The sequence below is a fragment of the Podarcis gaigeae genome (genome assembly GCF_964106915.1).
Source record: "Podarcis gaigeae genome assembly, chromosome: 7".
Taxonomy (NCBI): Eukaryota; Metazoa; Chordata; class Lepidosauria; order Squamata; family Lacertidae; genus Podarcis; species Podarcis gaigeae.
Window position 1 is genome coordinate 35,266,268 of NC_139683.1, and position 72,089 is coordinate 35,338,356.

The window sequence follows — 72,089 nt, forward strand, 5'->3', positions numbered from 1 at the left end:
CATTTTTAATGTATGCAACAACAGCAGCAAGGATACTTATTGCCAAGAACTGGAAGACTCAAGATCTACCCACACTGGAAGAATGGCAGATGCAGCTGATAGACTATATGCAACTGGCAGAGATGACCGGCAGAATCCGAGACCTGGGAGAAGAAAGGATGGAAGAAGATTGGAAGAAATTTAAAATTTATTTACAAAAATTTTGTAATTTGATTGAATGTTAAGAAGGATGCTTGATCATAAATAATTGGCCACCACTAAACTAGATTGAAATTAGATGATAAGTGAGATTAAGGAAAAGACAAATCCTTTGGGAGAACTATTTGATCATATTTAAATGAGTGGATATAAGATTGAAAACAAGATGATAATTTGCTTGGAAAAACTTTTTAACAATGTAAGTGGGAGCGGGAGACGTGAGGAAGTCCAAATGAGTTATGGAATTTTGTGTATGACATAAGCATGTTGTTTGTTATTTATGCTTTTTTCTTATAAAAATCTTTAATAAATATTTATATATAAAAAAAAGAGCTTATGTATTCAAAGGCAGACAGAGGTCACAACCCAAGTTGGCAATCAGAAAGAGGGAAGCAGGAAGTAGGCAGACTCTTTCACACTAAAGACAAGTTGAAGAGCAAAGCGACCCTTTCACCCTTTGTGTTAGTTGTCTGAAGGCTTATGTAAGCTGGTACTACAACCTAGAGTTTGGGTTCCCAACACAACACTCATGGGTACCATGGAGTCCCCCTGATCTTCCCCATTTCTTTATTAATGAGTACAAATTACTCACTTTTGGCTTTTATGTCTTGATGGAGGTGTTGCCCTCTTTTTCTCAGCGTCTTGTTTGCTTTGGGGTATGAGTATGTATTTTCCTAGATGGTAGTGGTGGTTGCTTTATGAGCACTGCGAGTTTCTCTTTTGTGAGATGGGTATTTTGAGGCGCTGACAGCAACTTCTTAGGTTTCCAAATGTGTCCTCAATGCCTCAAAAGGTTGGATGCCCCTGACCTACATGGTGCCATGGAATCCAAGAGGTCATTCTACTAGAGAAAAAAACACAGAGCAATGATGGTGCAGGAGATACAGTAACTGATGCTAACTGCTGGGAGCCTCAGTTTGAGGTGTCTTTGCTGCGGCTTTACAGTGGCCCACCAATGCCTTTGATGTGGAAGTTCCTGGCACTCTTCCAATCAAATACAGCGAGTTAGAAACACATTGCCAAGAAAGAGGAAATGCCAAAGATCAAAAGGGGACACAGATTTGCCTAAAATTTGCATCTGCTCATATATATGTATAGATACATATTTAGACATAATTACTCCTATTCATATAGAAATAAAATACAGGATGGTTACTGCTCTGCAATGGGGATAAGACCAAATCCCATGGTAAAGAGAGGAACAGCCAAGTCCTATGGCCTGTACCTAGAGCAAACAATTGGGCTAAATTTTGATAAACAGATGCCTTTTGTTTAAATGGCCTTTTGCTTGCTATATCTAAGCTACCTACCCCAGCCCAGGACTGGTGTAGAGAATGTAAGCATTTCTAAGTAAAACAAATATCTCAGCCTGTCTCTACATTCCCTCAAAAAACAGCTATTCTGCACATGTCCTTGTATTCCAACAGCAGATTGTGTTGTGTATGCGGTCGAAGGGCTGACAGCAGAGCCAAGAGAACAAGCTTGGGTGCACATGCTTTCTGCTGTGGCTAACAGATAACCTGAGCCACAACAAAAGTGTCTTTCTTTGAACTGTTCTGCGAGGTATGTTGGAGCAAATTGCTTTCTGTTGTTATGCCAAAAAGTTCGCTCTCCCCTCCTCCTCGCTCCAACGACATCTTTCCCCCCTCCCCTTTCTTCATGACAGACTAAAGAACTCATTGGGGCTATAATGAAAGGCAGACCGCGCTCCCTGTCATGTCAAGAACGGTGCAGTCGGCAAAGTCGACATGATTTCATGGCTAATGATTCACTCGCTAATATCAATGTGGGCTGCAGTGAGGATAACCAAGTTGAGCTGTCTTAGATCAAATGATTCAATTAGGCCAGCTGTCCCTATTTGTCATGGCTCAACTCGCTTTCAAATTACCTTTCCAAAGTGCATACGTGCCTTAGCATAGAACTTAACAGCTCAACTGTTTTTAAAAAGTGGCTATTTAGGCATGGGTAGAAGAAAGTTGCCCTTTGTATTACGCAGAGTTCCCCCCACCTGCTAATAAACACCAGCCACTAAACTAACCTTGCTTTATACTGAGGTAGGAGTAACCCCAAACAATGCATCCTGCCAGTTTGGGAAATCCAAATGGTGTCGTGAGGTGGCACCCTCAGCAATCTTCAGGGAGGACAACTGCCAGCCTGGCTTTCTCAGCCTCCTGCTTGAAAGAAGCAAGCAGCAGAGTTTTGTGGGCACCAGCAAGAGTTTGGCTGGTGCAAGTGACAAGCTGGTGAGATCACTCACTGGCAGGAGATGGGTTTTCCTTTGCTGGAGGTAAATGGAAGGCAGCTTTGGAGAGTCCCTATCTGAGGGAGGACCCTTAAGTTAAGCCCTCTCCCTAGCTAAGCCTGCTGAGAGTGGGGGGGGGGGGACAGGACTATTGCTCTACCAGACTCTGAGCCAGCAGGGGTTCCACAGTTTAACCTTTACTTTTTTAAAAAGTAACCTTTGTAGAACAAAAGTTATTGAACAAAATGTGCAGGCATCATTCAAACAACTGCTTTTAGCCAATAGCCAATAAGCAAAGTCAAAGCTGTGATTGACAAGTGTTACATAGAAAAATTGAGTAATATAAGTCCAAGGAAAGGTCCCTAAAACTGCTTTAGAATGACTCAGGAATTCCCTTCTCTATTTTTAGAAGAAATTTCCTGTGTCAGCCTGAAGCAGTTTCATGCCTTATTCCATGGAACTCTCAGAAGATCTCACTGGAAAAAGGCTACCTCTGCTTCATGGCCTCCTCCATGAATTTCTCTAATCCCATTTTAAAACTGTCTAAGCTGGGGCTTTCCTTCACCTAGCGATGAGAGACAGATGCTCCCAAAATTGGCTTCATTGACTGATTAACCATACCCCTACCTTTGTGTTCCTAGAGGCACATAAACTGGGCAACCATAGATAAACCATGATATCTTGAAACCATATTCACCTATAAGGCAGAGACAATAATGCTGGCCTAGCTAGCATTACTGAACTTGTATATGTGAAATGCACTTAGAAATTACAGCAAATGCTAAATAACTGTTAAGTATTATCCTAGGGACGCGGGTGGCGCTGTGGGTAAAACCTAGAGCGCCTAGGACTTGCCGACTGCATGGTCGGCGGTTCGAATCCCCGCGGCGGGGTGAGCCCCCGTTGTTCGGTCCCAGCTCCTGCCCACCTAGCAGTTCAAAAGCACCCTTAAGTGCAAGTAGATAAATAGGTACTGCTTTCTAGCGGGAAGGTAAACAGCGTTTCCGTGTGCTGTGCTGGTGCTGGCTCGCCAGAGCAGCTTCGTCACGCTGGCCATGTGACCCGGAAGTGTCTCTGGACAGCGCTGGCTCCCGGCCTCTTAAGTGAGACGGGCGCACAACCCTAGAGTCGGACACGACTGGCCCGTATGGGCAGGGGTACCTTTACCTTTATTATCCTGCCATATTTCACAATATGTGAGCATAGCTTGCTAGTAAAGATGCAGTGGTCTGGGGAATAGATGGCTGGCCTTGGAAGTTGGTGCTTGTTCCTTATAAAGGTGCTATGCAGGTTATGAATAATATAATACATATAGTTTCTGTTTGGCACAGGAATTCTGTGACTGCAATGCCAAGCAAAGCTTAACCATTGTTCTTTGACAGGGTGGCAGGTAGAGGAATTATTTTCTCATTCCACTACAGAACAGTCAGGATTGGTTAACGTTATTTTCAATTAATAAATGTTGATCTGCAGAATGTTTAGAATTGGTTGGTGGTAGACTAACAGAAAATGCTAGCATAGGGTGAGTGGGGGGTAGAAGGTACATCAGGATCTACTAGAAAATCACTGGGTGATCTGCAGTAGATCAGAAAGGCTTTTTGACTCCCAGTTGTTTGAACAACAGTAACAATTAAAGTGATTTATCCCTCATTTTATTATTCTGTTAGAATCCCTGATCTGTAATTCAGATATCAATTTGTACATGCTTATACAAGTGTATAGCTCCGAGGGTGTAGCTCATTGTACCTGGACTACAGCTGGTATATGGGACAAGTATTAATCCGGGACCTGTGTGTTCTAGTACATTTGACTACTACTAGATTCTTCTTCGGCTGAGACTAGAATCCCCCAGTGACTGTATTTTTCAAGAATTGTAGCTCTGCTAAAAGGCAGAGAGCTAGCTTCAAATGACTATTGCTGTCCAGACCAACAATAAGACTAAACTATAGGTTACTCTAGCATATGGTGCCATAGAAAAAGGCAACTTTGAAGCTAGTTTAAAAAAGAAAAAAGGAAGCAAAATGCAATGCATTAGGGGATGAGAAATATCTGCTGTGTGCCCTGATGCTATTATGTCCCACATTTCTTTACTCACTACCAGTGATAGCCAGTGATATGGAGAGAATCTTAAGAAACACAGAATTTCATGAAATATGGACCCAGGTAAGTTATACTAAACATTACAGTAGAGGAAGAGAAAGCTAGACAGGCAAGTCCTGTTTTCTGTGACAGTTTCATGTTTAGGGAAAACAAAAAAAAATCCTTCCAGTAGCACCTTAAAGACCAACTAAGTTAGTTCTTGGTATGAGCTTTCGTGTGCATGCACACTTCTTCATGTTTAGGGGTAACATCTAGTTTGCTCCTTGGTTCTATCAAAACCCAAGTGTTAGGCACAGTATCAATAGTGGAACAGAGCTGTTGTCCCTTCCAAGCAGAGGACGGCTAATCAAATCATCAAGACTGAGCAGAAACTTATAAACAGACAAAAGAAGATGCAGAATTATCTTTTGCATATAAAATGAATTCCATTTGTGCAATGTAAGAATACATACACAATGACATTAGACCAGAAAGGAACCTTTTTTGTAATATCAGATGCTCATTTGTTGATTTGAAGAAAAATAAAATAAAACAAGCATTAGGTCTGCCAGACATATATTGACTTACAATGCTAATGCATTTTGGATTTTTTCCTTGATCCAGTTTCATATGAAGAAGCAACTGAAACTGAATCTCTATGAGATGGAGGCTCTGTGGGTGATTGGTACAGTAACCTGCTGTTGATGAGGTTGCATTCCCCTTGTAGGAGCAGGTAGGTGGTTTGGGAAAACTCTTAAAGTACTCAAATAGCTGCAGTACTTTTGACCAGCTAAGTGCTATGACCAGGGGTTGGCAACCTAAGGCCATGGGCCACAAGCGCCCCACGGGGATTGTTTAACCGGCCCCCAAGCTGCCCCCGAACCGAGCCGCCCACTCGCTTTTTTGTGCTCGCTTTTGCGGCCCTGGAAATTGCATGTGCGCATGTGCAGACGCCAGACATTGCGTCTGTGCAGACGCAGATGCTGGAAATCACAGGTGCGCGCGATCACACACATGCACAGCCCAGCCCACGGAGGGATCTCTGCTGGGGTGAACCGGCCCAGGCAAGGTAAACCTTGCCGACCGCTGGCTATGACCATTCCACAGCAGGGATATCCTTGCTTCAATAATACATGCCCTGGGAACTTTCTTGATTTGAATACTGCAATGTTCTCTGCAGGAGGCTGCCCTTGAGGACAACATGAAGCTGTAGCCAGTGCAGACTGAGGCACATTGACTCGTAAAATTATTTGTTGTTTGCTTTTATCTCACTTTCTAAATTTTGCTTCATCTTCTCATGGTTGGTATTTAAGGGGCAGATACATAAAGCTGATTTAGTTTGGTCCAAAAATCTGCATTGCTCAGTGACACAACTTTCCCCTCTTTGGACCACAGACCTCTATGCTGCCTTAGAAACTCCCTTCAGTTTCAAAGAAGTTTGCCATTTGGTATGAGGAGCTGTGGTTTAAGAAGAGACCCCTTTGAACACATGGATCAAGTTACACTGTTCTTTGGGTCCAGGACAAAGTCTGGATTCTGATGCTTTTTTACTCTAGTGCTATAATGTTGTTCTTGCTGTCTTAACCAAATGTAGCCCTCTGCAAACATTTCCTTTCCTTCGTCCCCTAGGAAGCATCAACTCCCTCCCTGCATATTGAAACTTGAAAGCCTTGTGGATAGCTTAGCATCTGTACAACAAAGGCTTGCAAAGTGCTAATGGTGTGTGTTATGCTGTATAAATCTTTGCCTGCAAATGCTGTACAAAGCAGAAGTGAAAAGTGTAAAAACAGCAAAAATATGAAAACTGTAAAGATATTTAATGTGCAAAAAGAACCAACGAATGTGTGCCAGCTCAGCCAGTTGCCTGAGGGAAAATCTCTTGATGGGGTGGCGATTCAGCTGTCAAGGTGCCTGAGTGGACTTGTGGTCATCATAATGATTGGCTATGGACTGAATTCTTTCCCCACTACAAGAAGGCAATAAACAGAAAAGGTCAAATTTATTCAAATGAATCGACACACATTTTGGTAGAAATGCAGGCAGGCTCGTTAACCCAATTCACATCTTTTGTGTCAGGTTTCTAACATACCATACATCTGGAAAAATGCAATGATTTGTAAAAGACATAATGTGCTGTTTCTCCAAAGAGTTTGTTTGCAGTCTGTGATAAAAATGATGCACTTTTTAACAGAGATGGACTCGTAGAATTTGAAAGAGTCCTGGTCTATGGAGAAAAACAATAACAGGATAAGCTGAGTTAACAGGATAAGCACAATGCATTTTCAAACTGGAAATTGATCATCTCTTGCTTCTCTGCCCTAGATTATTGGTGAGATCATAAAGGATGCTCTACAAATGATCTATTCCATTTAAAAAGGAATTGTGTTGAAGGTGCTGTCTGCCTGCAGCATCAATTCTTTTCTTTTAGCAAGTGCAGGTGGTGTTCTCTTTTTGAAACCAACTGTGTTGCCATCCCCTTTTATAAACTGTCAGCAGGCAAATGAAATGAATTAAAAAGCATCTCTCTCTCTCTCTCTCTCTCTCTCTCTCTCTCTCTCCATTTGTGCTCATAAGGTGGGGACAAATGTGTTTGGTGGGTGGTCATCAGCAAGTTTCAAATAACATTGTTTAGGAACTGAACAACACTTGCAAACAGAATCCTGGGCTGGTACATTTGTGTCTCAATATGCTTGGCTTTTTTTTAAAAAAAGAAGACAGCTTTGTCTTTTAAAGAGGGGTGGGTGGGTAAGCAACCACTCCACATCAAAATCTGAGGATTTTGGAGGCCCCTGCTGTTGGGGGGCCTTAGACCATTCATTTAATCACTAAATTAACTCTTGAGATATCAGAATTCAGGATTAAGATAATGCTGTAGTTTCACAGCAATGAATGTTGTAGCACTAAGGAGTTACAGGCAAATTATATAAATTCTTGTGTAGGACATCACCAAACGCAATGAACATGTGAAACAGAAAAAACAGAGTAAAGATTATATCTGTCAGCTGTGCTACCATATGTTGATCTGGCGGAAGTGCAATGCAATGGCGACAATTTCTGCTTTATTGAATTAAGATCTGCTTTGATTCCCACTATCTCAGAACAGCCACCCTTTTGGCTATCCCCATCAATGTTCACCTTTAAGCAAGTGCCCACATGGCCAAATATTAGTTTACCCTGGACAGTAATGCAAGATCTCATCTCATTAGTGATAGGCAGCATTTTTAAACTTCCTTTCCATTAGAATCAATGGGATTTACTTCTGGGAAAACCTGTTTAGGATTGTGACATTTTGTTTTGATAAAGTAACACTAGCCATGATCTGAATAAGGTAAAGGTACCCCTGCCCGTACGGGCCAGTCGTGTCCAACTCTAGGGTTGTGCGCCCATCTCACTTAAGAGGCCGGGGGCCAGCGCTGTCCGGAGACACTTCCGGGTCACATGGCCAGTGTGATGAAGCTGCTCTGGCGAGCCAGCACCAGCGCAGCACACGGAAACGCCGTTTACCTTCCCGCTATAAAGCGGTACCTATTTATCTACTTGCACTTAGGGGTGCTTTCGAACTGCTAGGTGGGCAGGAGCTGGGACTGAAAGACGGGAGCTCACCCCGCTGCAGGGATTCGAACCGCTGACCATGCGATCGGCAAGTCCTAGGCACTGAGGTTTTACCCACAGCGCCACCCATGTCCCTTCATGATCTGAATAGCTACTGTTTATTTCAGGAGGCTAGTTCAAAGGAAAAGGTTATAGCAGAGAGAGAATTGGCTTAATTATTCCTACATAATAAGTAGAGAGAAAGGGTATTATTTCTGTGTTTGAAGAACATGTAGATAAGGTTAAGTATTAACAAGCCTTCTTGTTCTTCTTTCCTGTGCTATTACCCTTTCTGTGGAATTTGCCTCCTCAGTAAACATGGCTAGCAGTAATCCCAAAAATAATTTCACAAAAAACTCCACTTCCTCTATAGCTGGTATTTAATTTGCACATAAGCCAATTTAACAGGGTATACTAAGGGAGAATACTTTTGAGAGGTCATGGTGGTGGCTACTACCATTTGCTAATATTGAAGCAGGACGGAAGGAATGCAGATAGAACTTTTTTGCTAATATTGAAGCAGGACGGAAGGAATGCAGATAGAACTTTGAAGAGACCTGTTTTGGAGACTGTGGATGTGTATGGAGGCTTGATTTTGCTGTGCAGATATTTGGAGTAGTTTATTGATTTTATTTATTTCATAAAATTTTTATTCTGCATGATTGCAAGCACCAAAAAACCCCCTCAAAGTTAATAATAATAATAATAATAATAATAATAATAATAATAATAATAATAATAATTTATTTATACCCCGCCCTCCCCAGCCAAGGCCGGGCTCAGAGCGGCTATAATAATGCCTCTTACTTCCTGGCATTTTTACTCTTCATTTGGTCGAATTCTGCAGTTGTTCCAGGCAATTGTTGCTGTCTTGTTTGGTATTTATGTTTGGTTGTTTCTGTGTTATTCCCCAAAAAGTAAAATGAAGAAATAATTTTTAAAAATCCACAATGTGTTTGCTAAGCATGCCATCAACATCTCATGTACTTACGCGCTGAGAGTATGCAAAGGCAGTGTGAGCCTTCCTCAGCACTGCTCATTTTACTTGCTGCTTTTGCTATGTATCTGTGGATCAATTAAAACAGATCATCTCATTGTGGCAGAGGGCATAATACTAATAGAACTGTATAATCCCAGGATTTTCTGTCACATTCATTTTCTGTTCTAAAATTTACTTATTTTACTGCCACAGCACACTGAAAAGAGGCTTTAATTGGAATCTCCATAATGAGCTTAGATCTTTGACTAATTACTTTTTCCTGAATCTGAGCCATCTAATTTGGGATAAAATTCCTGCTAAATAGTTGGGGACATTATTAATAGCTATTTCTCAGGTAGCTTCATTGGTGCCTTACTGAGCTAATTAAATTCATTACCAAACTGAAATCATCTTTCAAAATTAAGTGTGGGGGGGGCACAATCCAGTAAAAGTTAGTCACAACTTAGTCCCATTGACATTAATGAAGCTAAAGGACACAGTTAAAGCCCATGAGTTTCAATGGGATTCAAATTGTGATCCTGTCTCTCTTTACTTGAAAGTAAGTCTCACTGAACTTAGGCTGTTACCCAGTTTGAGCACTCACAGGCCAGTGTTTTCCAATTGGCAGTGTTTATACTACATTTTATAAGGTTTGCTTTAAGAGAGTCTTTAAACCTCTTTTGTTGAGCACCAGCATTACGCTTTCCATTTTTAAGTTCGGAATAGAGTAGTTGCTTTGGAAGATGGTCATCAGGCATCTGTGGAACATTACCAGTCCAATGAAGCTGATGTTGAAGAATCAGTGCTTTAACACTTTGCTTCTTCCAGGAAACTGGCATTAATTCACCTGTCTTCCCAAATGATATGTAAATTTTTTCAGAGACACCAATACAGTAAGGTTGGTAGTACAATAGCTTTGTAAACAAACATTTTGGTTTCCCTGCAAATATCCCGGTACTCAAACATGCTGCACTTAAATCGAAAAAGCTGCACTCGCAGAGCTCAGGCAATGCTGGATTTTACTATCAATGTCCTTATGGAAAGTAACTAACTGCCCAGGTAGGAGAAGTGATCAACACTTTCCAATGTTACATCATTGAGTTGGATTTGTGGTGCTGCAGAGGGGTTGTTTTGTGCTTGTTGGTGCAGCACTTTGGTTTTTGGGATGTTGAATGATAGACCAAGCTTTTCATAAATTTCTGTGAATATATTTAGGATGGTTTGGAGGTCATCCTCTGAGTGTTCACACAGTACGTTGTCATCAACATACTGAAGCTCTATGATGGAAGTTATGGTAACCTTACTCTTTGCTTGGAAAGCTAAAGAGCTTTCCATCTGTTCGATCTGTTCGATACCACCTCAAGTTCCTCATAGGAAAAGATGGTATATAAATGTGATAAATAAACCAAATGAATGTAATGTGATGACTAGCAGGTGTAAAACAGCTATCACAGATCGCATGAACTTCACATCACCTAAGACAACGAGATTTCTTCATGATACATTTTTAATTGAAGTTTTTTGAGTGAAGTCAGTTGGATTCATACCTGCATGCACATCTCTCAATCTAGTGTGATATCTCCTCCTACTGACACCACTTAGAGTGGCACTGATAGCTTCCCTTATGCATGCCAGTGTTAATTATTCCTCTATTGAGCTACCTGGCAGATTTTTATTTTTAAAAATATTGGATATGTTTTATATGCCTTTCAGTTGCCAGAATTCAAACTGATATTTGAGTTGACAGGTATTAAATTTCATGGGCAGGTAGCATTTGACTAATATGAACAAGAATAAATTGTCTGCCATCGTGGTATAATCAAATATTTTTACTCATGGCTGGTATAGGATGAGCCTCTCATGATAGGGCTAATGTGGGAACTTTCAGAATCAAAATTATTGCATTCTGATGCATTCAATATTAAAACATCCCGTATGATTAACAATCTTCATATTATTCTGGAAAAGCAGTGTGGTGTTATTTCACATTTTATTCCACAATCAGGTTTTTTATCTCTTCCTATTTTTTGCTGTTTCAGATTTCCACCTGCTTCCTATTTTTTATTGTTGATTATATCAATTATCCTTTATTGTCTATTACTGTATGCTGAAGTCTAGTCTTCTTCTTTTTGGTGCTCACTCATAGCTGAGTAAGATTGTCTTCCATGAACACGACCTTACAATGAGCCCATAAGTGACTGTGGAGGCCAGTTCTGGATCCACACGTCCTTCCCCAGTGGGGGCATAGGTTTCCGGGCAGGAGTTGATCATGGTGAGGGTTGCCAAACATGCCTTCCTCTTAGCTCGTTTCTCCCTTTTGTCCTGAGTTCAAGCATCTTCAAAGTCCGTGGCACCTTTGGTAAAGCCTGTTCTCCAGTGTCTAGTGCCTCAATCCAACCGATGTGTGTGCAAAAATGAAATGAAAAAGGACAAAATTGCAGGGCTTTGCAATGGATGCAGCCAAAGCCTAAAGCCAAATTGATTTGGATTGATTCTGGGGGATCCAGGCTTCTCCTGAGTTGCTGCAGATCAGGTTGGGCTGCCCTGAGTAACCTGGAGCTGTCAGAGAAAAGGGGGTTGGGCAGGAAGGAGAGGCAGGCAGAAGGAAAAGCAGCAAAGAGACCTAGGAAAGCAGGAGGGACCTATCAGACCAGCTGCATCTTCCTGGGAGAAGGTAGGGATGAGACACTGCATGCCTTTGGATGTGGGGTATAGGGTTGGGGAGAGCCGTGCAACACCCTACTAAGTTGGGTATCTGGAACCTCAGGTCTGGGGGCCAAATGGAGACCTCCAAGCATCTCTCTCTGGCCCTTGAAACTCTCCCCAGGCCACTTCCCCTCCCAAGCCACACCCTCCTTGAGTGCTTTCCCCTGCCTGGAATGTGTCTGGAACTCTTATGCAGCTTCTTGCTTGCCAAGCTGGAGGACAGAGAGGAGTGTATGAGTATGTGTAGCCAACCACACGAAGGTAAAATTCACAGTTGGTTTGCCCAGTTTTGCCCCTGGCCCTGCCCACCACTTTCATGTGGCCCCTGAAAGGTTGCACAGATGGCAATGTGGCAGTTTCCCGCCCCTGAAGCCAGATCCTTTTCTCTCTGAGATGGCACATCCATTCAGAAACAGTCCAAAAAGAGCTTTTGCAATTAGAAATTAAGGGAAGGGAAGGACAAAAGCACTGGTCTGAACCCAGCTTCTTGATAGCTAATGCTGTATATTAGACAATACAAACTATTGTTTCTCATTTGCATCAGCAAACAAAGCCCCTGCTGCTAAGTATCATTAAGAGGAAAGCTCCCACTGTGTGAAACAATAATCGTATTCATATTGATGGGCAAGATACACTGAAACAAACAAAAAAAAGCTTTGTGAAATCTTAATTGAATTGTTCCTGTAACTGACAGTGTTCTTTCATATTTTGTTCACTTGAAATGGGCCTGAATCATTTGAGGATAACAGTAAAAGGGTACCTGCGAACATGTGCAGAAAACCCAACTTTCATCAGATGTGCTGCTATGATTGACACACGTAAGAGAATGTTATGTGCCACATGGCAGGTCTAAAACTGAAGGTTTGATTTACAAGTTTTATGCATTCTAATCTTATGCTATTGTAACCGAGAGTATGAATATGTGTATCTTCTACTTCTGCAGTTGCCATATTGGCTATCTAGCATGTTTTATTAATGCACGGAGGTATTTTTATCATGCTGGCCTATGACTGGAATAAAGATTTGAATTGGAGGTCAGATGTGATGTTAGGTTTGATATGAACTACAAGCAGAAATAGCACAAGGAAACTGGGCTTCGTGGAGCTTTGGCTGTGTGAAAACCTCTCTAACCAATGATCAGTTGATAGAGGGAGCCACTTTGAAGTCTTTGCACAGAGGGGAATGCTAATAAAGATGGAGCAATTCCCCATCTGCAGAGAAAGCACTTTGTATTCAAAGTGCTTCTCCAAGTGCTTTGCATGCCAACTGCTTCCTTTGGAAAGGAAAAAAATTGCTCCTTTCCCCTAAGCTTTCCAAGTCCCTAGTGCAATAATTTCCAAGGGCTTGCAAAGCCCCTTTGTTTCTGAAGCCCTGACAATCAGCTGATTTGGGTATAACTGGGAAACTGGGGGTGGGGCTGGTCTTTGGCGGCATTGGTGATTGGTGGGGCTTTCAAATCCCTTTCTCCCAAGCCTTGCTTTTACCTGCCTCTCATGTGATGTCATATATAACAGCAGGTACAGGACGGTTGGGTGTGGTATAGCTAAAATGGCCTCCTGGGCCAAATGAGGATGCCTGGCATGCAATATTAGGCTCACAGACCAGAGATTCCATGAGGTGTAAAATTTGGAAGACATCATGGTATTTAAGTTAATTGAAGCTAACCTATTCCTTTGTCCTCACTGGGATTTAAGCATCATCCCCTTCTTTAGATGGTGATTTCTGCTGGGTTTTGAGATTTCTGATGCCTGTTTCAGATATACAATATTTATTATTTATGTATTTATTAGATTTATATATGTAATAGAATAAAAGATAGTAGCATTCCTTGATATTGCAGTCATTGGCTGATGAACATGCAGAGGCCAACTCACCATTTGTTCTTCGTCCTTTGATGAGCATGATAATGAATATTTGTTTTTCAATGTCTGTGTCCAAAACACTTCTCTTTGCCAGTCTTCCTCGGAATGGCAACATTTCATAGACCAATCCTGCATATCCAACACACAACAAATTCCAACCAAATGAACAAATGTGGTGAGTGACTCACTGACCAATTACATTGGTGTAGTCTCAAGGGATATAATGAGTCTACACTAGTAAATGACCAGTGAATCACCTGAATAATGTTCCTTTTGTTGGCATGATTAAAAATCTATTACCTACTACGGTATTAATCACTGTCATTTCAGAACTGCACATCATTAACTTCAACTTTGGGTTATCACCCACTTTATAATGAAGGCAACATTTTTGTTATATATTTGTGTAATGCTTAGCACAACTGAGGAATTTATCCTTCTATTGAAGTCTGAGAGCATTAGCAGAATAAATACAGATTAACATCTATCTTTTCACTGAGATACTCCAATGCAACAAAATAATGTTTACATTTATATACACAATAAGTAATCTTGTGACTTTCTTAGACTCTCAAGCTTCAGTTTTTTTAAAAACAGAAAAAGAAATTGTTTATGCTAACCCATTTTCCTATGAACATATCCATATGAACATACTGTGGAAGATGGGATCACATCCATTGGCTTCATCCCCCATTGTGATCCTTGGTTTGGGACCAAGTAACTAACACCTACCTATTCCATCCTTTTCCAAAATGCTATCCTTCAGATGTCTTTGACTACAATTTCCATCAGTCACAGCCAGCATTGTCAATGGTCAGGGATGATGGGGATTCAAAACACCTGAAAGACACTGAGACAAGGAAAATGGGTCTCTGCGCAGTTCCCACCCATATGTGCTTTTAGTTAATGTTTTAAATAAATGTATATAAATGTAATTTTGCTTACACCACATAATGAAGGAGAAATATGATTTAATTAATTGATTTAATTAATTATTTCCCACCACCTTCACATATTGCACAGATCAGAGATTCCCATGAAGTGTTTTCTGACTCCTGCAGACCACACACATAGGATAATAGAATCATAGAATTGTAGAGTTGGAAGGGACCCCACAGGTATAGCTAAGTTGGTTAGAGCATGGTGCTGATTATGCCAAGGTTGCAGGTTTGATGCCAGTATTGGGCAGCTGCATATATAGGTTGGACCAGATGATTCTTAGGCTCCCTTTCAGCTCTATGGTTCTATGAATTTTATGAACCCCATGCAATTCAGGAATCTCAACAAAGAATCATAGAATTGTATTATTATTATTATTAATAATAATAATAATAATGTTACGGGTATATAATATTCACATAGTTTAAGCTTTACTTCATGTGTATTTATTTTTACTCCACTGACATTCTTACAGGTCCTGATTTTAATTGCAAGTGGATTTATTCCCAATGCAAACGATAGTGGAGATGAAGAACAACCTTGACTTGTACCTTTATATGAATTAAGGAGATTTCAAGTTATCCCATTGATACATATATTTGCTTTTGTGCTAAACACATTACCTGCACCTGTGTTTTAAATCTTTTCCCCAAAATAGTAAGCTTTAACATCTCAACCAAAAATGGCCATTCAATATTGTCAAAAGCTTTTGCTGTGTCCATAACACCACCACCACAGGGTATTGCTTGCTTATAGAAATGTGATCTACAATATGTACAATCTTCTGTAAAGGTAAAGGGACCCCTGACCATTAGGTCAAGTCGTGGACGACTCTGGGGTTGCAGTGCTCATCTTGCTTTACTGGCCGAGGGAGCCGGTGTACAGCCTCTGGGTCATGTGGCCAGCATGACTAAGCCACTTCTGGCGAACCAGAGCAGTGCATGGAAACGCCGTTTACCTTCCCGCCAGAGTGATACCTATTTATCTATTTGCATTTTGATGTGCTATCGAACTGCTAGGTTGGCAGGAGCAGGGACCGAGCAACGGGAGCTCACCCTGTCACGGGGATGCGAACCGCCAGCCTTCTGATTGGCAAGCCCTAGGCTCTGTGGTTTAACCCACAGTGCTACCCGCATCCCTACAATCTTCTGTATGCTGTCTTTTATTTTCCTCTGCCTAATAAACACTGACCAGTCTGAATTTATATCTTTGCTAATAAAATAATAATAATAATAATTCTAGATTAGTAGGTATTAAAATACTAATCAAGAGAACAAAATACATTAAAGTACTCTAAAAATGTGAATATACAGTTGTACCTTGGTTTTCGAACAGCCTTGTTCTCGAATGTTTTGTCTCCCGAACAACTGAAACCTGGAAGTGAGTGTTCCGGTTTTTCAACATTCTCTTGGAAGCTGAATGTCTGATGGGGCTTCCGCAGTTCTTCCTTTTTCCAATCTTAAATTTTATACTTAGTAAATTAATTAATGTGGAGGTATGATATGCCTCTATGACTGCTCACATGTTATTTTAACTGTGCCCTGATCACTTTGGCCCATGCTACATGTACTAGAGAGAATGCAAGAAAATAAGTTGTCTACCTTTCTAGGCAGGAGGCTTTTAGCCTTGAGAATTTGCTCCTATCTCAAGGGCAGAGGAAAAGAATGAGGTGGTGGCAGTGGTACCTAATGGAAGAAGATGTGAGCTACTTCTGTTCCCAAGCTTGGAGTGAGTGAGCTCTTGGGCTGTTTGTCATGCTCTACTTTAGCCTTTCCCAACCCAACATTTTGGAGAGCTGAGGAGTGGACTTCAACTCCCATCAGGCGAACCAGCAATGGTCAGGGATTATGGAAGTTGTCATCCAAAATACCTGGAGAGAACTTCATTGGGGAAAGTTGCCATACTCTGACTGTCAGCAGCTCTCAAAGGTCTTGGCAGCTGAAGATTACTTCAACACTATTGATGGGACATTGTCCTCTACTGGACCTGAAGACAGCAGACTAGTTTAAGCATGTATATGCCAGGCATACACAGTTTTGACCTGCAAGCCCTCACCACTACTTCCACCTTCCAACATCTGCTGTCTGAAGCAGCTGCCTCCTTCCGTCTAGGGGCTGGCCCTAACACCCACCTTTGCATTTTCTTACTACATTTACTCAGCTTGTCTGAGGTGCATGAAACAAACCTGTTGGAAGTAAACAATTAATTCATGTCATGGTTGTTCTTATACATCTTCCAAAATGACTCACTTTATTTGGCCCCGTATTCTGTTGTTTATTCACATGTTTTGTGATGGTTTCATTTACTGACAATTCCTTGATGGAATAATGTTCTGTTAAGCCTGCAAATACTCACATTTCTTTGCAAAATCAAGTCCATTTCTCAGAATAACATTGTTCTGACTTTTCTGTCTTGTTATGACACAAATAATTAAGTCTAAATTTGCATGATCTCAGTCCACTCTAATGCCTTGTTTCACTGCCAGCAATAATCTCACCCTGATTACAGTCTTTTGGTTGCAAAGAAGTAGTGTGCTGTGAGCTTGATTAAGATCTCAAGTTCATGTTTACACATTCGTTTCTCTTTGCTTTAATAGCAGAAACAATGTGTGATAAGAACTGGGCTATTGTCAAATGCAGAAATAAGTTAAGAATGATGAAGACACTGTGGGTTGAAATTCTTTTATGGCAACTTCACTGGCACAAAGTATTACTGGGTGTTAACTAAACATGTGCTTGGTGAAGTGTGAGAACTAGAATGGAGGCAGCCTTTGGTGCTATGCTACTGCAGCCCACATTGAAGATTGCAGGGTTATTGATTATTACAAATTTTGTATTCAACTTTTTGCAGCTTGGAATGTTCAGTGGAATGAATTCTGTTATGCTCTGCCAAGGCTTTCAGTCCACAGAAAGCCCCTTCCAAGTTGGTCAAGTTGGGCCAGGCAATGTCAAGCCAAGCCCAGGCTAAGGCTAAGGCTAAGGCTAAGGCTAAGGCTAAGGCTAAGGCTAAGGCTAAGGCTAAGGCAGGCTTCCTCAAACTTGGCCCTCCATATGTTTTTGGCCTACAACTCCCGTGATCCCTACCTAGCAGGACTAGTGGTCAGGGATGATGGGAACTGTAGTCTCAAAACATTTAGAGGGCCGAGTTTGAGGAAGCCTGGGCTAAGGCGAAGGCAAAGGCAGATCAGGTAAAGTCAAGGCAGATTCATGCACAATTAAGGAAGGCAGTTCTCTCTAAGTAGAGCAGGACCCTGGATAGCTCCCAGTTGGACCTGCAGGATCTTTCTCTCAGCAGGGAGCTGGAGTTTATATTCTAGGACAGTATAATATAGACATATTAGTCACCATCCTAATCAACATTTCTAGACAGAAATGTCCGCTGTATCCTTTACAGACCTATATCAGCATGCTGGTTTTATGTAATTTTTGTGACTCTTATTTAGCACTATCCTTAAAAACTTGATATCTAGTTCATATCTTAGTTTGATCAGCTTTAGTGAGTTGTGATCCACAATTGTTTGAAAAAGGTTCAAATTAGCACTGAGTTGTGAATCTTAGTAGGTGCTCTTAGATAAACAGTGAAAGACGACAACCTGTTATTTGGAAGTTCTTGGGAAAATGTTAGAATAAGGTAAAAAATACATTGACCTTGTGAGGGAGTGCTGCTTGGATTATGGCTATATAACCCTAATGGAAGCATAACCATATTATCATCCATAGACGCTTAAAGTCTGCCTTAAACTTGTGCTAATGGTAGATCTACATGGTTACTATGCTATGGTTACTGTGGTAAACCATTTTCTATAGAAAGGGCCACTGGGCATCCCTATAGTCATTATAGTCATGTATTACAGACCTCAAAGCCCTTGCAAGAGAAAAGAAATGCCTTCTATTGAAAAATACTGTGTGATAATGAACACTCCCTATGCGGTATTTGATCTGTGGTGGCTGTTTCACATGTGCAATGCATCACTTGATGGGTGAAGTCAATCAAAGATAGATGAAGGTGCATGTAGGAACTTTTCAGAGTTTTCAGTTTCATTTATAAAAGTTAACTACTATAAAATTGCACATTCTTGGCTCAAACATACCATATGCACCCAACCTTGTTACATCGATATATGTTAGTTCTTAAACTAATTATTGTCTATGATAAGAAGATCCAGCTGCAATGTTTGTGAATTCCTATCTCATTTTTTTTCTGGAGTTGTGTTTAATAGGATTCATTGTAATTAAGATTTTTTGAATTGCCCCAGAGTCATAGCAATGTTAGTGCCACTGCTATTTGACAGGAGACATTTCAATCTGTGCTTGTTTTATGTGCCCTAGTCATGCTAATATACAACCCAACCACAAACAAAAATAGTGATGAAAAGAAGATGGTGATATTATTATTATTATTTTACCATCATTATTATTTTCATTATTTAACACTGGACCAGTGTTGGAGAGATTTCATGCTCTCTTGAGAGAGGGGGGGAAATAGTCTTTTAAAGAGATCATGCATTTAGTTTCTAGTTACTGTTTTAAAAGGCATTTATTTTTATGACACAAGCTGAAGAAGGTTGTGGGGGAAGGGAGAAGGAGAGGGAATCCTTCCTTAGGTAACCTCGGAACAGAAGAACTTTGTGCATTAAGCAGCCTAGGCCATGCCAAAATGCAATTTGGAGGGTGTCCAGCACTTCATTGGAAAGTAATGGTTTTCACTGAACTGAGTTATGACCAGCTGTTTACAGACAGTCTGTGACATACTGATAGAGCAGAACACCGTATGTTGCTTTCCAAATCAAATGATACAAGAAGTGTGACAGAGTGGAGAAACATCTGTCATTAGCAATTTTCAGCACGCTTCACTAATTCTGGACAAAATACGAGTAATGAACTTACTGCAGGAAACTTCAAATACTACCACTGCTGAAACAAGGATATAAACAGCGAGTTCTCTTAATGGCATCTAATTTAATTCATTTGCAGTAAGAAACAAACAAAGTGGGTTATTTGCTTTTGATCATGGGTTAGCAAGTGGTTGTGCTGATCACAAACATTCGTTTTTCATCCAAGATTAAAAAAAAGAAGAAGCAAGGACCTCAAGTTCAAACAGAACCATGTCTTTTGGATGCCCTCAATGGTACCATTTGTCTGTTATTTAGAAAAGGATGAAAGTGTATGAGACAAGGGCAAAAATGGGTCAAAACACTCTTCACGCTTTTTAGGGCATCATATGTTTAAATCATGGGTTCAAGAAGTTATGATGAAGAGAGAGGGAAGGCAGGGGTCTGAGAAGTTTGGGAGATGAAATCCTCTTCCATTCCCTTCTACACAGCTCATAGAGAATTAGATGGAACAGAATGGGCTGGGTAATCTGCATGGCTGGCTTTTCACTGGCTTTGCTGAAGTGGAGGATGCATGGACACGTCTTTGTGTGTGGGGAGAGGAAGTACCACTATGAACAGATGCCCTGAAAATGTATCCTAAGACTTGCTGCACCAGGAAATACATGCACGATGACCAGAATCTTAGCACTCACTGAGTGAAAAATCAATACATTATATTGGTGCCACAGTATTTTAATATTCAAATTTTAATTTTGGTCATTCTAATTCCAAAAGGATCCTGCTAGAAAACCCTCTTTGCATTGGTACAGTGTTTTGCCATTTTGTGGGTCTTAACGTGCTATAATTGAAAACTCAATTATAAATAGACACACACACACATACACACCACTGGCATCTTAATTGTAATCCTACACAGTGTTACCCCCGTTACAATGATATTTCTGTGTGGTATCTGCAATCTAAATGGAACAGTGTCCTTTTCTGATGACATACTTCCAGTATAGGGCTGAAATCAATTGAGGTAAAATGCTTTGCTCATTTAGACTCTGGATTCTTTTCCATTACAGTGATAATGTGGCAAATTTCAGAAACTGTTAGGATTAAGTAGCCACAGCAGAAGAAGGAAAAAGGTGGGACCTTCCCCAAATGATGAGTAGTTATGCTGCTTATCTGAACTTTCAACTAATGTTCACAAAGAGCTATAATAGAAAATGCGGAGGCTAGATTTAGTTCAATCCATTGGTGTTTCACCTGGGGGACCTACTTTGGATGGCATCCCAGACCAGAGAGACTGGAAACCATTCAGAATTGATGACTGTAAAATGAGTGTAGGGGGGTCTTTGAGTAGCTGCATAATTACAAAATTATTCATTTATTTTTTTTAAGAAAAGCTAATCCAGAAATCATTGGCTTTAGAGGGGGGGTGGGTTTAAGTTTAACAGAGGCTCTGCAAATTCAAATCAGCCTGCCAACGCACAAGAGGAAGACCACGGGGAAATATAGGTGCCGGGGAAAACCCACCGGTACGTTTGATCTGGATAATAAAGTAAGCAGACCCGAGCAATTCACTAACACTAGCGCTATTCTTTACATAAACAGTAAATGTTTAGATTTTCCTGTTCACTGACTAACAGCACACATATCATAAACACTAAGCTGTTAGAGTACGTTTCGTGTGTTGATTCACTTTAACAGTTGTTAGTGTGAAGACAGGAAAAGAAAAGTGGGTGTAATGAGACCATGTGCAGTATGCTGTGAAAACAGAGGCCCTTATTTGGCATAATGGGTTGCACCATAAGGGCCATAAAATTGTGCATGTGTTAGTATCATTTTAATTATTACGGGTGCCACATGTTAAGCAGAATAGCGGAACTACTAAAACAGCTTCAAAATCCTTACTGCTGATTGCTGCATTTAATTACAAATAGGAACATTTGGAGATAGGTCACCATAAAAACCCTTCTGTTGTCAAATGAGCTCAAATCTGATTTTTGTAATTACGTTCTTATACCATGGATCCTGTTGAATAACTATAGGGAATAAAATTTTAATAAGTGCTGATTAAACGTAGGTACATCTTTGCTTCCCAAGAATATTTATTAATGTTATTTGCCGTTTAAATCAAAGTACAGGCATTATTGTTGTTTTTGTATTGGTCAAGACATTCAGATTTCATGAGAATAAACTGAATAACTTGATGCACTGCAAAATATTGGTCTCTCCCCCACCCAACACGTGAAGATAAAAGTACTGTGTTTTCAATTATTCATTCTGTTTGCTTGCTAACCTTTGTAATATTCCCACTACTGTGACAGCCATTATACCACTACATGTCACCCACAGTATAATATGATAATTATTCTTCCTAAGGCAGAGCTTTAACCTGAGAAGTGACACATTCTGTTGATCTCTCTCCTTTTCTATTATAGCAACATGTTGCTTGGATTGCACAAGTAATGGAAAAATAATGTTCTCCGTTAATAGTAAAATAAACAAGATAAATATATCAAACTTTCACTAAAAGGTGTTAAAATTCATTGCATGTAGGTAAATTGGATATAAATTGCGCTTCTTCATGTGGATGCTCTTTTGGGTTTGCCAGTATTGAAAGTAAAGCTTTCAAACTGAACCTTAAGACATGATTGAGATTGAAGGTTTGTTGTTATTCCACAACGTGATTGCATTTATTGTGAATACACAAATTAAAAATGCAGTAATCAACAGAGACAAAGGTGTCTCTGTCTCTGTAACACTCCTCCAATGGGGTGTCTATGAGGTAGTTTGCTGTAAAATATTCCATAGTCATAATAAACTTGTGCCACTGATTTTCTGTGAGCACACTGGTGGAGATATGGATACAGACATTTTGATCTGCAAGGGTTTCTCCATTTGTTTTCATGGAATGAGAAGCTCTGCACATACATCCCTTGGTTGTTTCTTTTATCCTTTGAACTGAATAATGTTTACTGAATACGTTTCCAGTAAGCTGCGTTCCTGGACTGGGGCATTGGATTGGGGCAACTGTGTTAAAAGTCTGTATTGCCATTGTGTGTTATAGTAGGCTAACAAGCCAATCCTAAACACAATATTTGGGTAGTAATTCTCATTGGTTCACAGACCTTCAGATAACTATCCTTCTCGATTTAATTGTGGGAAGGATGGAAAAATAGAATAGTTTCAAATAAAAATGAGTGCTGTGCATCACAAGGGACCCCATCAAAACTGGAATGTATTGTACTCCTTGTACTACTCATTGTACTATATTGTACTACTCATCTCCTTGCTTTCATTCTGAAAAGTGAGCAGATGCAGAGTTCTTAGAGCTGAAGATCTTTGGATTTCACCCTTAGAGCTCCACTCTCATTGTTCTGCACCATCTCTGTGTTGAATGATACGATACCAAATTTTTATTTTGCTAAAAGCAGCTGATTGCTTACTTGTTGCTAACAAACATGGCTATGTATAAAAGTGCTTGTATTTCATGCCTCTGAGAGTCTCTTGGGATATTTACATAGCTTGCATTTTTCTCTGGAGTTTTATTTATTCCTTGGGGCAATAGTGTACAGCTTGTAAAGCCGAACTCCTCAAATTGATTTCAGTATCATTTTTAGGATATTTCCACCACACTCCAGGTGCCAATCCATGTTTTGAATACACTGAGCCATGATGTCAGTACTATTGTTCCCTTTCCTTTCTATTATAAAGCTCTGTAGTACAAAACTTTAAGCCACAAACTGTTCAACAACAAAATAGCATCTTTTTTGTTTTTTTGTTACAAAGAAAGCAGAATGGAACCCTTTTCCAGTACCTTAGTGCCAGTGCTAAAAACTGTAAATTATAATGCTGACGGCCCACAAGTACAGACCTATATGTTAACCCCAATCTTCATAATTTCTATTTGTGCCCTTACCCACAGTTAATTTTTCCACATAGAAATGTACCTTTTAAAATTGTAGATGCATCATAATATTATTTCCAGTATGAGAAATAGCCATTCAACACAGCAAAATATTATCCTGGTTTTGTTAGCCTTTTGATTACATGTATGGGTAACTTTCTTTCTTACTGCTGTTTTTGGAACTTACTGTACCAAAAGCCTATGGACAACTTTTCTGTTTTTGTGTATTAACAAGTCTAGCCATAACCAACACAAAGTGTACAAGCTCTTTTGGTTTTGTTTGTTATCTCCCCCCTCCCCCCAAAAAATATGAAATGCAATATTTGTTTGGGAGTTTTCACAATCATTTGCTCTATAAATTTACTCATTTCTAAGTGGGAGTGATCATGTGATAGAGTTGAAAGACTTACATATTTTGCTTTAATCTATGCAAAGATCAAAAGATTCACATGTAGCTCACTGGTGTGAGTGTGTGATTTTCTAAGATCCCAGAGATGCTTGCATCACTCCACAAGCTGCAAACAAAGGAATACTTACGGAAGGTACATTTCACCAGTTGCTGAGAATATGATCATATTGCTGACTGGTCACTATCTTCGAAATTCAGCCCTTCACAAATATCTTTCAAGAAGGTGCTGAAGAGTGAATCCTCTTTTTACAATGCAAACCTATGACAGGCCACATGTACCTGGAGGCCTTTCTGTACTTACCATTTATGGTGGTCTAGTTGCTGGTTTTTCCCATTTTGGGGCCATGCTACCACACAGCACCATCATTATTCAGCTAGTATTCTGAAATAATGTGTTTAAAAACACACTTCTGCTGCTGCTGGGGGAAAAAATCTGACTTTTGTGAAAGGTCTGTAATGGATCCCCGATATTTTCATTTGTGTGGCATGTGTACAACCATTGTTCCAGTGTCTGTGTGGACAGGATTGAGGTTGGTGGGCGTGGTTTGGGAAACATCTGTTTTACACCTTTTCCCTCTGACTGGTGTAAGATGTTAGTTTGCAACCTCAGTTCAGAGATGACAGATACAGACAATGGTACTGAGTTGAAGTACTAGCCATGACAGCAGTCATTAGCTGCAAACAAAACTTATTCACCACAAACGGGTTTGCCAAACTCAGGCAGACATGTAGTTCATTTTCTAATCTTTTCTAGTCCCTCAATATTAGAATTCCAGAATATTAGACATTTAATAATAATGATGATGATGATGACGATGCAATGAAAGGACTATTCCTGTGTGCATACTCATCACTCTGACATGTACTGGAGCATGATGTCATGAGTTCCATGGTGATGTCACGGAGGAGATGATCAGATCCTGGAACAACATAAGGATGTGACTATGGCTGCTGAATTTCTTTGCAGTTCAGGGCCAACCTACTATTAGAGTGGAGAAGAATACCCCACACTCAATCTCTAATAACAGCAACATGTGACCAAAGGCAAAGACAATCAACCACAAATTCATCTTTTAAAATGTCAGATTAAACAGCAACTATGCCACTATAAATAGTAAGTGCATAAAAGCCCTGTAGGATGCTGAGCAAGTTATAAGTGTTCAAGAAATTATAAATGATGGCACCCATCATCTTGTTGTCATCTTGTCCCTTAACATATTCACATGCTATCAGCATCTTCGTGTTTATTGTTTAAGCCACTTGGCCATAAGAATTTCAAATATATTCAAAAATAATAAATGATGCACCATAACAGAATTGTATCTCAGATGGAAGATAAAAATCCACTTGAGGGTACAGATCATATTAAAGAGCCCCCTTTCACTTGGTGCCACATTTCCCCTACAAATTCCATCTGAACTTCTGCAGCCATGTCATGAAATCAAAACCCCAATTACCCTCTGATTTGGGGCCAATCAAGAGCCAGTTTCATGACGCGAAATGCCATTTCCCATCTAAGCTGGCTTGTAAAGAGATTGACTGCATATATTATCCACGAGTTCATCAACTCTCAATGAATAAACCTCATTAGTGACTTCCAGAATGCAAAGAGAAATTCCATCAGTATTTGTTGCCTGTTACATTGTGCTCCCGCTGAAGAGTCTTGATATTTGTGTAGACAGCTGATTGCTCAAATTCATTGTAGCTGTGTTTGCTGAAATACATCAGCACCAATGCAATAACATTGCAGGCAATTTTACTGTAAACTGTAAATCTGTCATTTAGCTGCATGAGTCAAGCCATCCTCAAATGAAAGAAATAGTAAATGTCTGTGATATTGCTGTACAGATTCCAATGGCAAAATTCTGCCAGCTTTGTTGTCATTTGACAATGCAGGGCACTGAAGGCAACCTCATCTTCTCCTTTGTTTAATGTACCTAAGAGCACGCTGCATTCAGAATGTAACAATCATTTGAAAGACCTGACTCACCATTTTGGAAGAGAAATGGTTTGTTACAATTGAGTCTGTCCCAGCATCTTTTGCTCCTTTGTCCAGGAGTGCTGCGTGTACAAATAGTTCTGCACAGCAGGCAGAAGAATATTTATGTCTCTTGGTGCTCTTTTTGATCTGCTCTATTTCTTAAAAGTTCTAGGCAAAATAATCAGTGGCCTACAGCGAACCCAACCCAACAAGTGTGGGGATGTGTGACGAGAATTTTGTTGTTTTCCACCTGCAGTAACAGTAATGGCAATAGATTTAGGAACCACAAAACATAAAGCTATAGGAGCAGTGATTTTATGTGTGTATGTGTTTAGTTTCTTTTTGCTTTTAACTTGCTTTTAAGTCAAGGTGCACAATATTATATAACCAAGACAGAAAACTTCATAGGCTCCTCTTCCCTTCCCTGGTGGTAAAAATACAGCAATAATAATACTTTATAAAATAAGAGTTTGTTGCCCTTTCACCACTGGCCTCCAGCAAATTAGCTGCCTGATGTGCCTGTCTCATTCTGCCCAATGGTAGAGCTGGTACTGCATGGGGAACATCAGTGGAAATTGAGCTTGGGTAGCTTTGCTCTGTACCATGCTGAAATCAGCCACTGAAGTGAGGGTGGCAAGTTTAGCCCCTTCTTAACTGGATTCCACTTCTAATGTGATACAAAGCTGGGCACTGGCAGATACTTCCCCCCCTCCCTTATGGGCTTCTGAAATATAAAAATTGTTGTGCGGCTGATGGCAGAAATATTGGAGTAGGTAATGTGTAAGATGGCATCAGTGCTAAAGCAGCTGAAGATGGCATTACCCAGGAGGATAATTCATATATTGAAAAGGGAACAGATGTCAATAGAGACAGCTTGTCTGGTTGTTTGGATGGCTGTTCTGTAGCATGTATTGAAGGGAAGGGATTTTCAGACAGTCTGTTTGTGAAGTTCCATGCAGCCTGCCCTAATTGTTTGTTAAAGAGAGGTGACATTTTGTTGTAAAATATGTTTAAATATGGTAAGGATATAATAACCCCCAGCAGCCTTTACAGGATGCAGATGAGGATTCTTTCTGTACCTCTTCCCATTTATACTACCAGTTAATACTTTCTATCTCTCTGTGTGTGAATATTGTTTTTTCTTTCAAGGCAGCTGTTTCAATGCGTGTTTTATTTCATCCTTTGGAAGGACATGGGCATTACAAAAGAACTGCATGTGAAGCGGAAAACAGTCTTTACTTGCATATGTTTATGTAGCATTTACCTCTTAATCTTGATCCAGATTGGTGACATTGTGGGATTTTTAGTACTTTAGTTTAGAGGTAGGGATCAATGACTGGAAGGGAGCCAGTGTTGTATAGTGGTTAGATTATTGGACTAGTATCCCTTGCTTCCTTGGGTTTTCAAATCCTGACTCATCCAGGAAAGTCGCTACATGAATTTAGCCTACCTCCCATGGTTGTTGTGAGGATAAAACAGTGATGGTTGTTTGATGCTTTTAGATCCATGGAGGAAAGGTAGATACATCAGTAATGGAGAACCACAGAGTCAAATCTTGCCAAGATGGTTTGCTACACATGTGTGTTTTCTAATATGAATATTCAGACTAAGGCTATAATCCTATATATACTTCTTGGACATAAGCCCTGTTGAATTCAGTGGGATTTATTTCTGATTAAACATTCATTCAATTTGACATCAGATGTGTGATTAGATTATATTGGAGCAGTGTGACAATTTGTATGCATCAATCTATGATTTCTGTACAGTTTTATAAATGTATGGATTTATATTAGGATACATTTACACACTATGGCCCCTCCACCCCGTCTTTTCATATTTCCTTATGGGGATATTGCATGATTCCTGTTCTTTCTAAGTGTGAAAAGAAAGGGGGAGACGAGTTCACAGATGTTGATGGCCTGGAGATTAAAAGTCTGAGGACATTTCAAAATTGTAAAGGTATTATTCTCACATGCACTTATTTCTTGGTGAGTGTGAAAAACAGCAACTCTTCAAGCTGAGGTAGTGTGAAATAGCTTCCTGCAAATGATGCTCAGACATATGCAGAAAGTGCAGGGACAGGTTTTGTCCCCTTTTTTATGAGCACTGAAGATTTAATTGAATGATAACACAAAAATCTGAGAGAGAAGACTCCAAACATTAATGATTTTCACAATTTTGTGATTTTGTTTTTATCTTAGGGACAAACTAAGACTGCGATCCTCTTCATTTTTACATTATTTCTGTTTACTTATTTCTGAATAAACTTGCATAGATTTATACTGCACATGTATTTATAGGTATATGCTAGTGTCTTGGTCACAACAACCTGCTCTGTATGAAACATTCTGAACTGTGTTTGAATACGAAATGCCAGTTAGCTTTCTTTCAGTTATGGATTCTGTATTATGTCTTTGGGGAAATGTTTCCTGTACATTTTTCTGAAAGAAGTCCATTGGCCATTGTATTTGATCATTCAGAATATATCTAAGAGGAGTTGTGCAATACAAAGGGACTCACATATCCATTTCCTGGGCTTTGGCTTCATATACTTCTTATGTGCCCTCTCTGTTCTAGCAGGGAGGGGCATTTTCCCTCCCCACTGCGGTGCTGAAGTGGGGGTGCAAATCATCCATACCCTGCTCATCAGATAATCAGTCTGGTGAGTGGAGATGGGGTGATTTGCATCCATGTTGCAGTGGATTATGAAGCAGGGATGCCCTGCCCATTATTAATTATTACTTAGTAAATTTCTTTAAAGGATAGATTGTAATTTTTTTAAATTGGCACCACAGTCAGTAGAAAATGCTGACAATGGAGGCTACTATGAGGCTTGGGATTGCTACCGTGGAGGGGCGAGGGAGGTATGGCGGTGGGGGCAGATGTAATAGGCGAAGGGGATCGAGATATGGATATGCTCCTACCCCTTCCAATCTGCGCCCCATCCCTAGGGACGAGGGTAGGGTGAGCAAGGATTACTCACCTCCGTCACTGGTGCTGTGCAATGCCAGGTCTATAGGCAACAAAACCGCCACCCTGCGAGATTTCTTTACCTCGCAGGGGGTCGACCTGGCTTGTGTGACGGAGACCTGGGTGCGCGAAGGGGCAACAGTTACCTTACGAGAGATGGCGCCCCCGGGTTTCTCCGTCCTCCACCAGTCGCGGACTGTGGGCCGGGGGGGAGGGGTGGCATTATTAATCTGGGAAGATTGTCCTTTCAGGGCTCTACTATTGCCATCGATCCCCGGCACTGAATGTGTTGGCCTAGTGTGGGGCTCCGAGGAGAGCTTGGCTGTTTGGCTGGTGTACCTAGCGCACCAGCAGCCACCCTGTCAGGCCTATTGGAGGCGGTGGCTGGCTGGGCCTTGGAGTTCCCTAACCTATTGGTATTGGGGGACTTCAACATCCATGCTGATGCCACTCCCTCCTCACAGGCTCTGGACCTGGTGTCTTCCATGACGACACTAGGGTTCTCCCAGTTTGTTTCGGGCCCCACACATCAAGCAGGCCACACACTGGATTTGATCTTTGGCGTAGGTATAGATGTGATCATGTCTCCTTCGATGAAAGTGCCATGGTCTGATCACTACGCTCTGAAAGCCAGGATTGACTTTCCACCCCCACCCTGCTTAGGTGGCGAGCCAATTTGGGCTCGCCCGCAGAGGCTGATGGACCCTGATAGATTCCGTCAAGCCTTGCGGGACCTTGCTCCCCCTAGCGACTCATTGACTGAGCTTGTTGAGGGCTGGAATATCCAGCTCCTGGCAGCCATCGATGAGATCGCACCTAAGCGCCCTCTGCGACCCCGCAGAAACCGGGCTCCCTGGTTTGCCAAAGAGCTCCGGAAAATGAAGCGGGACCTCAGACGGCTAGAGCGAGTATGGTGGGGTGCCCGTGACGGAGCCTCAAGAACATCTTATAGGGCTTTTATGAAAACCTATGAGATGGCGGTGAAGGCTGCTAAGAAGTCTTACTTCTTGGCCTCCATTGCATCCGCTAGCTCTCGCCCGGCACAATTATTTAGTATAATCAGGTCTTTAACGTCCCTTGAGGGACAGCCAAATTTAAATAACAATTTGGCACATAGCTGTGAGGCATTTGCGAGCTTTTTTGCGGAGAAGGTCTTGTTGCTCCGCCATGACCTTCCTGCCAATTTGGATACAATAAAGGAACTGGAGGCCCCTCGACTGTCCTCGGGTCCAGTATTGGACCACTTCGACTGGATATCCCCAGCCGATGTGGACAGACTCCTCCGAGCTGGAAAGCCCACCACCTGTCCTCTCGACCCGTGCCCGTCTTGGCTGATTAGAGATTAGAGATTAAAGAAAACATCATTAGATCCTTTAGATCTATCCAATTACCGCCCGGTTTCGAATCTTCCGTTCCTGGGTAAGGTGATTGAGAGAGCGGTTGCCGAACAGCTTGGTAGGTTTCTGGATGAAACATCGGCTCTGGATCCATTCCAGTCTGGCTTCCGCGCGGGTCATGGGACCGAGACGGCTCTGGTTGCCCTAACAGATGATCTTTGTAGACAGCTGGATCGAGGCGGGTCGGGGCTGCTGATTCTTCTAGATCTGTCAGCAGCTTTTGACATGGTCGATTACGAACTCCTGGACCACCGCCTTGCCGACGTGGGGATTCAGGGCACAGTCCTTCAATGGCTGCGCTTGTTTCTCTCTGGTCGGGGACAGAGGGTGGTGCTTGGGGGGGAATTGTCATCGCGCCACTCCTTGGTGTGTGGAGTACCTCAGGGTGCGATACTCTGCCCGATGCTTTTCAACATCTTTATGCGCCCCCTCGCCCAGCTTGTCCGGAGTTTTGGGCTGGGTTGCCATCAGTATGCTGATGACACCCAACTCTATTTGTTGATGGATGGCCATCCTGACTCGGCCCCAGATACACTGACCAGATGTTTGGAAGCTGTGGCTGGATGGTTACGTGGGAGCCGGTTGAAGCTAAATCTTTCGAAGTCAGAGGTCCTGTGGCTGGGACAGGACGATATGGGATTGGGGGGGCAACTCCCATCTCTTGCGGGGGTGCAATTGGTGCCAGCACCATCTGTTAAGAGTTTGGGTGTAATCTTCGACACCTCCCTTTCCATGGAGGCGCAGATTGCAGCTATAACAAAGGCAGCATTTATTCATCTCCGCCAAGCTAAGCAGTTGGCTTCTTACCTCTCTCGCCCTGACCTAGCCACTGTGATCCATGCGACGGTCACCTCTAGATTGGATTATTGTAACTCGCTCTACGTGGGGCTGCCCTTGAGATTGACCCAGAAACTCCAGCGGGTGCAGAATGCTGAAGCGAGACTCCTTACGGGGTCTTCGCTGCGAGACCACATTCACCCGGTGCTATACCAGCTGCACTGGCTCCCGGTGGAGTACAGGTTCAGGTTTAAGGTGCTGGTTTTAACCTTTAAAGCCCTATACGGCCTGGGACCCTCGTACCTACGGGACCGCCTCTCCTGGTATGCCCCACAGAGAAACTTACGGTCTTCAAATAAAAACATCTTGAAGGTCCCAGGCCACAGAGAAGTTAGGCTGGCCTCAACTAGAGCCAGGGCTTTTTCGGCTGTGGCTCCGATCTGGTGGAACGCTCTGTCACTAGAGACTAGGGCCCTGCGGGACTTGACATCTTTCCGCAGGGCCTGCAAGACAGAGCTGTTCCACCAGGCCTTTGGCCAGGGCACAGCCTGACTCCCTCCCTCGGCAATCTTCGTGGAGCTCTGGCACAATGGTTGCCAGTGGCTTGATTTGAATCAATTTTATAATGAATGATTTTAGAGTGTTGTTTGTGCTATACTTTTGTACTGTTTATTGTTGTTAGCCACCCTGAGCCCGGCTTCGGCTGGGGAGGGCGGGATATAAATAAAATTTATTATTATTATATTATTACTATTTTCCCCCTCCCCACTCTGTTGCACACCAACACACTCAAGCCCCAAAGTTCCCAGGAGAACAATAAATCACATTGACATGGAGTATTTTGGTTTATGGGTTCAAATAGGCCACAACTTTATTGGTTACAGATGTGAGTCGTTTGGTTTTGGCACTGGGGTGAAGCCAGGCTATATCTTGACTCCTGCCCACCTGCAGGAAGTCCATGGAAGGGTAAACCACTGATACGGGGTGCCCTATAACTTACATCAGATAGTGGCACCACCCTGAGGGGTCCCTGTAGAGGCTGTGACATGGCCCTAGCCACGATTGGGCTTTGGACAGTATCCACACCGCTGATCTCTTTAACAGGATACCTCTACTGAGGAGGGGCAGATGAAGGCAACAACCTCCCCTCCAGCCAAATGAAGTCTTACCCAATGCCTAACCTCACAAAAGTTGTGAAGATTGCTACTAGGTAGGCAAAAACCAAATGGCCAGTGCCAATTTGCCAAGTGGGAAAAAATCCTACCTGGCTCCAACAACATGGCAACCAACATTTGCCATAGCAAGGTCATATCAGAGCAAAGCATGAAAAGAGGGTGGGTGGGTAGGGTGATCTGACAAAGAGGCAAGAAAGAGGGAGCTGAGATTAAATGGCTTGCGGCCACACCCACCTGCTGGCTGATTGGCTGGGGCTGTCCCTCAACACAGGTGACGCGGCCAGCCATGATGCAGGGGTGAGGTGGCATACCTCCACCCCTATGCTGGAAAACTATTGAGGCACAGTTGCCAACCACCGATATAGAGGTGAGTGGATTTGTAAGACTGATTATTTCCTTTCTATATGAAGGGAAGGGAAATCCCTGCCCTAGTGCTATAGCATCCTATTAGGGAGGAGAAATAACCTTCTTTCTTGGGAAACACCCTAGCTAAATCCAGCTGTGAGACCAACAAAGAGAGACCCCTGCTTCCCTCTCTAAGTTGGAAAATGCCAGTGATTGGTTGGCTTTCTGACACTGGACGGTGTTTCACCATCTTGGATTGGGAGAGTATTTGCAAAAATCCCGCAATCCAGTTGAGACAGGAGATTTTGATAATGTAATATTTCAAACAAAATTGAGCTAAACTCTGTACAGAACCTTGCCAGAGCAGCAAGCGGCAAACTGGAAAGAGTCTCTTTAGTCCGTGCTGCAGCACACAATTGCGTATGCTCTGAAATGTGTTACATGAGAGCAAGGACGTGGCCACAGTTGCCAGCAGGCGTTGAATTTGGGCTCCTTACAGCAACACATTCATCAAGAAACCATGGAGGTGATGTGTTATCAGCCTTTCCCAACTTGATGCCATCTCAGTGTTTTGAACTACAACTCTCATCATCCTGACCATTTGCCATCCTGGCTGGGACTGATGAGAGCTGTAGTCCAAATCATTTGGATGGTAGAAGGTTGAGGAAGGCTGATGTAGACAGATGAACCAAAACAGATGAGAAGGAAACTTATGAACTGGCATCAAAATGCCCTCAAACATCTGCTTACTAGGCAAAGTGCTTTGTCATGGAGTCCTTAGAGATTCTCTGGTCCCAGGTGATGTGTGCTGGCCAAGAACCTTTCAGAATGGGAAGAAACTGGCAAATTATTAATTTATTAGGAAGACTGAATACTTATGGTGCTCTGTGAAAGAGGGGGTCCTTCATGGAATGTACAGGCTGAAATAAGTGATCTTGGTGCAACTTATTCTCATGTAAGCGGACAGATGATTGCAGACAGCATAAATCATTCACCACAATAAAACTTTAGCAGTTATCCCCGTGTCATAGAGTGAGCTTCATGGTTGAATAAAGTTTTGAACCCAGGTCTCCCAGGCCCTGGTGCATCAGTTTTGCCACTGAACCTGTACATTGCAGGTGTTTTATATATATCACAATGCAATAGAAATTATCCCACAATACTTTTATTTCTTGGAAATCTGTCCATAAAAGAAGCCTCCCTTAAATAGTTTCAATGATGTTCAAGGTAACTAGCTGCATTGTGTCTACCTGCTGTCTACCTGCTGACTAGTGGTGGGTGACAGGGGACAAGAGGACACCTTGAAGCTACTGTTTACAAGCAGCAACTGCAAGGTGCAGCTGTGAACTTACAAATGGTCTCTGTACAGGGATAGCAAAGGAAGGGATGGCAGGAGCTGCAGAAATTTTGCACTGCTCAGAGCATAGTGGATTGGCCCTACAATTAGGCACTTTGAGATGAATGCTGGGATTGTGTGAGGGCTGCATGGATGGCAGTCTCCTTGCTGATCTTCTGTTGGAGGAAGAAAAATCTAGTTGTGCTACACACAGCCTACTGTGTACCTTTTTTAATAATAATAATAATAATAATAATAATAATAATATTTATTACTTTTAAGGTTTACAAAAAATAAAAAGAAGAAAAAAATAAAAAAGAGACAAAAGAAAAAAACAAAAGAGAGAAAAAACAATACAATACAATACACAAACAATACAAAACACAATCTTAACACATTAAACTAAACACATTAATCTAAACTAAACAAAACCCTAACCCTAACCCTAACCCTAACCCTAACCCTAACCCAAAACAAAACAAAACAAAACAAAACAAAACAAAACAAAACAAAACAAAACAAAACAAAAACAATTTAAAAACATACATCACACCTTTTCCATACTCTATATTTCATTCCCTTGTTTCCTTGACCTCCTCTCACTTCCCTTTTTGTATTCCACTTCTATTAATTGTTTCAGCAAATCCTTTCCATCTTTCTCTATTTTCTATCATATTATAAATATCTTAACATATTTTTAACCTTATTTTCCATTAAAACTAAAATATTTATATATGCTTAACTCATAATATTTCTACTAAGGCCATAGAATTTCATTCCACCATTTTTCTATCAATCATTAATTTAACAGTATTTCTAAATATAAACTTTAAATTTTCCAATCTGCTTCCACCATCTCCTCTCCCTGGTTTCGGATTCTGCCAGTCCTTTCTGTCAATTCCATATAGTCCATCAACCTGGAGATCTTATATCCGAGGCTCTTAACTCTTTTCCAAGTCCCTTCTGCAGGTCTTCTTCATATTCTTTCATGCAAGAGAGCAGATCTCAGGAAGACTCCAACCTAACAATGCTTTTATTCCTTCTTGATAGGTCAGCCAAATTTCCATAGTTGAAGCTAAGATCCATAAAGTATTTCAGGACATGTTTCAAGATTCCTCCAAATCCAAAGGCCCCCAGAACTTCAGTCTCCTCCAGACCCAAATCCATGTCCCAAAAGTCAATTAATCCCTGCATAGAGGGATCTTTCCAACTTTCCTTCTTCAGTCCAAGCCGGGATCCGATCCTCAGAATCTGACTTTTTCTAGATTCAATCATAAAAGACCTCAGCTTATAGTCCTCAATTTGCTTCTGTAAGACTGAGGATCCCGCTTGTATTACTTTAGGTTCAACAACAACAGCTTTCTCCTTCTCCTCCACAATTTGTCCTGCCAAAGTAGATTTCTGTACCAAGTCCTGAATTATTTCTGTGTTGGTGCTCACTTTTTGTCTCAAATTAATCACTTTTTGTCCCAAGTCAACAATTTTAGTAGTCATGTCATCTGTCTTGTTGTGAAGCTGTTCCAGCGAATAGCTTATCTTACATAATACAGTCACTATGGCTTCTCCTGTCAACATTCTTAAATGGTACAAGGTCAATCCCTGGTTCTCACAATTTCTTATCTTACAGCTGGAGATTCCCCAGTTCCAGTCCTGTAACAGTTTCAAAAGCTCCCTCTAGAGGGAAACAGTCTCCACTTGTATCAATCCTTTCAAACACAACTCAAACAATAAAGATAGTTTCAATTTTCAGTTACTTTTCCTCCTTTTTAAACGCAGAAGAGGACAGTGGAAACAGTATACTTCTCTTATTTAGTTAGCTGTCAGATACGTTCTGTTCACAGTCAATGGACTCTCCCAAGACGTCACTCTTTCTAGCAGCCCATTCCAGGTTCAGAGCGGTGGTAATTTGATTTTTCACTCTCTCCTGCAGGCTCGCTAGGTTCAAAATTTCCCCCCTCTTCTCCTGCTTCCAAGGGGGGGTTTGGTGATTTTGACCGATGGAAATTTAATCCTTTACCAAAGGTTTTCCAAGACTTTAGCTTGTAACGTCTTTGCTTCAATCTATGTACAAAAAAGGAAGGCGGACTTCCTGTTCAAAACCTTCCCGTTTTGATGCCAAATTAAAATATTTAAAGTTCCAATTTTCCGTTCTACTCACGGGTAGTTGTTTAAAGTCCAATTGTCCACAGGAAAAAGTCAGCGCTCTCCGGCAACAGCAATGCGGCTTCACTCCATGAGAAAAGCAGTCGATTCGAAGCACCGCGCCACTCACCCTACGTTGCTCTGGATCCCCAAAACAGGGTTTCCCCGCGAGTAGGGGAGGCGCAAAAGGTTCCAGCCGAATCCCAAGTTCACAAGCTTCTCCCGTCTGTGATTTCAGTGGGTCTCCGCCTTCGCCGTGGCGGTCAGACCCTGGTTTCCACGGAGCAAGTTCCTCCCGATCGGAGGAGCTCTGCCATTGCTGGAGGCGCCAACCCGGAAGTCCACAGCCTACTGTGTACCTATCTTGCTGCACACAGATACAGTGGAGAATTCTAAATAAGATCCTGCTGCCAGTCTGGCCAGCTTCAGTAGGTGGAATGGGTGTGGATAAGGTGCAATTTTATCTTTTGCCTCAGGCAGAAAAAAGTTTTGGACTGATTTTGACACTAATGATGGTATTGGCTACCAGGGATGAACAAATATGCCACTTTCAACTCTCTGTTTTTTCCTGTTTTTTTCAATCTAAATTCAGTTTTCTGCATTTATGCAGCAATCTGAAATTTAAAAACAAAACAAACAGATCATCAGCATTTAAATGTGAATTTCTCTGAATAAACATATTTTGTATGCAGTTTTGATGACTATATATATTTTTTACAAACAATAATGCATTTTTGTATGTTTTTTTCACTAATATATGCACTTTCATGCACATTTTGCCTTACTATATATGCATATTTCTTTTAGTGTATTGTTTGGCTGGAGAACTGCTTTGCAAAATGTGGAGAATCTCAAAGGATAACTACCTTCAGTTCATACATTGGTTCAAGAAGTGTGAATCATGCAGTTTCTCCTTTAAAAGCAAGTAAAACTGAATTTATTGTCCCGCTCTCTCTGGCACTTTCTGTGTTGGATAGCCCATCCACAACAAGCTGCTTTTCAGCAGTGCCCATCAATAATCATTCCGCTTCTTCCCATTTGTGGTTACGTGTCCTTCTAGTAGACACATTTCACAGGGAAGATAATATTCAAAATCTAGAAGAAGTGGTAGTTTCCTCTCTTGATGAAAGAGAAATCACAGCTATTTCGATAGCATGGATGCTACTGGTCTGCCTTCTGTAGCAGCTGAATCAGCTCCAGGAAAGCCAGAGCACCACTATGAATTTGGAGTGGGGTTAAGAGATGAATTTCCATAATTTTGGAGGTCATCTAACTAGAGAGAAGAGAGCTCCCCAGGCACTGACATTAGCTGGAGAAACCCTCTTCTTGGCATCCCTTTCCAGCTGGTCCAGTACAGTAAGTACACCTTGGTATTAACATTATGTGCTATTTTTATTCCATTTCCTCTTTTTGATGAAGCAGGGTATTTATGATTTCAACATTTCAATATTCTCTGTTGTCTGACCTCTCCCAGTCCATGGCTATGGTCTTGTGTGTGATAAGATTTGCTAACTGAAACGGCCAGACCATTGATCCATCCCACTCAGTATTGTCTACACTGATTGGCAGCAGCTCTCCGGGGATTCAGATGGGTATCTCTCTCAGTACTTCCTGGAGGTGCCAGGGATTGGACTTGGCACCATCAGCAAAGCAGATGCTCTATCACTAAGCTACTAGCCCTTGCTCTACCACTGCTCCTTAAAGAATGTTTGTATGGCTATAACAATGGCAGGCATAATTATTGCCCACCCATATGATGGGACAGCATTTCCTTTCTTCGTACCCATGGTGATCTGTCTCCACCATTCGTTGGCCGTTGCCTAGGTGCTGAGTCTCCTCCTCCTGGCTTCTCCTTTCCACCACTCTCCAATTGGTGTGAGCAAAACTGGACAAGGATAGTTTTGCTTTAACACTACCTGCCCATTGCACCACAGGGCCCACTGTCCATTAACTCCCCCCCTGGCCTATGGCCTTCAGATACTCAAGACCTAGCTTCCTTCCAGCATGATGCATTCACAACCAAAATAAAGGGGGGCGGGCGGGTGGAAAGCAGTGAAGTAAAAGCAGCTGTCCCCTTTTCTTGACCAGCAATTGTGTCACACACACACACACACACACACACACACACACACACACACGGGTGGGTGGTTGACAATCCTCCTAACAAGTAGCCCCACAGTCACATTACTTTATTGTTTAGCCATGTGCTAGTCTATGTCAACACAGATTGTCAAAGTCATAGAATTTTATTGGACAATGTGAAAACTCATTTGTATATTTTACTGCAGTCCATCATTGCCTCTATTCACAGTCCAGAGGCCTTCCATTGTTGTGAATAACAACTGGGAACAATTCCTGGTGATGGTCAATATAGAGGTTGCTGTCTTTCGCCGACAGGTGTTCTTTGCTAATTGCCTCCATTAGTTCCTCTTTATTGCAAGGCTTCATCTCCCAATGAATGTAGTGCTTCAACAAATACCAAACTAGATCTATCAGCTACAGTGTGTGGCATGATAATCAGCATTCTCTCAGTGAGACCTCCTTAGTAAAAACCCCCCAAGTCAAACACACAGTGCTGATTGCACCACAAAAGATGCATTTTGATGCAAAACAACATTTCAGTCTGAAAAACCTATTGATCACAATACCAGGCAAAGAGACGACCTTAATACAGGAAAAGTATGGTTTTCTTCTAAGAGAGAAGATGAGGCAGGGTCTGCCTCTAACAGAAGTATGTGTAAGTTTTCCCTGTCAGGATTTGAAAGATCACATGAGTATTAGCTGGAGTCTAAAATGTCTGGAGGGTGCCAAGATCAGGAAGCCTTGTCTAAACAGTTCTTACGAATAGATCTCATAGTCTACAACAGGTTTTCCAGGGGTTAACCGGGAACATCAAGGAAAATGCTTAGGTTAATAATGCATGTGGTTTTCACCAGTAGACCTGTTTTTGCAATAATAATAAATTATCATTATTAAAAGCTGTTTTCCCTAATGCAATGCATTTTTGTTATGCTATTTTCACTAATTGCTTTGGAGACTTCAATCATTTGGTGCAGGAGTTCTGTTCCTGGCCCCCATGCATGTCGATGGAACACATATAAACTCACCCCTACCTGTTTCACTGCATCCTGCCCCTATTCCACCTTGCCTTGCCCCCATTCCACCCTGCCTCTGTACTGCCCCATTCCACCCTCCTTTCTGCCCCCTTTCTGCGTTCTACTGGGACCAAAAGGGCCCACATGTCAGTGATCATGCATCAGTTGGATGTGCCTAAAATAGTTGCTGGAGGTACATACTATGCATAACTTTCCCATTGCATACAATTGCTTAAGAAGTTCTGAATGAAGAAATCCAAGCAGGTCATCAGGTTCAACATAATAAATACACATAGCGGTAGTTTTGGGAGTTGGCTGAGGTTTTGTGTGGTTTTACCAGGTGCAAATGCCTGAGCATGTCATCTGCAGATTTCTGTTCTTGTTTTATTTCTCAGTTGGTGTGATTTAAATACAGATAGTATTTAGTAGATTACATCTTGAGACGTATCTGATTTTGCTCCACAGTTCTGCTTCCACCCAGTAATTTAAAGCTATTTGTACATTGCCATCTTTTTCTATGATTGTAATTTCAATATAGATGTTAAAAAAATAAATAAATGAGTTCTGTTGCAGCTTGTACTGCAGAGAACTAATTACAGTATTTTGAAATATTGCATGCAAGAGGCATTGTATACATGTAATTAGTGTTAACAGTATTTAGGCCAAGAAGATCACTGTCTGAATTTCACATCCCAGACTTCTGCTGTTTTGTAATGAGGAAATGATTTTTCTGACATGCAACAAATGAAACCTCCATGACACAAAGAAAAAAGGTTAATCCCCCCTTTCCCATTTGCCACAATCCTGATCAGCTCTCCTTTAGCGACTGTTTTTTAAGGAAATTGGAAAGGGGCAAAAAAGAAAGAAAAAAAGAAAGCACATTGAATGTAATTGTATTATTTTAAAGATTTTGTTTCAGTTTGGAAGAGAAATCTTTGTTAATGGACATTATTATTATTTATTTCATTTATGAATTGTTTCCCAAGAGGTAGATCAAAGCAATTTACAATATAACATCATATGCAGCAGTTACGTATATAAAAGCAGTTAAAAACAACAATGCATGCATAAAATCAATTCAGGACAGGGCAGGCCAGGACAGATACCAACTGGGATAAACATTTTATCTTGTTGAAATAGGTAATGCATGTTGAAATAGGAATGCCTTTAATATGCATTGAATGCTTGTTGAAATAGGAATGCGTGTTGAAATAGGAACGCCTTTAACATGCATTGAAAAGTCAATAGTCCCAGAAGCAGTTTAGTCATGCTGGCCACATGACCTGGAGATCTGTCTGTGGACAAACGCTGGCTTCCTCAACCTGAAGCAAGATGAGTGCCACACTCCACAGTCACCTTTGACTGGACCTGACCATCCAGGGGTCATTTACTTTACCTTTTATCAATGCCAGCACCTTACCTACTCCAGAAGCTAATGGGCAGCCAGCAATTTCTTCAGCAGAATCTTTGTACTTTCTCCCATTTCATATATTATGCATTATAAACCTAAGCAAAGCTGCTCCATTTTCCTGGATATGGTCAATGCCTGAAAAATTGGTTGTGCACTATGAGCGCTATCTGTTTATGAGAACTAAACCTCCTGATGATGAGAGTTGTAGTCCAGAACATCTGAAATGCACCAGATGAAGGGAGGCTGGCCTACATGGACCAATATTATCTCCTTGCTTGTTCTCAGTTCCCTTCTTTGTTGGGTCTCTTTGTTAACAGGGTTGCGGACCAATTTTTCCTGAAAGCAATTCACACTGAAATGTGTGCTTCCACTCCATTTCCAGAAGAAGTGGCTTTTGTGTCATGTGACAGATTACATAAAACATGAAAATTATCCAGTGAGGGAATGTCGCAGAAATTGAACAAAGCACTATTTGAATGCAGCCTCTGTTGGGCTCCAACTCAATGTGTGGGGATTTGGTGCTTGCCTGAATGCAGAGAACTTGTGGCTAGGATTGTCTAAGTTTCGCATTTTCCTATCTGTGACATTCTTGTGGGAGCAAGCATCATCATTTTGTTCTCTTTGTGCCTAAAGGCAAGGATGAAAGTATTTTTTTTTATTGGAACTAATGGAAAGTCAGCAGTTCTCCTTGTTTATGTGGACGCCAGGCAACCGTTCTGTCACTGCACCAGGGCTAGGTATGCTGTATTGCTTTCACTTACTGCCTCCTGTGCTGCCACCTGCCAGAACTAGCCCTGCTTATCCAAATGCCGTCTGGCATAACTGGAGCATGAGGGGCAGGGCCTCCCTGTGAAGGTGGGGTATGTCGGCACTACAGGACAATAGACCGTCATGCTCCAATGTGGCTGGCACCCAGAATCAAAGCAGCAGGCATTTAGGCCAAGGAATTAAAACAAGCCAAGTTCCAACCGCATATTGTTCCTTAAAGCTGATGGCTCGGTCACGTGTCAGATAAGGACAAAACCTTTTCAGCGTAAAAGTATTGCATTCACTGAGCAGCTGCAGGACGCAGTGATCAAGTTTAAGAATAAGACAGTGTCTGCTGCACAGTCTCTCATCAGCATTGCCTGCTTTATGAATACATTTGAGCTGGAATTACCATCAGAGTTTTTGTTGGTGGTGTTGCTTTTAGCTGTTATCAAGACGTATGTGCTTTGGAAAGGTAGACGTAGTGCCAAAAGGAGCAGACCCCAGAATTCAGTCAAACAGTGCAGTTCCATAGCGTGATTCAGAAGCATTCGGGCAACTCTTGTGAAGTGCTCTGTGCTTTCAACAAATCTGCTCATGGGTTTTGCAGATACACAAACAGGCGCAATGCATTATCACAGAACCTGAACTCTCGCAATAAGCCAAAGAAATACATAAATAAAGAATTGAATGAATAGCCTGGAACCAGAACTGCTCAAACTTTTAATTTTCTTTGGAAATCTATTGTCAAAGCATTGTGGTTTAACTTTCTGGGTTGGAAAGTACATATATTTTATTAACTTCCGACATTTTTTTAAAAATGTACATTTGACCAGAAATTAATTTTGTTTTATACTTTCTGCACTTAAAGATTGGGCCTTAATGGAACATTTGCTTACTTGTTACTGGTATTATCTGGTTTGTGAAAATTACAGTGTCTTTTTTATTTTTACCAAAACATGGACATTGCCACAGAAACCAAGAAAACAATTTAAAGGACATAAAAGTATTTTCAAGAAGAAAAATATGTTGTAAAAATATCAACAACCTAAACATATTAAGGAACAATGATAAAAGACAGTATGAATCAGGCCCATGCCGAACTTGTCTGAGGCCCAGAGTGGGAGTCCCCTGCTGGCTGGGAGGCATGGGGTTTCTTGGCATGACATTGTAAGTCTGGCAGGCCCTTGGCTGTATAAATCTTATGAAATAAAAATACTCTTCTCAGAACCCATAATTTCTACTGTTTTATGGGTTTATTGTATAAGATATTCCTGTTCTGATGTCTGACGTTTTACAATTTTTTTATATGCACTGTAAGCCACCCAGAGTGGCTGGGGATATGCAGCCAGATAGGCGGAGTATATTATTAAAAACAACAACAACAACAACAACAACAACAACAACAACAACAACAGGCCTGTTTTTGGTAGTATAGCACACCCTGCTTACAGACCCTATTTTGCCATGTTGTTGTGGTTCCCTTTCTCCATCCTGTCAATCTCTGGCAGCTCACCACTAGGCTTACTAACCCAGACCTGCTTCATTATTCTCCCCTATACCTTTCTGTCTCCTTATGTCTTCTTTCTCTCCTAGTTTCTCTCGTTCACTTTCCACTCTCCGTAGCCTATCTGTGTTCTGTAAAGCCTTTCATACCCATCCATTCTTATTCTCTATTGCAGGGGTCAGCAACCTTTTTCAGCCATGGGACAGTCCACCGTCCCTCAGACCATGTGGTGGGCTGGACTATATTTTGAAAAAAAAAAAAATGAACGAATTCCTATGTCCCACAAATAACCCAGAGATGCATTTTAAATGAAAGGATACATTCTACGCATGTAAAAACACGCTGATTCCTGGACTGTCTGCAGGCCGTCCTCAGACCATCTGCAGGTGATTGGGTCACATCTGGCCCCTGGGCCTTAGGTTGCCTACCCCTGCTCTATTGGTATATCCCTTGGATCCCTCTTTCTTGCCCCTTACACAGACACCGGGAGCATTTGGGAAGCCCTTGAGCAGCAGCACTGGACTGTTATGTGACTTCTCCCTACCTGTGTCCGGTTGGGCTGGGACCCTCTGGGTCATCCCAAAAGGGGCATTGTGGGAAATTAAAATGGAAGCTAGATTCCAAATTCCAAGTGCTAATTGGAGCACTGAGCCAGTTGTTTTTTTTTAAGGAGGAATCAAGATAGGCATCTGTGGTGAGTCCTGCCAAGGCATAAGGGCCCTGGCAGCTGCTTAATTATTATTATTATTTATTAAATTTGTATAGTGCCCTATACCCGCAGGTCTCAGGGCAGTTCACAAGATGCTATGTGCTTAAGGATGCTATGTCAGGACACAGTGTGGGAATGCCTGTTGGGGTAGCTACATTATCTTTTGCTTCTCCTGGCACAGTTTTGCTTCGCTTTCTTCTGTGAGGACATCGGGTTCCAACAACTTTGTACTGTGATAACATCTAAGTAGCATTGGCATAATGATTTCTAGGGTTTACATGAGGCCCATTGTAAACAGTGCGTCTTGGAGGAGGTGATGGTAGGGGCAGTAGTTTGTGATTCTTGTGTGAATAAATAGGCACAAGATTGTAAATTAGTAACTGTCGACTCTTTGGTTACCGTTGCAAATGTAGCAGAGGACTCCAAATACATCCCTGCCCAGAGATGCAAACCACATAGCAGAGATCTTCAAAGTTGGCATTTTAAAAAAAAAATGCTTGTATTTGTGGCACACAGCTTTCAACCCGTTTTCTAATCACACATGTCATCAGCGACACTCTGACAGAAACTCTGAAGAAATTCTGGGTGTTTTTTTTAGGGCAATAATAAAAGGACAGCTGCCCATATGCTCTCGGGTCTTCAACATAACTACAGATAATTACACACTAACTGTAGCTGCTTAAGGAAATTCTACACAAATCCCCTTACAAATATGAGTTCACATATCCTGTAATATTTCCAAAATCTTTCTAAAAGAAAAGAAAAGAGCTAATATGGTTCAGCGGCTTAAGAACAGGTGGGATTTTTTGGCAGACTAAGGGCCACATTCCTTTATGGGCAACTGACTGGGGGCCATAGGCCGGTGGTACCAGAGGTAAAAGTGTGCAGAGCAACAAATGTAAATGTTAGCTTTCTACAGTAGCTCGTTTCTACACAAGCTGACATGTTCTTCTCCATCCCCCATCCAAGCAAGCAAACAAGAAAGAAAGAAAGAGGTGTTATCCAAGTTCAAGGACACATTCCAGCCAGGCAAAAACAATCAGGGAGGGTACAAAGCAGGCCAGGTGAGGGGTGAAGCTCAGGAGGGGTGTAGATAGGAAAGAGCCCCAAGGGTTCTTGCAGGGTTGAAAGGCTTGCAGGGTTGTTTTCACCCCCTAGTCCTGAAGCTTACCATCCCTGGGCAAGAATGTAGAGATGAGAGGATTCCTCCACTCCCCATTCAGTTTCTTTACTGCATTTTTCGGGTCCACTGTGTGTTCTATTTCTCTTGCATTCCAGTTTAAGTGGGATAATTTCAAAGTAATTTTTCAAATTGGAGCATGTTTAGTTGGCCTCAGCTTTCAGCCGCCTCAGTTTCTTTGTGCCTTTAACTTTGCACTGCCAATTCGCACATGCTCTTTATGAAACATTGCAAGGAGGCCATCTTGATGTGACCCTCTTTTGTGGGTGCTGTGACTGCTCTTCAACTGATCTGCACAGGGCCACTGGATGATTTGGGGAAACCTTCCATGAAACCTATTTGATGCAATTATACCTACGATCACATGAAGATGGCTTTTGAAGAGTGTTTTATCAGCTTGTGCAGAACAAGACACAAACGAACTGATAATGAAGGAGAAATTACATACATAGGGATTAAAAAACCCCAACAACCTCAGATATTTAAAAAGAAATAGCACAGTGGAGAATTCTCAATGCTTCAGCAACAATTTGGAGCTGCAAAATTTCGGGACAAATCTGAGAATGGATTCATCCAGAGAAGGGGAAAGCCCAGGTTTAAGTTTGTGCTCAGCTACGAAGCTTACAAGATGGCGAAATCTGCAGGTCATTCTCTCAGTTTCACCTACCTTCCCATGTTGCTGTGAGGCTACAGCACTGCTCTGAGCACCTTGAAGGAAGGATGGGCCGAAGATGTAGCAGATGATTATTATTGTAAATAATAAGTGGTGTGTTTATGCCACATTTGAGGAGGAAAGGGAAGCTGAAAGAAGTTGCTTCCTCTCCAAGATTGCCTTGGCAACACCTTGAATGCCTTCTGGAGTTTTTAAAAACGGCCATATGCCATAAAGAAACGGCTTCAATTCAGGAGATTCTGTGCCATGAAGGGCTTTAGAGGTCAAAAACAACACCTTAGACTACACATACAGTCAATGCACTGTTGTCACTCAATTGCTCAGCTGGATCCAGCCATCTTCCTTCAAGGTAGCTCTAATATTATAGCTACAACACATTTCTCAAGCAGTCACCAACTGCAGTATTTTGTTGCTGGGAATATGTGATCCGTCCTCACTGACCTGATTTATTTCAAGTACTATGTGGAATGTGGTCAAACAGAGCATGTAGAGGGAATGAAGGTGTAGCATCATTTTAATTTTTTTATTTTTAATGCTAACTCTCCCCACCCCACTGCAGTAGAGGCAAAATCTTCAAACTGGTGCCAGGAAATTAAGGTTTCTTAAAATGTTGAATATAAACAGATCTGATGTGATTTCATTCTGCTCTCTTGTTGCAGTGGGTCACATAGAACTTGATATAGCTGTAATTGCTGAAAGAAGCCAGTGGAATAAGATTGCATGAAAATGTGCTTGCGCTTGGAGTAGATGGTCAACACCTTACTAAACTTTTTCCTAGCACAACTTTGAGGCTTTGCCTCTGTTTTAAATAACAGCCTGTAACATCACTAGTGGAGAGTAACATAACTTTGTGGCATATTGTGCTAGAAGTGGCAGATGTCAGTGGTTTCAAGGTTGAATAAGTGTGTCTGACCTAGAAATCAACATCCTACAAAAAAACTTCATGATAAAATGTGATACTAGATTGACTGATTACTCTTGCAGAGGAATATATGTTGGGCTTTAATTTCTTTCCAAATTAGATCTAATCACCACCATTATATTGCTATTGGGCAATCTTCTTGCCTCAGTGTAAATTTTATTTACATATTATCTTTCCATTTATATATATGCTTATTGAAACTGATGAAAATTATAACAATAATGCAAAATCATACCCAGGAATAGAAAAAGAAACAACAAGAGCTGTCAATCAGTTAGAACTCTCACTTTGAAGCTACGTTGAGACATAGTACAGTTCTCTGCATAAAATACAGGCAGTTCTTACACAGTTAATGCTTCAAACCTTTATATTGTTTGCAAGAATGGACAGATCTTCAATCTTAAATTCAGTTCTCTGATTTTTTGCAGCAATTCAAAGTTGTTTTTTTTAAAAAAATGAATATTCATTAGCATTTTAGTGCAAATTTCTCCTAATAAATTTTTGTATGCAACTTTGACTAATACACACATTTCTATGATTAGGTTTACCTAATGTAATGCATTTTTGTACGCTACTTTCAGTAACATAGGCATTTCTTTGCACACTTCCAAATATATGCATTCTCCTATGCACTGGTTGGTTGGAGAACTGCATCACAAAATGCAGAGAAGGGCGAATTAGGCAGTTTTTCATTAAACAGCAAACAAAATTGAATTTCAGAAACCCTACATCATAAATAATCTCAAAATGATGATTTCTCCACACAAACCATCCATTGTAGCATAGCAAGGTCACTGAAGCATTTCTGTGCTACTGTGCCTTTAATTAGTACCTTCCTCTTTGCAGCTTTCACCTCAAACTGCACAGCAGCAGTTTAATTTGATGTGGACTACATGTCCCAACACTCTCAAGGAGGATAAAGCAGAGAGGGGAAAGAATGAGGGAGGAGATGGGCAGTAGGCTGTGAAAAAGACAAAAGCCTAGCTCCCCCCCCCATATCTCTTCATTATTCAAAGCAAAGCATAAATATTCCTTTCAAATGTCCCATATCTAACACATGACAAAGAAGCAGTGGCTGTACTCCAGGTACTGGGTGGAATGTAGATATTTGTGTAGCTATAACAAGAAGAAAATGACTTGGTTCTCGGTTGTTACTGGAATTAGCGGGATGACCAAAGTATGCGGTGTCAGGGTCAGAGATGTATATCATGCTGCAGAGGGGCCCCTGTGCCGTGTAAATCTAAGTGGCTTGCGCTGCGTTGTTAAAAATAAAGCAGATAGCTTTGAAATAGCAGCCGGCATGCTTGAAACTGCCCTCTGCCATATTGAAGCGAGGCTTCCATGTAAACCCCCCACATTTTAAATAAAGTGACTTGGGCTCTCTATGTGCGGTAATAATCTGCACATGAGTGACTGCTGTAATGCTTGCTGCTGCAGTTGCCAGCAGGGAAGTAAATGATCACTTCTGGCACACACGACGGACCCCAGCTTTGCCTTGGTTGAGTTTGCAGCCGAACAACAAACGCAGCAAATTGGGGTGAGGTGGGTGGGAAATAACCCTGGAGGTTCAACAAATAGTGTGAAGTTTCAAAAGAGGGAGGGGGCGGAAACTGCCACGCACACACCCTGTTTGTGGCTCAAAGGAAACACTCTCTGCCACTCTTGACAGGAGTGTTAGCAGCCCTTTGCTTTTGACCTCTCTAGCTTTTAAAAGAGGTGGCGAGGCATATGTCACCCAAGCCGGGCTGTGTCAGGGGGAAGATTTCTTTCTTTTTTCTTTTTTTGCATGTCCCTTTCCCCTGGTTGTCGGCTGTGTGCGGTTTGATATTCAAATGAATCTGTCAGGAACAAGAGTCTGGTGCTCAGGCCTGATGACATTGATTTGTGAGCATAATGCTCAACTACGGGATGTGTGACAGATAAATTTTATCAAAATTAAGGCACAATTAAACATTTCATCTTCCTAATTACTGGCTGTAGATTCAGCCTGATGACCATGTGCTGTAAGAAATCAGCGACCATTACACATTTTAATGGAGCACAGCTGTCTTACAGCTTGGTAATATTTGCACAGTGCCACAGAACTGTAATTTATGATAAAAAGAAAAAATGTGTATTGGCTCTCTTTTGCCAAAATAGATTAAGGATTCATATACTTTAATGAGATTTGGACCTCGTCTTGGATTATCATTATAAATGATTTATGTGCATGTTGGTGGACTCCTGTAGTTTTGAGTTGATTTGTGTTTTGGTCGACCAGTATGTAATTCCGCTTTGCTTGCGTGCCAATGTTTACACTTTCTCCTTGCTCTCCTTCCCTCTTCTCTTCCACCACCACCCCCGCCACCACCAGTGACTCAGAGAAAAGGGAAAGCAGGAAGGTCAAGAACCCTTGGAGATGTTACAGAGGCACTTTCCTTTGTTACAAAGCACACCCTTTGGAGGGCACACTGGGAAATAATTGGAAAGTCATACTGCAGCAGGGGTTGAAGGTGGCATGAAGGTTCCTTTATATCCAGCATTTGCAACATATATACCAGTGATCACAAAGCAGGATCATAGAGCACAAGCTGAAAACAGCAGCAAGCCTTCCATTTGATGTGTACCTGATTTTTATTGTTATTTTTGGAGGAGGGAGGGATTCCACTACTGTTATTGATTAAATGTGTGTACTGGATTGGGGGAGGGGGTGTCTCTACTACACCTACTCCTAATTAATTACTTAGATTTTTATCTTGCCCTGCAACCCAAAGTCTCCCAGGGTGGTACATAACAATATATTAAAATATGCCAAGTAATACAGGAACCATAAAACCAACAATATGAAACAAACATCAAAACAAAAAAAAATCAGACATTCAGACAATTCAGCAGCCCTCTATCTCTTACATCAGCCTTACCCATAACCCTGGAAAAATAAATGTTCCTTAATCTGACACCTAAAACCAGATAGCGTAGGGGCCAGATGGATCTCTATGGGGAGGAAGTTCCTGGCTGCCACCACAGAGAAAATGACAAGATGGCAGTTCTACCAGAGGGGAAGGCAAAACAACAACAGCATAGGATCTCCAGGCAATCAAAGCAAAGCTGAGAAAATTGGAGTGGGAGTGGTGGTGGTAACATGGTTTGTCTGAAATTGACTGTCGCTTCAAACTGGATTTACTCCTGATGTGAATGTACATGGGGCTGGCAGTGGGAGGGGGATGTACATTCCTGGATACTGTCAAGGCAGCTGCTGGGTTTAGTATATGGATCTGCTTTGGAAAGCCATGGTGGCAGTAGATTCATACTACACACATACCCACATACTGCAATGCACTAGATGCAAAGCAAAATGTTGACCTGTATTTTATCCCGAGAGATTATTTAAATTTCACATGTGCCACTAAGACTGCAATCCTATACCTGGGAATAGGACCCATTGAACTGAATATTCTGCATAAATACATGTAAATGTGTTTCCCCTCCCATTTTATGCATCTGCCTCTTAATTATGGAAACTAAATTGATGTGTGTGTGTGTTTAGAGAGAGAGAACTTTTCCATTTTGCTCTCATCATCATTAACAACTATACATATGTACATAAGCAGCGTGAGAGCGCATAAAGAACCCAAATGGTGCTTTCTGTGTCATGCATGCAATACCCATCCATCCAGTTTCCCCCTCTCCTGATTATTTATCCTCACAACAACCTGATGGGACTGGTTAGGCTGAGAAACAGTGACTGGCCCAAAGGTCACCCAGCAAGCTTCATGGCCAAGTGGGGTTTTGAACCCTGCTCTCCCAGGTCCTAGTCTGACACTGACTGTTACACGATGCCTTTGGTGCTTTCAGCTTTGTTTAGTAAATAAAATGATTATATATGATGTCCTGAAGCACCAAGGTGATGCTAATAGGTTTAACACCCAAAAAGGAATGGGAGAAACAAAGAGTGGTATGATTGTTGCCAATGGACTTTTGTAGAATTTTTGTTTCAGTGATGATAATACACCCAAATTCTTTGCACTTTGATGCAGAAGAAATTATTTTGGTGGAACTTATTCAAAGAAGATGCATCTAGGATTACATTTTTAAACTGAGGTTGACAGAAGATATAAGCTTACATGTACATCTCAACTGCTATGCTCTCCATGACATATTTTTTATATTTAAAATGTCATGTTTCAATACTCCTCTTCATCTTGGTAGAATGATAGTTGACCTTTGTTTTAATGTATGCCTGAAATCATGATGTTTAAAGGAAATGGAAAGCTAAAGTAGAAAATTAAGAAGAAAAATCCTGCACAAGCATGACTTCTTCCAGCACTCATATGCTGGAATGTTTCATACTATACCAGGTTGCATATGCTTGCACACTAATTCTCAATTGCCGTATGCAGTTTGTGACAACCATCTGCTAAGACCTCCCTTAGAGTTCTTTCTCCCACTCAGCCCAGCTGAAAAGGAAATATGGACAAAAAACCCACTTAAAAAAAACAACCTAAAACTACACACACAGAAACTTCTGCTGGGAGATTAAAAACTTAATTGGGGACTCAAAAGTTAGAGTTTAACACTCATTTGTAATAAAGTACACCAGCAACTTATGTCCTGCTTAGAAAATATTTCTGAAACAGAATGTCATAGGAAAGTGTAAATTCAAACTTTGCTTTCCTTGACAAGGGAAGGGAAAATAATAACAAAAATTACACATATGATGTCTAGATCTTAAGGGTTTTCTGAGGTAAACTGTATAGCACAGCCTTCCTCCAACTCTCATCAGCCCCAACTAGTATGTCCAATGGTCAGTGATGATGGGACTTGCCATTCAACAATATCTGGAAGAAACAAGGGAAGGTGGGTACAGTTAAACAGATAGTTGGAATGGATGATATAGTTCTGCTTTCAGAATTGGATAAAACGATTTCCTCCTTGTCTTTGGCACAGTGCATTCTAACTCCCCCATTATATTTTGCTATGTATACAGCTCTTTCTCTCTGTGTGAATGTCTTTTGCCAACTACATTGTATTACTGTAAGCGGCTTGGAAGGTTCTTGCAGGCCATGAAGTGTGAAGATTTCTCCCTGGTCCCCTTTCCTCCCTGGTCTCTTTCAGCAAAGCAACCCAAGCTTGACACAAACAATCAAATATCTGCAACTGCATCCCTTGGGTTCAGGGATTCCAGAAAACGATAGGCCATGGGAACAGCAGAACTAACCCTGCTCTTTTGGTTCCACAAAAGGGATGTGTGGTTTTGGGGACAACACCAGCTGAAACCCATGAGACTATTCCCGGGGAAATATGGCAAGGTTAAATACCTGGGGATCAGGACCACGGAGAGCTCCCCATCAAGCAGGATTTCATAACTAGGTAAAAGATTCACTGGGATGCGGGTGGCGCTGTGGGGTAAACCACAGAGCCGAGGACTTGCCGATCAGAAGGTTGGAGGTTCAAATCCCCACAACGGGGTGAGCTCCTGTTGCTCGGTCCCTGCTCCTGCCAACCTAGCAGTTCGAAAGCACGTCAAAGTGCAAGTAGATAAATAGGTACCGCTCCAGCGGGAAGGTAAACGGCGTTTCCGTGCGCTGCTCTGGTTTGCCAGAAGTGGCTTAGTCATGCTGGCCACATGACCTGGAAGCTGTACTCTGGCTCCCTTGGCCAATAAAGTGAGATGAGCGCCACAACCCCAGAGTTGGTCACGACTGGACCTTACGGTCAGGGGTCCCTTTACCTTTTAAAAGATTCACTAGGCAATTTGGAAATAGGAATGTTGCTCCAGCCATTGCTCTGAAATTTGATATAGACCTAAAGTGAGAGAGGGAGGGAGCTTGCTTGGTAGTTAAAGGGGCTATTTTCTAATATGCACAGGCATGTTCTGGTGGGGTTGAAATGCCCCCTGAGGTCTCTGGGCATTTCATGGTGAGTAAAGAAGGTTGCTTGGAGTACCAGGTAATCCAAACCTTACCAATTTTTGCCAGCAATGCCCCTATGGTATGAGAGTGAGTCCACCATACCAATGTAAGTTCCTTATGGCAGCATATATTCTAGTAGTGCAAGAGAGCTTAGTATCAATCTCATCCTCATCCAATGGGCATATTTCTGGAATGTGGTTGTGATCCTATCATTAAGTTATGCCCACAGAAAGAAAGTTGGATTGCACTGCTATTCAAATAATATATGGAAAGAGCAATTGCTCCTACATTGTGTTTTCAGCTGTCGTGAAGAAAATTGGAGTTGTTATTTTCAAAGTAAATTCACTGCCTTAGCACAATCAAACCATTTTTTAAAACATCACCAAACATGGAAGCCTGTAGTCACTGATGCAAATTGATGCTTTCAATGTTCTTAACATGGAAAAGAATACGATAGTTCAGCTGACAGTTTCTACTGTTCTATGAATTTGCTAGAGAGAAATTGCTGATTTTTTTATGCCAGGAAAAGAGGGGCAGCTCCTCCAAAAGCAGAACAAAATGTAAAAGTAAAATAACTCCGTTGATTGAAGCCCTGGTTAGAAGACAAATCGTTTGCTCTTGTTTCAGTCATGAAACTGCATTGTGTCAGTAATACATTGCATAAATAAGCTGACCTGTCAGATTTTGGGCAATTTATGGAGCTGGTCAGCCTCTACATTGTGCAGGGATTTGTTGGTGGGTTTTTCTTTCTTTTTTGCTGCAATGAGACGTAATGGCTTTTCAGCGCACCATAAGCACAGTTGTGACCACAGGCTCACTTGTGTCATTTTGCGTGCAGTAATGAAGCCTGACGAGTGGTCTCCTGCTTGCAGATAGCCGGCTGTTGTCCTCAAAATGCAAACCGTTGCCTCAGGCCATAGAATCAGGAACAGGCAGAGGACAGTGGCACAGGCAGGGCTCCCCACTGCTCATCTGCACTTTAGCACACTAGAGTTGGAATGCAGAAGAGCTTCCTTTACCCTTGTACATGAGGACGCTACAAAGGGTGGAGGAAGGGAGAAACATTTGCAGGAAGGACAGTCTGGGCATCTATTTAATCTATCTATCTCTGACACGGAAAAGACATTCCTGTGATCATGCTAATTTCTACTCTACTCATTGGTCTTCCCCAATAATAAATGCTTTGAACATGGAAACAGGTTTTATCAGCTAGTGGCTGCTCTTGGACAGGGATAGTCTGGCCACTGTGATTTGATTATGACAATTTGTTCTATGGGGGACTACCCTTGGGCCTGGTTTGGAAGCTCCAGCTGGTGCAAAATGCTGTGGCTAGACTGTAGGGACAGACTATCACCAGCACCTAATTCCAGCGCTTGAAAACCTGCACTGGCTGCCCTTATGCTACCAGGACATGCTCAAACCTCTTGTTTTAATTTTAAAAGCCCTTAACAATTTGGGCCCAAGGTACGTCAAGGATACCTAATCTCTAATATCCCTGCCTGATCACTGAGGTCTTTGGGAGAGACTGTGGATTGTTTCTCAAGGCAACAGCAAAGGTTTGTCTCCAAGTGTAGCATTGTGGTAGTACATGCACTTACCTGGGAGCAAGCCCACTGAAAGCAATGGGACTGAATTATAGGTAGACATGCAAAGGATTGTGTTCTTGAACTTCTTTAATATGTTCTGCAGCATTTTATATGTGTGTAATATAATTCCTTCCCAAACCTCATTGAATGGAATAGAAGCTTTGTAGCATTTGTACTTGGTCTGTTGCATCCTAAGATACCTCAGGGTTATAATATGTAGTTCGTTACCATTATTAATATGACACTGATGTTTAATTGATTAATCAGGCACAAAACACATAGGCTCTGCAGCTTGGCTTTGGGAATCTTCAAAGTTGCTTTTAAGTGACTTTTCAGGCTATGAACTGTGCCAAGTTAATGCAGTATTAACACACTATTTTGGGCATATATAATACAACATGCTTGTACTTTTGGGACAGAAGCTATTTCTATGGATACAGTATGCTGAACAGACACAGACCAAAGAAAACCAAAATAGTTCATTCTATGCTGTCAAGGAAACAAGCTGCTCTCTCTGTTTAAAGAACCTTCACTGAAAGTATATGAAAGCAACCTCCAGGAGGGCAGGGGAAAGTCAGGTTTGTAGGGAACATTTTGTCTCTGTTTTCAATCCCCTCCCCACTAAAGTAATGATGCCACTGGAACTCACAAATGGGAAGTTGTAGGTTGAATCTGTTGGGCCTTACCTTATTAAATTTAATATTCTTGTAATTTAAACTGAGTTTTATTATGAGTTTATTAGTTTCCAAGCATGGCCATTTGCAGAGGGACACGGGTGGCGCTGTGGGTTAAACCACAGAGCCTAGGACTTGCCAATCAAAAGGTCGGCGGTTCGAATCCCCATGATGGGGTGAGCTCCCATTGCTCGGTCCCTGCTCCTGCCAACATAGCAGTTCAAAAGCACATCAAAGTGCAAGTAGATAAATAGGTACTGCTCCGGCAGGAAGGTAAACGGCGTTTCCGTACGCTGCTCTGGTTCACCAGAAGCGGCTTAGTCATGCTGGCCACATGACCCGGAAACTGTATGCTGGCTCCCTCGGCCAATAAAGCGAGACCGCAACCCCAGAGTCGGTCACGACTGGACCTAATGGTCAGGGGTCCCTTTACCTTTACCTTATGGCCATTTGCATGACTAAACATAAAAGTCCACCATCTTTGTGAATACCCAGTTGTTGATTGCTATGACCCTTCACTTTCTGAAGGAACTCTAAAGGTTTCATTTTCAATGCATATGCACATAAAATGATTTGCTTTGGAAACTCTGCCAAAACCATCAGTTTTCTGATGGTAAACAGAGAGGACACATGAAAACAGCCAATCAGAGAAGGGAATGTAGTGACACATGGTGCCATTATTTACATCATGATGTCATGATGCCATACTAACCAAATGTGCATATGTATGTGCAAAAGAATTGAAAATGAGATGTCAAAATAATAGAGAGGTTTTGTCTGAGCTTGTACCATGGGATTAATTAATTATCAATTGAATTACATGTTCTCATTGGGTAAGTGTGCTCTGGGCCTAGCTGTTGTCAACATCCACTCTATGGAGTAAAACCCACAACTGATTAAATGTGCAATTAAGCCCCAATGATTTCAATGGCACTTACTTGTACACAGCACCCTCTAGATTTCACCCATGGTTACTTATGGTGATGAACAATCCACTTTGTTGTGGCACTATTCAAACCAATTTGCCAATTCAAACCACTTTGCCAATTTAAACCAATTTGCCAAATCCTTTTCTAATGTTACAATGAATATTCTAGAGAGACGATTTCTAAATGGCAATACAATGTCTTGCCCCTACCCCTGGTCAATATGACACTATAAAACAGGAGTGAAGAACCAGTGGCTCTCTAGATATTGTTGGACTATAGCTCCCATCAGTTCTTGTCATCATAAACAATAGCTGGGGATGATGGGAGATGCAGTCCAACAATATTTAGAGGTTCCCCCCTCTGCAATAAATTAAGAGAGCTAAGAGTAATCAGTTATGAAACACTTGCTGAAACTGTTATCACTAATGTGGCAGTACCACACAATTCATAGTTTGACAGTGATGAGGAGCAATCAAACATTGAGGAAGAAAGAGATATTTTAACATGTTACTGATAGCCACTTTAAGACAACACAGATTTGTTTTGTTGTTCACCATGTATATGTATATGTATATGTGTACACACACACACACACACAGAGAGAGCGAGAGAGAGAGAGAGAGAGAGAGTTGTACCTTGGTTTTCAAACAGCTAAGTTCTCGAATGTTTTGGCTCCCAAATGCCACAAACTCATAAGTGAGTGTTCCAGTCTGTGAATAATTTTTGGAAGTTGAATGTCTGACGCGGCTTACGCAGCTTCCAATTGGCTGCAGGAGGTTCCTGCAGCCAATCAGAAGCCGTGCTTCAGTTTGCAAACATTTTGGAACTCGAACGGACCTCCAGAACAAATTCTGTTCGACTTCCAAGGTACAACTGTATATATATAGAGAGAGAGAGAGGGGGGGGGTGTCATAAGTGCTAATTCACAACAGAAGCAAAATATGAACAATCCTTCCTCCGCTATAGCCCCAAGACCTGAAATGGAAGGCTCATCCACACGTCTGCTTGTCCTGTGCCTAGAAAGCATGGGTCCAGGCAGTTTTCTCCCTGCCCCATGCTTTCTAGGCATGGGTCTACATGGTTTCACCTTTGCCTTGCTGCTTTCCCATCCTTTAATCCTAAATCAGAACAAACATCAGTCCAGAGAAAATCTGACTGATGTTTGCTCTGATTCAGTGGTAAACAGCAGGTTTCCCTGGGCAAAAGCAGGAGGGCAAGCAGGAGGAGCCTAAGTATTGCACCAATATATATAAACGGTTTTTTTAGATTATGGATTACATACTGGACAAATATGCTCTGCTATTTTTCAGTAGCTACAGGTTGATTGTAAAATGTTCAAGGAATGCCTCTAGATCATGCTTCCTCAACCTCGGTCCTCCAGATGATTTTAGCTTACAACTCCCATGATCCCTAGCTAGCAGGACCAGTGGTCAGGGATGATGGGAATTGTAGTCTCAAAACTACAATCTGGGGGACCGAAGTTGAGGAGGCCTGTTCTAGATGGTACACCTCTTTCTCGCTCCCTAATTCTCTCTCTCTCTCTTAACAGATTCATTTATATTATATTCCTTATTGTCAGTCCTTTGGATAAAGTCTTTAAAATCTTACTTTCAAAAGCAGCAAACTGAAAATCACACTTTTTAAAAGTAGCATGAAAATCTACAGCAACTCCCACAAAATAAGTTGGAGTTGAGATTGTCCTTAATTGGTTTTGTAGTGTCTCTAACACAGCATGGGGTAACAATGGAGTACTGTGCTTCATTTTAAATTGCCTCACTTTGGCTTGTGCTTGTACCAACTTCTTGATTTCGACAAATCTGTCTTTTCCATTTGTGGCATTTCTTTTTGTATAGTTGATCTGAATTTAATAATTTCCATGTGTGAAATAGTTTATGTAAAAAACAAAAAAAACAAAAACAAAAAAACGCACTACCCTATTTCTCTAATACTTTCTGCTCTTTAGTACAGCACAGCTTGGTCTCACTAGGTACGTCTTGTTGAAAGTATGTCCATAAATATGTCCCTTGCAGCACAGAACAGCTTGTTAACTTGGCAGTGATCAGCAGTGTGCCTCCATAAGTTTGCTTCAGATGTGATAGTCCAACTGTAGGACAAAAGTTGCCTTAACTTTTCTTCTCTTTTGAACAAATGATGTATTATTTCCTCTTTTAAAGCTATATACTTAGGTCTACAATATTTTAGCCGGTGTCTTCAAGTTTCCAAATTAATGAGCTAAACCTAGAAAAGAGTTTTTAGTGTATCAAACACTGAGAAATGTGATCATATTGTTCCACCCACTAATATTTTACAAAAAGAAAACAATGAAGCTTTGTCTTTCCACATTTTATCGAGACTTAATTTTTGGTCTTCACACCTGTTCAAGAATTGTTTTTCTTTTTTAAAGTGCATATTGTGCTACTGAACTTCCAGCATAAAATATCCATCCATGCTGTTTGTCCTAACCCAATTTTGCTACCATTATTCCACTTCTAACACTTTTGGAAACTTGCTCTACAAAACTATACAGTATTCCCTGGTTAATAGGAGATTTGAACCATGGTTTCGGAAAATGAACACTTTAGCCAAATAACCACACTTAGGAGATGAAATGAAAACTTCAGTCCTATACACACACTTGAATGCAGTGGTACTTACATCTGAGCACATATGCATAGGATTGTGCTGTAACAAAGGCTGTAATCTTAAGCAGTCTTAGTCAGATGAAGTTCCATTGAACTCAATAGGACTTTCTTCCAAGTAAACATAGGCTAGGGCTAAAAGACCTATAAGATTTAACTATAATCACAAATCTACAGTTAATCATTTTCTCTTTCTCAGTGACTTTTACTTTAACTACATCAAAGCTGTGACACAAGATATTTTAAACTGGGTTACATTAGTTAACCAAGTAGGGGATGATAACCCTTCATCATTATTTTTTCTAGGAGGTCTCATTACTCCTCTGGGCACGCTCCTTGGAATAAATTAAAAGGATCCACAGAGAGCAATTTTGCTTTGGGTTTTTTTTAATGATTGCCAAAAGCTGTTTGCTAGGACAGTACAGAATGTTTACAGATGCCTTAGGAAGAAAACAGCAGAATGTGGAACTAATTGTGTTTATTCAAGATAATTATGAAACACAAATGACCATTACTTACAACAAGTCCCCTGACAACTAGAGTTTGGCTCATGGGACTGAGATCAAACTCGGTAGAGAAAGGCCTTGATACTAAGCTACACTGTCTGTGCGTGGAAAATTATATGATGCAAACCATTTCTTCAAACATTTTAGGCAGCTGCTCTGCTAGGCAAAGCAGCATTTCCTAGTGGCAGTAAGAAAGAAAGCTTGTTGCCTTTTAGACTAGCAAAGCAAAGTATTTTGTCACCTATTCAGTGGGCTGCCAAATAACGGTAAATTCTGCATTTCAGAATGATGCAGAGAGGGAAGGTCCAGTCAACAGAGTGACAAAAATCTTGTGATGCAATTCTGCTAGAACTTGCAAAAGCTTTGCTTCCATTGTTTCCTAGCATGTCAGGGAGGTGTCTGGGTTGGACTCTCCCATCAAAGACCAAAAGCGTGGGCAGAAGGCCCAGTATGCAATAATGGCTTACAGGTAAGCATTCTGTTCCCAAACATTACCTACCCTTTGGGAGTACCTGGTCAGTCTAGAATCACATCTGAGGTACTACTGAGATTTCCATCCTGTTTGGGGTTTCCCTGGCCGTTGTTGAGTGGGTTATGGCCTTGCAACTACTGCTAAACCTGCTACGATTACTATTACTTTAACTCTGATGTTAGTGCCATTAGTGTGTTAGGTGTTGTACAGAACACATCGGTGACACAGTTTGAAAAAACTCACAGTTAAATGGAGGAGACATTAATGGGGTAGGGGCAGAGATTGTTGTTGTTGTTGTTGTTTAGTCGTTTAGTCGTGTCCGACTCTTCATGACCCCATGGACCAGAGAACACCAGGCACCTCTGTCCTCCACTGCCTCCCGCAGTTTGGTCAAACTCATGCTGGTAACCTCGAAAACACTATCCAACCATCTCGTCCTCTGCCGTCCCCTTCTCCTTGTGCCCTCCATCTTTCCCAACATCAGGGTCTTCTCCAGGGAGTCTTCTCTTCTCATGAGGTGGCCAAAGTACTGGAGCCTTAGCTTCACAATCTGTCCTTCCAGTGAGCACTCAGGGTTGATCTCCTTCAGTATGGAGAGGTTTGATCTTCTTGCAGTCCATGGGACTCTCAAGAGTCTCCTCCAGCACCATAATTCAAAAGCATCAATTCTTCGGCGATCAGCCTTCTTTATGGTCCAGCTCTCACTTCCATACATCACTACTGGGAAAACCATAGCTTTAACTATACGAACCTTTGTTGGCAAGGTGATGTCTCTACTTCTCAAGATGCTGTCTAGGCCTGTCATTGCCCTTCTCCCAAGAAGCAGGCGTCTTTTAATTTCGTGGCTGCTGTCACCATCTGCAGTGATCATTGAGCCCAAGAAAGTAAAATCTCTCACTACCTCCATTTCTTCCCCTTCTATTTGCCAGGAGGTGATGGGACCAGTGGCCATGATCTTCGTTTTTTTGATGTTGAGCTTCAGACCATATTTTGCGCTCTCCTCTTTCACCCTCATTAAAAGGTTCTTTAATTCCTCCTCACTTTCTGCCATCAAGGTTGTGTCATCTGCATATCTGAGGTTGTTGATATTTCTTCCGACAATCTTAATTCCGGCTAGGGATTCATCCAGCCCAGCCTTTCGCATGATGAATTCTGCATATAAGTTAAATAAGCAGGGAGACAAAATACAGCCTTGTCGTACTCCTTTCCCAATTTTGAACCAATCAGTTGTTCCATATCCAGTTCTAACTGTAGCTTCTTGTCCCACATAGAGATTTCTCAGGAGACAGATGAGGTGATCTGGCACTCCCATTTCTTTAAGAACTTGCCATAGTTTGCCGTGGTCGACACAGTCAAAGGCTTTTGCATAGTCAATGAAGCAGAAGTAGATGTCTTTCTGGAACTCTCTAGCTTTCTCCATAATCCAGCGCATGTTTGCAATTTGGTCTCTGGTTCCTCTGCCTCTTCTAAATCCAGCTTGCACTTCTGGGAGTTCTCGGTCCACATACTGCTTGAGCCTTCCTTGTAGAATTTGAGCCAGAGAAGAATTCCTAGCTTCAACTGCCCTCCCAGCACACTCACCCCTTCACTTCCCTTGAAACTAGGTGGCAAAGAAGCTGTTGGGAGAGCATCCCAACATGCTCTCAGCAGTGTAACTGGTCCACAGAGAAGAAGAAGTGAGGGGAAGGTCCCCATCCTGTTTGGGTTTTCTGGATCCCCGTGCTACCCCTTGGAAACTTTCTGAGCCAATCTGAGAGGAGCTTCAGAGAGCTTTCTCATCTCTAACTTGCAACTGTATGTTCATCCTATGAGAACTGTAACCTTAACAGATATGTGAATGGGCAATCTATACTGCCACTGATAGCTTTCATAATATCCCCACGCTGCCTCTTATTTCCTCATGAACTATGATGGAGTTATATTACCCTTTTGTCACGTGTTATCTTCTGGGTGAACTGGATCATTGCTCTCTCAGTATAGAACCCCCCTTCCTTCCCCCTCCAACTGCTAAAACCACACACTCAACAATCTCCTCTCTGATTGGTTGTCCCTGAACATTCTTTTTGTTTGCTTCAAGTCCCATCGCACTAACAGGAAAACTGGGGCCACGTATACATTAATCAAGTCTAAAGAATACAGGTAGTTTACATGCACATTAACCTGCTTTACAAATGCATCCTTCCCTAAAAAGATGCACATGCCTCCTATTCTACTAGTTTTTATATGGACGTTGATTCTTTTAAAAATTTCAAACTGATTTTCATACATAATGAACTGCATTATTTTAATTCTGGTTATTTTAATGTCAGAATGTTTTAGTTTTAATCAACTGATGATGTTATACATGTTTTTGGTTTAAGTCATCTTGGGAGGGTTTTAAAATGAATGAATATAATCCCAGCTTTTCTATGTGCAGGATCTATATTATTCTTGCAGGAAAATATTGCAATTTGTGGAGCAACCCACACGCTGTCTTGTATCTTATACTACTAGTTCTCCTTTTGCACATGGAGTAATACAGGCCTATTGAAAACAGGTGAATTGTAAGCTTGTGTCTACGACTGGTAGCATAAACCATATGGTTTAATGAACTGCTCATTGACTGCCAGGCCTTGAGAAAGCATTTTGGTCAGCCAGCAGCTGATCCCCAGCTGAGGTTCTTAAGGTGAAAGGTGGTGGAGGTTAAAGATAATATGACATTGAACACCCACAGAGAGTTTGGATCATGTCCAATGTCCAGATACATAAGCCATTCTCATTGTTTGGATAAAGAGTGGAAGTGCAAAGCATAATGCACAAGATAAAGAACACCTACAAATACAAAATTTGATAACTGGAAATATAAGGCTTTGTACGATTAGGGACATACACACACACACACACACACAGAGAGAGAGAGAGAGAGAGAGAGAGAGAGAGAGAGAGACTAAAATCCTGCCTTTTGACCTCTACCAGATCTCACAATGCAAACTTCAACATCAACAGCAATAAAACAAATTTCAGCACTGAACATGATAAATAGCTTCTTTTTAAAGGGCAGTATAAACTTAGCTTAAAGCTGTGCTGCCTGCTGATGACAGGATTGCAAAATAATAATAATATCCCACCACACTGATGTAACTTCAGGTTGTGACGGTGTAATACTGTCCGTTAAAGCAGTAATAACATTTTAAGCAGCTATGGTTTCCCACAAAGAATATTGGGAACTGCGGTTTGTTGAGTTTGCTAAGAATCATTAGGAGACCGCCATCCCCCTCACTGAGCTACAATTCCCAGAGTTTCCCAGGAAGCGGTACTGACTGTTAAACTGCTTTGGGAATGGTACCTCTGTGAGCAGAATGGGGTCTCCTAACAAGTTCTAACAGCACCCTTAAACTACAGAACAGAGAAGACCTGAAATGGACAGAGTCACCCCCCCTTGGAACTCACTTGAGGCCACATTCCTCTCTCCAGGTCACACCCCTCACAGTCTCTGCTCTGCCCCCTCTGCAGCCAAAGTGCATTTGGCTGGTTGGAATATGCCCTTGAACTGTGCTCATGCTCCTTGCTTGCCTAGATGGAGAGATGTGGGGTCTGTGCATGCATTTAGGCAGCTTTGACTTTTGTGCCCTTGTATGTAGTCTACTGGGCAGTCACATATGTTGCTCCACCCACTTCTGCTTCTGGCCCCACCCACCACTGTCATACAGCCCCCCCACCCAAGTTGCCCATAGGGGAATGAGAAGCTATGGCTGAAAAAGTCCCATCCTAACCCCCAACACACCTCTGCATTCAAGGTAAGAAATATCACTGTTTTATAAATACCCCAAATATATGATAAAACTATATATATTATAAAATTGACCACATTTTTCTTTAAGTGTACAAGAAAAACAATTTCTATTGACTTGTTAGGCTGCAAAAACAGACACCAAAAATGTTAATTTATTAATTAAACTGATAACAGGAAGAAAAGTGCTAGCAGGTCCTTGGTGATTGATATGCCTATAAAAGCGGAATTGCCACCACAGATAATATATTATTTTTATTAATGTTCTCATTTCAGTTTTTAACTATAAAGGTCACCAGCCAAAGACATAATCTGGAGTGGATATGAAAGAGTTTATTGTTTAACTTTTTAACATTTACTTAGCTGATTAGTAGCTACAAATCTGACGCTCAGCAGGCATAACAGCACTCATGTGGAGCTTAACGGATTAGTCGCTCACTATCTTAATCAGATTAATCAGAGATTTTGAGCACAGTATATAATTCTAGCTGCAAGAGGGAATACTTGATAGCCACATGGTAGCCTAATTTGAAAGAGGGTGCTCAGGAAGGACCAGCTGATGCAGAAGAGGTCCCAACACATTAGCAATTACTGCTCATTTGTACAGATCTCTTTCTTTCTTTCTTTCTTTCTTTCTTTCTTTCTTTCTTTCTCCTTAAAATGCTGCTTTCCAAATTTGTACAAGCCACATAGTCTAATGCTTGCTCTATTGAAAGGGAAGAAATGCCAACCAGCACATAATAATACCAACATGATTTGTTTCAGAACACTCACAATAATGGAAGTGGAGCTGCTAGAAATTTAATGGCTTGTAGCGATAATGAACTAGTGAGGTGTCCTCCTCTGTTCTCTTCTATGGGTTACAATTCAGCACCCCATGCATCCACACTTGGGTTTTTATGCTCTTTTTCGATTCAGCAGCCCCCTTTTGAACAGCATTTTAGGAAGTGTCTGTAGCTGGGCATCCCCCCTCAGCCCAAGAAAAGGATTCTGCTACTAGGATTTGTATAAGGAAGGGTCAAGACCTGCAACACATCCTGTGGCTTGTTAACTAGTCTTTCCAGCTGCAGGACAACACTTTCCCAAGAAGTAAATGAAATTACATACTGTATTTTTCTGTGTATTGGACAAGGGTTTTTGACTCAAAAATCATGTCAAAACACTGGGGTCGTCCAATACATGGATAGAAGAAGAAGAGTTTGGATTTGATATCCCACTTTATCACTACATGAAGGAGTCTCAAAGTGCCTAAGATTCTCCTTTCCCTTCCTCCCCCACAACAAACACTCTGTGAGGTGAATGGGGCTGAGAGACTTCAGAGAAGTGTGACTAGCCCTAGGTCACCCAGCAGCTGCATGTGGAGGAGCGGAGACACGAACCCGGTTCCCCAGATTACAAGTCTACCACTCTTAACCACTACACTACATAGCAGCATGGGGGTAGGGTGGGGAGAAGTGGCGTGCTGGCAGCCAGCTTGTTGGTGGGAGCGTGGCTTCCCCCGATACCGCCGTGAATGGGGAACAATCTGAGGGGTGTTTCTTGCCCGCAGCTGCGTGGGGGGGGGGGCGCGAGAAGCTGCATGCCACCAGCCAGCTCGTTGGTGGGAGTGCAACTTCCCTCAAAGCTGCTGCGCATGACGGGCACTTCCTAGGTCATTTCCCGCACGCGGCTGCATCGGGGGAGGTAGCGCTCCCACCAACCAGATGGCTCGCGGAAGCGCAACTTCCCCCGATGCCGCTGCATGCGGGAAACAATCTAGGGAGTGTTTAATGCCCGCAGCTGCGTTGGGGGAGAGGCTCAACAACTTTGGGCCATCTCCCCTCATTTTCCTAAAATTGAGTCCCCCAAAATAAAGGGGTTCTTATACATGGGGGTGTCTTATAAACACAAAAGTACGGTATTTATTTATTAAAATACCCAAGAGGTATAAAACAAAGCAGATCATAATGCAGTATTAAACTATAAAAACCAACACAATAAAAAAACCCCAAACCTGCAGAATTAAACTAGACTGATTTGGAAAGGCTTGGAAGAAAGAGAGAAGTGACTTTGGGCACAGCCATAACTCTCTTGAAAGTGTGTGCATCATCCAGATAACCATGTTTTGAGGAGATGGACAGGCTGAAAAATGAGACTAACATACGAAAGAAATTCCTTCTCAGATATTTATGAGATTTTTCCTTATATAGGCAATTTTAATGTAGCAGACCACTAAATGGAACTGTAGTTTCTATGGACACCAAAAGAAGAAGAAGAAGAAGAACCATATTTTTCTGTAGAATATTCTGCATGTTTTTGAGAAGTGTTGCATTTGTGTGTGTGTGTGTGTTCAACCATTTATTTATTTACTTCATACACTTTCATTTGGGTTAAATGATATCCATGCAATCCCTTCATCCACCCCTATCATATGGGCTAATATTCATTGGATATATTCCCTCTGTAAGTTCCACGGGTGCATTGCATACAAAAAAGTGCTACATAAAAGCCACACCTGGAATATAGCCTTGAACCTGAAAATGGCTGGAGCACTGGCGATGGCAATTGCCTATGTCAGCCAATTTTAAGATTAGGATCGACACCTTGGCAGCTGAAGAGAGGCATTGATCTTCTGGTGTGTCAGGCAAGAAGGAGAGCCATGGTGTTGGGTCTACCTTCTCCCAAGAAGATGCAGTTGCAGGTCAGGTAGGTCTCAGTATTCTTCAACCACGGGTCGCTCTGGGCCAATCAAACCCAATTTGCAACCATTTGTGACTGTGTGTACCTGATGCATCCAAGACACAGAACCCTCAGGATATGCTTGATTTGGATTGTGTCTCAGCTGAGCCCTGGTGTACAACTTTAAGGTAAAGCCCTTAAAGGCCATTAGATTCAAATTTGTTCGGGAGCTGATTTGTTACACACACACACACACACACACACACACACACACACACACACACTAGCAATTAACACTGCTTCCCTCCCTGCTTCAAGTAGGGTGGCCATTTTGTTTTGTTTCCCCCCCCTTCAAGTTGGCACATTTATTCTATCAAACATTTTAATCCACTTCAAACATGGTTCAGAGAGGAGAGCAGATTATCTTGCTGACTGACAGAAGCGACGGCCAATCAGGTTAAGTGATATCATCATGGACATGTCACCAGGGAGTTCATGTTCATTGGTCCCTTTCATTCATGGTGAATGTGGGTATCTTGGGAGTGACACACTGATTGGTGGACAGTAAACGAGTGTGCAGGGACTCTGTGGGAATGGACATAATCCTTGTTGTGACATTGATTCCTCCTGCTATACCGTCCTTTTGGGACAGCACAGGATCCCAGTTTGATGCCCTGGTATCAGCTCCTGATAGTGGCATAGCTGAGCCAGACCACAAAATTGCCCTGCTAACCAAATGAAAATAGCAGAAATCAAATAGACTGCAAATAAAATACTCATCTCTCAGCATTATTATTATTATGCCTGATAATTGGCATTTGAATTTGAAATCACATTGATAATTACACATTTTCTTGGTACCGCTAATCGGGATAGGTCTCCCCCCTTTAGCTTGCCTAGAAAAAAAATCCATGTTTTAGAAATCAGTGCGGGAGGAATTAATCACTATATGTTTTAGGGAAGACGCTTGAAATTGGGTTGAGTCCAACCTTCTACACTATAAGACATTCCAGGCTTCACAACACACACGCGCACACACACACACACACACACACACACACACACACACAGAGAGAGAGAGCTTATTTAGATGGCAATAGTGTTTTTTTGTAAATTATAATGGTGAGCCCAGAAGTACATAGTACTCTCTAGCATTTAATTGAGGATAACAGTTTAAGAGTAAATGCATAATTTCCTAGCATCATGTATAGTTTGACACTAAGAGTGCAATACTGGAATCTACAACGGGGAGATTCTTACACCCTTTGCCTTAGAGGAATGCTATTGAACATGACAAATCTACTCCAGAAATGGCTGCAGAGATTACAGTTTTTGCTGTGTAGTAAGCTTCCTTGTCCTTACAATGATAATTAGATGCAAATATCTGCCCATTTGTAGGGGAGAGGCAGTCAGCCTTCTCGTGCTCCCCCCAACTCTGTCTGCCAGAAAACAGGAACACAGACAGATTCAAGTTGATGCAGGTGGGATGCAACAGGCCTGTTTGTTACTGAGAAAAGTACTTTTTCTGCTTCTATTCCTTCCTTGAGACACATGCACAACCCTGCTGCAGCCTAGAAATACACCAGTGTTTCATTTTGCTAATATCAAGATATTAGCATGCTGGAATACAGTTGGGAAGGGCAAATCTTTTCTTCGGAACAAACAATCCCTCCCCCGTACTTGCAATGTTCAAAATAAAAAAAGGCAATTGATGGAAATGAGCCCCTTGATCCACATAGAACTGAGCATGTAACCCTCCCAATAACCTTGTTTTATATTTAATCAGAAGCCCCTGCTAATGCTATCTATTTGCAAACAAACTTGCCTCTACCTTGTGCTGACAGTCGACGAGGGGAGCGTGAATGGGGGGGGGGAGGTGAGGGGGAACAGCTTTGTGAGAACCGCTTGCCTGTCTCTTGCTTCAGCTGATGGAATTATTGTTGTTGTTTTTTTAATTTTCAGAGGTAGGTTGATGACAGCTGAAGAAGACTGTATTTGCTGAAGAGCAGCATGATGGTAGAGAGGAGCGGGGTTCCTGAGGGAGATCTAATGGTGCCTCTCCTTCCTGCACAGAGATAAAGACTTATAATAAGCGTGTATGTTCACCATCTGGCTCTGTGCATGTGGTCCTTATGGAGGCAAAAGCAGCACAATCTGTAAATGATCAGGAGCCATAGCACTCTCTCCAGAGAATCCACGATGCAATCAAGGTGACAGATGGCATGGCCACTGCTGTGGCCTCGTGGAGAAGATCAAAATCACCTTCAATAAACTCTGACTGAAATGGGCATGAGCACCTCAAAAAAGTCAGTTTGTCAGTCAAACTGCGACAGCAAGCTGCGGGTTTGGGGGGGGGGGAATGTAGCGGCCAGTTCTCTGTTTTTCAATCGTTTCCATCTGACTGAGCCTGAACTATGATCTTTCTCAAATTGTCCTTTCTGTTTAGCTGAAGCAGGCCAGCAAATTGCCAGATTCATAGCTTTATTGAAGGAAATTGAAAACATGATGTCCTCAATTCAATGGACAAACAGCTGGCAGGTGTTTTGGACACCCAAACACTGAAAGCAGACCTGTCGTCTTTTTAAGGATAAGTTCAGCCGACTCGATCGAATTTGAAGCGGAGATCGATAATAAAATTCTAATTTATGCAAAATGGGAAAGCATCAGCCAGCAGTGTTTATTGGGCTGGAAATGAACCCTGCGTCACATTCTGTGTGCTGGATTAGTTTTCTTTATTTCCCTAATAATTATAATAATAGAGATGATCTCTTTGTCCATTCCAGTTGAATATCTTTATAAACTGCATTCATCTCAGGGTTTCACAGGGTCTGATCACCAAAGGACAGATTTTTTGAGATGTGAATGCTGTACCAGCACTGATTGAAAAAGCAGATCAGAATCTTACCAGTCCAGTACATTTGTAGAACCACACCAAGTCGGGCTTGACAGAAACTGAGCACCATCCATATGCATGATTATTTTACCATTCATCCAGTATGCAATTTCTCTTGTATAAACTGGGCAGATGATAAGCCTTTGCTGCCCTGAAAGGGAATGAGCCAATGAGCATAGCAGGATTTGGAGCATAAATACCTAAAACACCACTTGTTCTTGATTTCAAGAGCTATATTCTTGCATAAATTGATGTTGTGGCTGCAGAATTGCACAGTAGTCATTAGGTGCTTCGAGGTGTTTTTTTGTTTGTTTTTTACTATCAAGCAGTATATAAATTTTATTAAATACAAAATTTTATTAAATACAATAAATTAATAAAAGCATTTCCCTAGAGTTTGCACAGGATAATTGCTTTCTGAATAGTTTCCAGCATACTTTAATGACAATTCTAATGTTGGTTTTATTATTTGTAAACTGCTTAGAGGTTCTATTTGCAATCCAGTTTTGTTAAATAAAATTATAAAAATGAAAATTTAACACATATCTACAACATTTTAGAGATGCATCTGATGCACATCCAAAAACTGATGTTCAACTTGTACTCAGATTTTTAACCAGTGCTGCTCCTTTGCACAAAATCTGTGTGACTCAGTAAATGTGCCAATAGTGCCACTGGCTTTTGGTTTCTTAATTTATTTTATTAAATTGTCAATTTTACAAACAAAACAGACATTTTACATACCATTAAATGTGCGACGACTTCCCTCCCTCTCCTTCCTTGGTTCATTTTATTTATCTTCTCTTCCTGAATATTTTACTAAAACCATTTTTGTCAGTTCTCCATAATTACACTGTTGATTTTATCTTGATGCTGCCAGTGTTTTCAACTGTATGCAGTTATTTTCCATATAGTCACTAAATATTTTCCACGCTTCTTTAAATATATGTTCTTCTTGTTCTCTTATTCTATACATTATGCAGGAAGTTCTGCATATTCTAACAGCTTAAGTTGCCAGTCCTCTTCGCCTGGGACCTCTCTCACTTTCCAGTTTGGGGCTAACAAAAGTCGAGCCGCCATTGTGGTATACATAATTCCCCCCCCCCGACATCTGTGAATTTCTGTCTGGATTATTCCTAACAAAAGGGACTCTGGGGTTTTTTGGGGGGGAAGTTATTTTAAACATTTTTTTCAACTCATAAATCATTTCCCAATATTCTTTTACCTTTTTACATGTCCACCACATATGAAAAAAGTACCCTCCATTTCTTTACATTTCCAAAACATATGTGATTCTGACTTATAGCCAACCTACTCGCAGTTAAAGACCATCTATGAATCATTTTCATACAGTTTTCTTTCAGTGAACAACATGCAGTAAATTTCAAATCATTCTTCCAAAGTTTCTCCGAGAGGTTTAAGTCTATATTATGTCCTATATCTATTGCCCAGTGTGTCACTGAAACTTTAACTAGTTCATCTTTTTATTGTTGTTAGCCGCCCTGAGCCCGGCTTCGGCTGGGGAGGGCGGGATATAAATAAAATTTATTATTATTATTATTTATTATTATTGTTTCCAATTCTAGTAAAAAAATTACATTTTAGACAAATGTTTATCCTCGTTCTGTAATACTTCTCATTCAAATAGTGAGCTTTGCTCCAAAACCCCATTTTAAAAATCTAGCTGAAACATATCATGTAACCGGTGATATTGTACCAAACTGTGACTTACCTCCTTAAGTCTTCCATAGGTTTCAATCAGGGTTCACTCCCTGTAAAAATCCAGACTCGCTTTTGGTTTCAAATCCACCTGCTCTCATTCCAGCAGGTTGGAAAGAACAAGATTAAATGGACGTATCATTATTGATGTTTTTTATTCCAATGTGTGCTTCATTGTTTAGGGATTCTTTCAATGACACATCATACCATTTCTAAATGTAGCATTGCTTCCACTATTTGTCATGGTTGTTCGTTTGCTTTTGCCTCACAGTTCACATGGTTCCAAGACTGCCTTACAGCTCCACTAGAGCTTCTCATCCAGAGTCCAGTGAAATCTATGGAGGATCCAACAGACCAAGCAAATACAGTCATTAATATGCAGCAAATGGGATCTTCCAGTATTAACATTCTCCATTTCTAATGTGCAGTGGTACAAACATAATAATTTACTGTTTCCCCAAAAGGCATTCCCTCCCTTCCAAAGGGGGGGGGGGATATAAATTTCCATTTGAAAAGCAGGTGGCTTCACTGCTTATGGTCAGCTGTGTGATTTATCTGTGAGAACTAGGAATGCACAGGTTTACTTTAAAGCCAGTGGTTCATATTGCAAGTGAGGCAACAAATTTGGGCATCTCTGCCAATGATTCAGATCAAACCCAAGTAATACAACATATTTTCCCCTTCTTTGATGAGACTATGAAAAAATCAACTTTTGACTAAGTTGACATGGTGATGATTGTAGCAGATTAAATAATAACTTTGATAATCTCAGAAATATAATTGATGCAATATAATACTTAGAATTGAGGAATGAAAAACAATCAGTCTTAATGTTTTTAGATGCAGAAAAAGCATTTGACAATGTCTCCTGGGATTTTATGTTTAAAGTGTAGGAATATATGCGTTGTGGAGACACTTTTATAAAAGAAGTTAAGGCAATATATACAGAACAATCAGCAAAACTGAGAGTAAATAATGTATTGACCGAGAATTGTAAAATAACAAAAGGAACTAGACAAGGCTGCCTGTTGTCATCTTTATTGTTAATTTTAGTTTTGGTGCAAAGAATAAGAAATACCCAATATATTAAAGGAATAAGGGTGGGACAAAGAGAATATAAATTAAAAGCATTTGCAGACAATGTGGTGATGTCTGTAGAAGAACTGATAGAATCAATTCTGAAGGCATTAGAAGAGATTTTAAAAAAGGATAAATAGCAGGTTTTACCAAGCTGATGGAAAAATACCATGCGCATTTGTAGGGTAGACACAGTCAGCCTTGAAAAATACCATGAAAGATGAAGCTAAGAGTAGTCTACAAGATATAGCTGAGCCTTTTGGACTTGCTGATTGGAAGGTCAGCGGTTCAAATCCGTGTAACAGGGTGAGCTCCCATTGCTCTGTCTCGGCTTCTTAGCAGTTTGAAAGCACACTAGTGCAAGTAGATAAATAGATATAGCTGGGGTGGGAAGGTAAATGGTGTTTCAGTGTGCTCTGGCACTCACCACGGTCCTACATGCAGCAGTAGAGGTTTAGTCATGGTGGCCACATGACCTGGAAAAACCGGCTTCCTTGGCCTGAAGGGATATGAGCGCCGCACCTCATAGTCATCTTTGACTGGACTTAACCGTCCAGGGGTCCTTTACCTTTACATTTATCACCCTAGCAGAAACTCTTGTGGGAAACATACATATTTCTCCACAATTTCCCCCTCCCCACCTGTAACTTCACCTGAAATCTCCCGCTGCCCTAGTTCAGCTTTGAAAAAAAGACTTTCTATTGGCTAAAGAATTCTTCTTTCAAGCATGGGAAATGCGCAAATATGTCAGTTGCTCTCAGTTGCTCATTTTTCAAATCTTAAGTTTAATTTTCTACATATTGATATCATTCTGTGAATGTTTTCTTTTTAAAAAAGTCATCATGAAGATTTACCAGTATTTTAGTGCAAATTTCTTCCAATATACACATATTTATATACAGTTTTTCCTCATATACATATTTTTACACAGCAATTTCCCATACTATAGTGCAGTTTTGTATCTTACGTTCAGTATTATATGCATTTATATTCACTCTTTACCTTAGTATTTACATTTTTTTTGCACTACTTGGCTAGAGAACTGCATTGCAAAATCCAGAGAAGTGCCGATTTCAAAAGATGGCTGTGTTTCTGTTCATGTACTGTTTGGGAAATGTGAAAATTAGGCCAGTTAGCCTTTAAATGTGAATTGAACCAAATTTCTCATG

General features: G+C 41.3%; 1 long non-coding RNA gene across 2 annotated transcripts; it reads left to right on the top strand.

The window, feature by feature from the left end:
* The first annotated feature begins 1,649 nt into the window (after window positions 1–1,649).
* LOC310848752 lies at window positions 1,650–36,742 on the top strand. Of its 2 annotated transcripts, none has more exons than XR_014566582.1 (3): window positions 1,650–1,761; window positions 5,144–5,252; window positions 36,671–36,742. It is a non-coding gene; the product is annotated as an uncharacterized lncRNA (long non-coding RNA). The 2 variants fall into 2 exon arrangements; XR_014566583.1 differs by lacking the exon at window positions 36,671–36,742 and adding an exon at window positions 6,149–6,521.
* Window positions 36,743–72,089: the final 35,347 nt, after the last annotated feature.